The sequence below is a fragment of the Camelus ferus genome, chromosome X (genome assembly GCF_009834535.1).
Source record: "Camelus ferus isolate YT-003-E chromosome X, BCGSAC_Cfer_1.0, whole genome shotgun sequence".
NCBI lineage: Eukaryota > Metazoa > Chordata > Mammalia > Artiodactyla > Camelidae > Camelus > Camelus ferus.
In genome coordinates, this window is record NC_045732.1 from 60,470,378 (window position 1) to 60,542,466 (window position 72,089).

Below are 72,089 nucleotides of genomic sequence, written 5' to 3' on the forward strand. Positions count from 1 at the left end.
GTGACAGACACAGGCTTTGAACTCCAGTTTATGACTCCAAAGTAAATGTTCTGTTACATAAACAAATACAATGTATTTCAGTTGATGGTCAATGTCATTTTTCTATTTCAGAAATATCAAGTTAGTGAGTACGGATTTTTCTGATATCACCAACTGGGAAATTTAGCATGGACTCTCCAGTATTTTCTACTCTTATTCTTGTAAGTGACTGACAATGGTTCCTGAGGTACTTTTAAAGAAAAATATAAGGCTATATGGAGAAAGTACTTTATCAAAAGGAGGAAGGATCAATACAGTAGAAAGAAAGAGAATAACATTTGAAGGGTGGTGTGTGAATCTTATATGAATGAAGACTAAGGACATTTGACAATTTCTGCAACACTTTACAGCTTTGCCCCCAGCTACTGTCAAACGAGCTCTTAATACAGTCAGATGAAATTCAGCTATTTCTGTTATGCAGCCCCTTTACTGAGTGACTAGAAATATTAATAAAGATGAATTGTATATTCATATAGCAAAAATAATATATTAAAATGTTACCATTTGGACTAGAAAGCATAAAAGCTGGGAAAAAGACATCAGAGTTGCTGTCCACTGTACAAATTCAGAAGCACAAGGGAGCTAATTTAATGATAATAGAAGAGAAGCTTAGTAGAGCAGAGTCTCTGGTGTATTTAACCTTTCCCCTCTTTAATTTGCCAGAGCATGTATGTCTAGTGGTGTCAAGTCAGTGGAACGCTAAATTTAGTGTCAAATCTGTAATATTATCCCTAACCCATGAAAAAATTAAATTAATATGTAAGTAGATAAAGAAGATGAAGCACTGCAGCTTGCTGGGGTTTTATTTTAAAGTTAATTTCCCCATCTTGCCTCACCAATACTTTTTGTTGGGGTTATCCTAAATATCCTTGAGTTGAGTTAGAGGTTCACTGAGAATGCCTCTGGTTTATTTTTGTGCTTGCTCAGCTCACGTTGTCATGTTTTCTTGAACTGGAACTGGAACATTCTCCTCTTCAACTCAACTTGTCAAAATTCTACCATCTTTCAAGATCTATCTCAAATGTCACTTCGCTCAGGAAGCTTCTTTTGAACTTCCAATTGAATCTGATCTCTCTTTTCTTTGTATTTCTATAAAATTTTAATCCCTTTTCCAGTGCCTTGAGCTTTGGGAATGAGACCACATGAGGTATGAAAGTCTGGGGGTGGGTTTTTGAAGCTGTTATGGAAAGGAATTGTGTCCTTTGGTGCAGGGTCCCAGGGATGTTGTTTTTACTGAAACAGTGGTATTATTAGAATTAATCTAGATATTCTAGAATTGAGATCAAGCTGCTTCTATGGGTTTTCTCAGGGCCTCTGCTAACAACTCACCCTCATGTTGGTATCTGTTACAGCATTCTATCAGGATTAACTTCGTCTAAGGTATTCTATAGACATTCAGTCTTTTAAAAAAAAGCGGAGTGTGAATACTATGGGCAGAGACTGCTAGCTCTCTCCTAATATCTCTTCTCCCCTTCTTCATTTCAGTAATAGGTAGCCCCTTAAGTTTTAGTAGTACACATACTGTTTATCTACAGACTACATTTCTATTTTGTTTTGTTTTGTTTTGTTTTTTGGAGCGGGAAGTGATTAGCTTTATCTGTTTATTTATTTATTCTTTATTTTAAAGGAGGTACAGGGGATTGAACCCAGGACCTTGTCTGGGCTAAGCACATGCTCTACCACTGAGCTATACCCTCCCTCCTCTAGAGACTACATTTCTAGGCTTCCCTTGCAGCTTGGTGTGGCTATGTGACTACATTTGCATCAGGGTTATTAAGCCAAAATGATAATGTTCAATGGTTATGTCACTTTCTAAAAAGAAAATGTTTACCCCTTAACTTCCTCTCATCCCTCCTTTCTCTGCGCAGCTGGTGAGCAAGGCCTCAAACCCTGTAGACAAAGACAAGTCAGTAGGATATGACAGAGCAGCAATATGGAAGGAATGTGGGTGTCTGCGTGAGCCTGTGGGTCAGAACACATATCTGCCCTTGGACCAGCACCTATTTATGAGAGAAAAAATTAACTTCTACCTTTTATATTTGAGTGTTCTTCATTACAACAGCTTAGCTTTGGGTCTAGGTCTGAATACAACGTTCACTTTCATCAGATCACTTGTGCTCCCTTTCACATCTACTGACTAAGAATCTTCATTGTAACAAGTTTTCTAGATGATCCTAAAACATTGTGAGTTTGAGAACCACCGGCATAGTGGTTAGGGCAATGGAACTGGAGTCAGAGATATATGAGTTTAAAACATAGCTTTGTTCCTTAAGACTTGTATCCATGGCTCTTCTCCTCTCGCCTGTCCCTGCCAACCCACTGCTCTCAATATCACCCTCACCTGCTCCTCTGTTATGTAACTGCTCTCCCCTAGAAGTTAGTGATTGGTTACACACCTGTTTCTCCTCTTGTGATCCTGGGAAAGGGAAGCCTCCTCAGTAAATGCTTTTATCCCTTGACCCCATAATATACAGGTGCAAGTTTCTTGTCGGCAGCCTTAAAACTCAACTCCACTCCATTTTTCTGTCCTGCCATGGCAGCCAGACTCTTTTGCAACCTCATGTACTAAGAAAAGGTAATGTTTTTGCTCTCGATTTTTCAGAATGTACATGGACTCTGCATTTCTTCTGGAGCTTGTGAAAAGTGCTGACTCCTGGTTCCACAAAAGATAATCAAACACAAAATTCTGGGATGTAGCCCAGGAATCTGCATTTTAACAGGCTTCCTCAGTTGATTCATATATAGACTAGAGGTTGAGCACCTCTAACTGTACCAATGCACTAGAAAACCTGTTGACAATTGTTGCAGTAAACGTGCCCCCTGCTCTCATTAGGGTATAGATAGAAACAAACTCAAGGATTATTCTATATACTAAAACCTGGGAACTCAGCCTAGTATGTCAAGGTGGGCAGAGAGTTTCAGAGTTCTGTCTGCCCTAGAAAGTATGTGTATTATCCTTATACTTATCCTTAGGTTTAGAAGCTTGGGGCCACTTAGTAAGAGCATTTCTGCTGACCACGTCTCGCATATCTATAGAGAGAGAGGAGCAACTGATTAAATCCCTGCGGGGTTTGTGGAAGGAATATTTTCAAATAACGTCTTGATCTGCACTCCAGAGTTAATGTGTAGCATTTTATTTTCTGAAAATGATGAGACTTTGTACTGTATCTCAAAAGCATTTCTCAGTCAAAAGGAGTGAATAATTGTTAGGTGGAAGAGATCTCAGGTTTGACTTTGGGAAGCCCATTTGTCACTTTCTTTAAGGAAAGGTCCTTTTCTTTGGATTATTTTCTTCTCTTACCTGGTTAATCAATTCTCAATTTAGCATGCCCTTGACTCTTATTGGACAAGGGCAAGATAAAGTAGTTTGTAGTTTCCAAGTTGATTTTTGTTGTCCTTGTGATATAAGTTGTAGTTCCTTTGGCTAATTTTTACTGCTTGATGTCTTTTTAGTCATGAAATGTTATCATTATTACCAACAATGCCAACAAAATAAAGCATTTATGAAAACAGGTAACAACTTTAAGTGCTAATCATACATTACACATTCTTTTGCCATCTAGGAGTTTATATTAAATTTCAAACAATTTTGATAGTGATCACTAATACTCATTTAGCACTTTCTATACACCTGGCACCATCTCAAATACTTTGCATATATTATCATATTTTATCTTCATTTTATAAGGGGATACTAAAGCTTAGAAAAGTTAAATGATCTGTCAAGGTCACAGAGCTAGTAAGCGAAAGAGCTAAAATTGGAACTATTATCCACTATGCTTTTTGTATAAACCATACCCATGAACAGTAAAAACACTGGTGAGTACAAACAGCATAGACACTTCTATTGACTTGTTGTCTTTTAGTCATTTTCATTGAGAGGCACAAGTTAATCTTTATGCATAGGTAGCAGGGGTGAGCCATATAATGTGATTTCAGACGATACAATGGAATGCTTCTCAACTCAAATTCTTTTTGAAAAAATTTTTCAACTACCCCATGACTATATGATGTTCCATTGTTTTAATGTAAAAGCTTTATTTATTTAAGGAAAAGAACAAGACTGGAGATGGATAAATAATTGTGTCAGGGCGGTCCAAGGTACTTTGCATATTTACCCATTTAATCTTCACAGCAGCATTTTGATGGAGATTTTATACATCTACTTAAAAAGTAAGGTGGGGAGTGCAGAATTAAGGCTCACAGGATTTAAGTACCTTACCCTAGAAACCAAAATTTGAAGGCAGAACTATCTGATTCAAAAGCACATGTTCTTTAGACTGCATTAAGCTTTGTCCTGGTTATAATATAAATTCCCAAGGTAGGACAGATAAGAAAGAGTTACCATTAAAAAGTAAAGGCTGATAGCACAGGGAACTATATTCAATATCTTGTAATAACCTATAATGAAAAGGAATATGAAAAAGAATATACATATGTATAACTGAATCACTATGCTGTACACCAGAAGCTAACACAACATTGTAAATCATCTATACTTCAATTAAAAAAAAAGCTGGAAACAGAGAGAGAGCAAATGTGAATAGTGGTTATATTGCTGAGTGCTAGGATAATGACTGTTTCTCTCCATTATTTTTAAAATGCTTTTCTGTACTTTCTAAAATTTTTACAATGAACAAAGATTATTTTTAAGACTGTATTTTAAAATAGTGAAGTCTAATGTTATTTTTAAGGAAGAAGACTTCTGAGACAACACCATAAGGCAGCAGTTTTTTCAGTTGTGTTCCATGAAGCCATAAAATTCTATGGAGTGAGTGGTTGTGAGGGAAAGACAAGTGAGTGGGACCTGGGGCCTCCATCTATACTTCAGACAAAAATGTTCTCATTTTATCAATTATATATATTGAGTTACATCAAAATATATTCAGGAAAAAATATAAGTAAAATAGTTCCTTTGTCAAAAGAAAGACTGAAAACCTCTGTTATATGAGATTGGAGCAAAAAATCCATTTAAGTGATCATTCTTTAGTCAATATTTTCCCAGAAGTGAAAATTATCCCCATGAAACAAGTAGATGCCTGATGTTGCTAATTTGTGCCCATTTTTCTGTCCATTTCAAATCATGAGTCTTCTTCCTGAAAACAGGGTCTTTTCTTAGTTTCTTCTGTTCAAAACAAAAGAGAATAAGCATTCAAGGAAATTTCTAGGTGCCATCTCTATAAGATTGTCCAGGCCCTTAGGTCAAAGACCATAAGTATTTGAACTTTTCAATTATATGTTAATTTTTAAAATCACTTCCTGATATTTGCCATTTTAACTATTGTCATTCTGATGGTACTTAGTATTAAAGTCCTTGAAATAAAAAGAGCTGGTGTGTTTTTCTTCAAGAGTAGCAACCAAAAAAAAAAAAAAAAAGGAGCTGAATAATATACAACGCATCTACTGTCAGTTTGAGGGTGAGGAATCCCAAAGGACAGAGTGGTAACTACAGAAAGAAGGAAAAACACAGGCTAAGTCTCTGGGATCTTGTAGCAAGGTTAGAAAGATGAAGAGGGCATCGGCCTCAATCTGACTGGTAGTTCAGGAAAGTCAAGCTACCTCACAGTTATTGCTTCTTACAATTTTGGTTACTCCTTAGTGGTAAGAGAAAATGCCCTACTGCCCGTGTTCTGCCTGGCATAGAGTTGGAGTTCAGTCAATATGTATGACCAACTGAGTGCCTCAGAGAATTTTCTTAGACATATTGGTTGTCTTACTGTAATTAGATAAAGCTTTTTAATGCTAGTATCCAGATAGAGAACCATGAATTATGAAAAGGTGGCCCCTTGGAAACAAAATAGGGAGCAGCTTCATAGAAGACAACAATGAGTGGCAGCACCATCCTTCTATATAAAGCACTTTCTTCTGGGCTATTGCAGGAGAGAATGAGTTGAGAGTCTGCATGAAATGAGGAGCAGCCAGAATTAATTCTGATCAGTTTCCATTTTGTCATGCATTATTTGTGCAAATAGATATGTGCCCGAAAGAAGGTAAAGCTAAACTACAACCACACTGAACCTCCTCATAACAATGCAATTCATGAAGCCCATGTAAATATACAGTCAGAGCACATGTGTATGTTTAAGAATAGGAATACCTGTATTCAGCACCAGAAATAATTTGATTTCATTGAACAGTTTGTTTTCAGTTCTATTCTGCATGGTTCTACATTCTCCCCTTCTACTCGCTCTGTATTGGCACTACTGGTATTATTCACTCTTAAGCTGGCTTTTTTCTTTCTTATTCGTCCCCAGATACACCCACTACATTTGGGATGAGAGGGACTTAAAGTTTTCTAATCATTAGTTAATTTCATGACTATTTCACTTTGGAACCTGAACACTGAAATGGTTGCAATGGGACATGGTCTAAAACTTGAGCAAGCAGCCGTGAGTGGAACAGAAGCTCTTCGCTTCCTTTAAAGATATGGAAAGTGCCTCACGGCTGACAGCTGAATGAAGTCTGCGTATTGGTAAGAAGTTGAGCTAAATCAAAGGCAGCATTCAAAATGCAAAGGTCTGGAAGTCACTTTATTTGTTTCCTCCCCAGGTCCTTGGTCCTTTGCTCACTTCCCCTTTGGTGTGATTCTTTTCAGTAACCTGCGGGGCTGCCTGCAGTACGTGTGTCTAGGTCCTTGATGTGTGGTTGTGTGGTAGTCCCTTGAAGCAGTGGCCAAGACTTAGCTTTTGAAGCTATTCCATTGGGGCATCTCTCATTGATAGTCAGGGCATGAGTAGATGAGGCATCTTATCCACACAGAAGTGGGGATTTTATATAGCTTAAAAGCACAAGTTGATTTCATTCTCAGCAAGGGATCATACAGTCGTAAAAAGTTTATTAATACATGTGTGGTAGTGGAAAATGAAAGCCCAACTGAATTTAATAAATGAATGTAACACCCCCAAAAGCTCTAATATACAAATACACACTCATGCTTTCTATATGTGAGACTTAAAAAATAAACAATGCATACAGAAACAATGTCCAAACATAAATTTTTAAGTCATAATATTTATGGGGATGTTAAAATTACTTAAATTAGTTCATTTATTTGAGAAAGACAAAGCATCCATTATAAGTTTAATCACATTGAAAGAATTGTTGAAAACCATTTTTGTTCCTTTGTAGTAAATGCCCAACAGAGGGGAAAAAAAATCCGGCTGTAAATGCCAGTTTGATGTGAGCTTGTGTCCCTGTGTCCTTGTGTTGTTTGCTAAGAAAAAACATCAATGAAACACACCCTTAGGGATGGAAGAATGTAAGATCTGAACTTAATCAGGGTTGACAATGACTAATATTGATGTCCTTATCACAGATGACAAGAGGGCTAGGCTGTTGCTCTGCCGTAATGGCCCTGCACTAGTTCAAAAGCTTATTATTTGAAAACTGCAGTGTTCATGCCAAGATCTCTCACCTGATGTTCATCAGCATAAAATGTCTTAGCCTCCCGTTCCCTAAGCTTTACACTGAAAAGAATGTACACCACTGTTGCTTTAGCACAGCCTCCTCCCTGGACAGTTTGTTATTAACTTTCAGCACATCCAGACCCCCCCCACCCCAGAAGGGAAAGGTGACTTTAGGACTATTTTCTAATATAGTAATGATAATGTTGCTTTCTCTAATAAGAACCTGTTTGCTTCCTTTTTGCTAAATTCACTCTTTTAATGCAATGTATGAATTTGCTAAGTGTCCCCACGTAATAAAATATGCATGTGATATAAACTGTTAGATAAAGGTGATTTTCACATGCTAACTAATACAATCCAAGCCCCTCACAGACCACGTTTCTATATGTTACCTATGCTTTCCTTCTTTGAAGTAAAAATAAAATTGAAAAGGAATTCATGGATGGAATATCATGTCCACATCAAATTATGTCATAACCAGCATTGCTAAGGGTATACTAATGTGGATATTTTCCCTGTGAGTACAATAAACACAATTATTTTTAAGAATTTTTTTTGTGTGTTATGATAGTAAATTGAACCTAAATATGTATTTCTCCTTTTGTGGCATATTCATTTCCCAATATTCACTGTCCCTTCTTCTCTGGTAACAGAACCTCTCTACCTTTGAGTTGGGTACATTTTCCATCACTGTTGTAACTCAATGTGGCCAAATGGCCAAGACATTAGCTAGTGGAATGTAATACAATGAGTGTACCTTTCTTTGCCACTTCTACCTTCGTGCTGATGGAATTCAGATATGATGGCTGGGCTAAGCCAGTCATCTTGAAGCATGAAATAGAAGTCATACATGGAAAAGGTTAGAGAAAAGACACAGAAGGATCTGAGGTCCCCAGGGATCATGGAACCACAATGTCATTCTCAGATTTTTTACTTCTGGGTTTTGTTCATGTGAAAAAGAAATAAATTCTCCTCTTGTTGAGCCACTCTTCTTTGGGATTTCTGTTATGCATGGCCAGACTTATTCCTAACTGATAAGACACCCCGTCTCTTAAAGAACCAAATCAGGGAAAACATCCATAAAACTGAAAAACAAAGAAGGATACTCTCAAAAATCTCGAAAATGTAAGGACATTTTGAGGAAATAAAAAACATTACTTTGGGTATGTTGACATACTTTACAAATGAAAAGTAAGTAAAGCAAAAGGTAACAAATTAAAGAAAAATCCAATCACCACTGATAAATCCACAACAAAAAGCAAAGCAAGCTCCTCCACTTGAGACATAATTAAGATGGTTTCCTTTAAAAGAAAAAAATAAATAAACAAAAGTCCAAAGCTCATAATTATATGGATAAGTCTTAGAGCAACCAGCAGGGTAACAAAAAAATGGTTTGCATCAATGCTCCAACCTTATAAAGTCTTCCTCCCTCACACTGAGGGCAGCTACCTAAAGGACTTACTTTTATCAGCTGCTTGCTAACAAAAATAGAGAATTTTTACTGTAGACCCATAACATGAGGAAGGATTCAAGACTCAGCTGATTGAACTGCCATACAAAAAATACATTTTAAAAAGGGCCAGGCAAGCAGCAAACTCCTTAACAGAGCTCAGTCACCACAGCATCTTCCCTCTTCTTCACTCTTAATTACTGCTCTAACCAAACACACAAAAGTCTAGGCTCCCAGAAGACAAGGCCCTAGCAGAGGCCGAGCACACTAAATGGAATCATTAGCGTCTGCATTTTCTGCCAATTAACAACAATAAGGGAAATTGGATTTTACCACACACACATATACCTGCAGTCATATAACACTGTACAAAGAGAGTCCCAGACCACAGGGCTTTTCCTATCCTGTGGGGGAGACTATTCATTGTCCCACTGATATCCAGTGTCCCTTTCTTCTTTTTAAATAATACAATCTCCAAGTTTTATTGGTGCATATTACCATCCACATAGAGATCACATATCCAGTCTCTCTTGCTGTCAGGTATTGATGAAAAAAGGGATGTGTGCGAATTCTGGGTCACATCTTTATTAAGGAAACTACTTGCCCTCTTCTTGGTACTTGCCCATTTCACCTTCTTGGTAGCTAGGAAATGGCAGCAGTTGGAGCAGCTCCTTAGGACTCAGAGATGTTGAAGTGTGGCAGAACTACCACTTCTAGCTCACCTCTCGACTAAGACAGAAAAATAAAATTCTCACTTATATTAAACTCTGATTTCTGGAGTCTTATTATCACAAAAGCTTAGCCTGTATCATAGTCCATGAAATATCAAGGGAAGCCCTAAGCCAGCCCACTGTATTACTTTGGGAAAAGCCTATATAGAGAGTTCTGAAATTACCCCGTGGATTGAGGTCTGTTGAAGACACCAGGGGAAACTGAACAGTGACACATGTATCACTGATGAAACTAACAGATCTCTGCTCTTCTATCTTCCTATAAGAATACCTACTAATTTGAGGCTTATACTATTTGTCTGTACCATCTGCTACCACCACCCTCCACCCACAGCCCATGACAGTGATCACTGGGGATTTAGGAAGACACTGACCTTATTTACATGGGGAGTGAGAATGAGAAGCCTGCCTTTAATGTGGCTGTAGGAAATGCAGTGCTCCCAGAGCAAATTCAGGTTTCAGATAAACAAGGAAATTGATGAAAATCTTGGAAAATAGCTGAGGATACTGGAAAGTCTACAGATTATGGAAGAGCTGCTTCAGAGGCCACAAAGGATATATATACTAGAGGAAGTGAGTTTCGAGTAGGGACTGGGCCTTTTCAAAAAGAAATAAAATACAGACAATAACTAACAGGTATAAGAAAAATATAACTACAGATACAGAAATATAAAATTATAAGAGAGGTTTGGTGGCATAAGGAAAGAAGTGGAACAAGAGGGTGAAAATTAAAGGTTCTAAAGAAAAAAGAATGATAAATAAAACATAATAATAATGTCCCAATTCCTGTTCTACACAACGATGACATTAATGAGAGAAACTCCACTGTACCAACAGCAGAAGAAAGTGTTCTTAAACCCAGAAGCTGACCAAAATTCCTTATCTATACCTATGTTGAATTATCTATTATTTTTGGATCAGGAAAACATTAGGCATTTCAAAATGAACTGAATACGGCAGACATCATCCATAGAAAGCTACTGTGTAGAGAGAGAGCAGGAAATGGGAATCAAAATATTTCAGGTGATCAGAATTCTTGCCATAAAACCGAACACAGAGTACAGGAAAACTGTAGCACAACCTTCCAATCATAATTAAATATCCTTTATCATAGACAGATTAAAAAATGAACACTGAACATCAGAAATTCAAGACTTCAAAAGAGAAACAGAAGAAAATGGGAAGATGTAAAACTAGAGTTGACTGAACTCAGAGAGATGTTAAAGAAAAAGATCATTTCAGAAAAAAAGAGTAAATGAAGACAATTACAACATGCTCAAAGAGAATAGATTTGGCTGAAATATACAACAAAAGGAATTAAGGAAAGGGGAAACAACTACAGAAAACAAAAACAATATAAATAAATCAGCAGAAAGGATCAGAAACTGGTTGATACAAAGGCAGGCAAAGAATAGCCAACAAACATGTAACAGAATTCCCCGAAGAAAAAAATGAAATATAACTAATATTTTTAAAAACTGTAATGTGACTACTTTCCAGAAATAAAAGAGTACCTGAATCTACATATTGAAACAACCCACCAGGTAAAATGAAACCAGAATGGTCAATTCCAAAATGTATACTAGTAACCTTTTAAAATTTAATGGTTAAAAAAAATCCATTCAGATTCCAAACAAAACCATCAAATCACTTACAAAAGAAAAGGGTGCTGGGATCAGATTGATATACAGTAATACACAAAGCAAGACAACAGTGGAACAATATTTTTAAGAAACCCAAGAAAGTATGAGCCAAATATTTTTATCTTACCACACTGTGTTTCACGTATGAAGTCTATAGAAAAACACTTTTAATTATTTAAGAACTCAGAGTATACCACATTCATTAGCTCTTCCTGAGGAACCTAAAAGGTTCTTGTTGTTGAATTGTATCTTCCACCAAAATATGTTGAAATCCTAACCCCAGTACCTGTGAATGTGACCTTATTTGGAAATAGGGCCATTGCAAATGTAACCAAGTTAAGATGAGGTCATGTTTGATTAGGACGGGCCATGATCCAATATGACTGGTGTCGTTATCAGAAGAGGAGAACAGACACAGACACGTAGATGGGGAGAACCATGCCATGTGAAATGGAGGCAGACACTGGAGAAATGTGTCTATAAACCAAGGTTAAGCCAAGAATTGCTGGCAACATCAGAAGCTAGGTGAGATGCATGGAAGAGATTCTTCTCCAGAAACTCTGCAAGGAACCAACCCTCTTAACCTTGATTTTGGATTTTTAGCCTCCAAAACCATGGGAGAATAAACTTATGATGTCTTAAGCTATCCAGTTTGCAGTAATTTGTTATGGGGGCCCTAGGAAATTAATACAACTATATGCATCAAATGAAGAGATGACTGGGGAAACTTCAGCAGAGAGACTGATGGGTGAAGGTTGTAGATATGAAAGTGCAGGTAAGTGTGTAAGAACAGTATCTGTATATATGTTCTGACAAAGCAGAAATAATGCACTGAAACAATGTAAGTATAAACAACAGAGAACAGGAATCTGAAAGTTTACTGGTTTTTCTACTAGGTATTAGATGGAAGTCAAATGATATAATTTAAAGCTGACCAGCCAAGAGGGCAAAAAGCATTATAAAAATTCTTTTTATACAGGTTACTTCTAGAAAAAAAATGCTAATTTTTAAATATAAAAGAAATATAGAAAAAAGAGGAAAGAAACAAGACAGCATAGGGAAAAAACATAGTAAACAGATAATACACGTACAACGAAATAATATGAGTTAGTTTAAATCAGTTGTGTCAATCAAATCACTAAATGTAAATTGGCTTAACCCATCTGTTAAAAGCATATTTACTCTGGTCCACAAAGGAAAACAAAATGAAACTCTGTCTGTATAAGAAACAGACTTAGCAAAGTAATTCAGAAAAGCTAACAAAAGAATGGCAAAGGTATCCTAGGCAATGAGAAAGCAGTGATTATGGTTCTGATAGCAGAGCAAGTATAATTCAAGCCAAAATCCATTAAGCACAGCAACCACCTCCACAGAGTAGAAGCTATAAGCAACACCAGGAGAAATAGGGCCATGCGCACAACAGAAATCTTTAAAACACCTGTATCGAGTCAGTAATTTCTGAGACAATGCTGCATATAATATGAAACAATTTCAAACTCTCAGTGATTTTTACTTTTTTCCATGCTGCATTGGCTAAAGGTACTGTACCTCAGGCTGTACGTTGGTTTGACAGGTCTAGACAGAGCCAGGTACATAATTTGTGGAACCCATTGCAAAATGAAAAAAAAAAAATTCCTCTGGCTTTTGAGCCATTAAAGGTACTACAACATAAAGTTTTCCTTTTAAAAAGCATTTTCCTTTAAAGATATTCTACTACTTATAAAATTGGCTCACCATTTTGCAAATTTATTTATTAGATCATCAAAATGAACCTTTAGAAAATATATTTCAATTGATATAGCTTGCAATAATGCCAGTTGCTTTTGGCAAATACAACTCTGTGAATAAATTTTGATTTATTTTTTATTTTGAGAAGGACATTTCCACTGATGCAACTGTTACTGGTACTGTTAAGGGTATATTTTATAGGCTGCAAAAACATAAGGATAGATTTTTGCTTTTTTTCCAGTTTTATTGAGAAATAATTGGCATTCATCACTGTGTAAGTTTAAGGTATATAGCATCATGGTTTGATTTTATATATATTGTGAAATGATTAACACAATAGGTTTAGTTAACATCCATTATTTCATATAGATATAATAAAAAGAAAAGAAAAGAAATTTCTTGTGATGAGAACTCTTAGGGTCTACTCTCTTAGCTTTCTTATTTATCATACAGCAGTCTTAACTATAGTGATCGTGTTGTACATGGTATCTTTAGCACTTATTTATAACTGGGATTTTCTACCTTTTCACCACCTTCCTCCAATTCCCCCTCCCCTCTGGTAACCACAAATCTGATCTTTTTTTCTATGAGTTTAATTTTAAATTAGATTCCACATTATAACTGAGATCGCAGAGAATTTGTCTTTCTCTGTCTGACTTACTTCACTCAGCATAATACCTTCAGGGTCATCCATGTTGTTGCAAATGGTAGGATTTCCTATTTCCTTGTTTTTTAATGGCTGAATAATATTCTATGGTATACATATACCACAACTTTATCTATTTATCCATTAACAGGCACTTACATTGTTTCCATATCTTGGCTATTGTAAATAATGCTTCTAAGGACACTGGGGCACAAGTACCTTTCTGAGTTTTTTTTCATTTTTTGAGTGTTTTAATTTTGTTTGGATATAGTCCTAGAAGTAGAATTGTTGGATCATATGGTAGGTAGTTCTATATTTAATTTTTTGAGGAACCTCCATACTGTTTTCCATAGTGGTTATACCAATTTACAATCCCACCAACAGTGCACAAGGGTTCCCTTTTCTCCACATCCTTGCCAGCATTTGCTATCTCTTATATTTTTGATAATGGTCTTTCAAATAGGCATGAGGTGATATCTTATCGTGGTTTTGATTTGCATAACCAAACGATTAGTGATGTTAAGTATCTTTTCATGTACCTGTTGGCCATTCATATATCTTCTTTGGTAAAATGTCTCTTCAGGCCTTGGGCCCATTTTTTAATTGGATTATTTGGGGGTTTTTTTGCTATTGTTGAGTGGTATGAGCCCTTTATATATTTTGGATATTAACCCCTTATATTTTTTTCTCATTCCATAGGTCCTCTTTTCACTTTGTTGATTTTTTTTCCTGTGGTGTAGAAGCTATTTAGTTTGTTGCAGTCCCACTTGTTTATTTTTTATTTTGTTGCTTGTGCTTCAGTTGTGATTTCCAAAAAATCATCAAGACCCATGTCAGTGAGCTTTTATGCTGTTTTCTACTAGGAGTGTCATGGTTTCAGGTCTTACATTTATGTCTTTAATTCATTTTCAGTTAATTTTTGTGAGTAGTGTAAGATTGGGATCAAGTTTCATTCTTTTACATGTAAATACAGAACAGATTTTGGACCAGTTTTTCCAAAATATAAATGTTAATGTATCTATAGCCTATGATTTCTGCAGAACTATTTTTCTAAAAAGACTTAACTCTACATACAAACCAGTTTCACGTAAGGATGAATTTAACTTTATTTATTTTTCTTTTTTGGGGGGGCTAATTAGGTTTATGTATTTATTTGTTTATTTTAATGGAGGTACTGGGGATTGAACCCAGGACCTCATGCATGCTAAGCACGCACTCTACCACTGAGCTATATCCTCCCCTTGAATTTAATTTTAAATGTAAATTCATGCAACGGAATTTTATAGTTTCCTCTGACATTTCCTGTAGCTTCTTGAGTTCATACACAAAATCAAAAGTGGCTTCACAGTTTGTATATAATTCAAACCATCTGTTTATACATTCTATCACTGTATTTAATTATAAGGAAAGCATAATTTAAAAATTATCTTCCTTATTAATAATTGGTTTATTCTAAGCTTCATATGAAAATAATGTACTTTCCATCTAATGCAATGATCCTTAAATTTCATTTCAATTTCTAAGCCTGTGGATATTTGCTTTGCAATGTTGCAGCAGTTTTCAAAAGCAGGGATTATACATTCATTGATGAATTCCAAGAATTCTCTGATATGTTTTTGTACTGAGGTATAGTTGATTTACAATGTGTTTGTTTCTGGTGTACAGCATAGTGATTCAGTTATACATATATATATTCTTTTTCATTATAGGTTATTACAAGTTATTGAATATAGTTCTCTGTGCCGTACATCTGATATGCTTTATGGCAATGTCCATGTGTATGCTTTTATTTTGTAATAATTTACTGACAAATTTTACTGCCTGAGAGCTGAGAGTTTCTGTCCCTGCATTCATACTAGAGAGTTAATATTTGTGCAGACACCACAGAAGCCAGCTCTTCAATGGAGAAGCAGGCCAGCCTCCCACACAGGTCAGTGCTATCCCCTTGCAAAGTTTCACCTTTCTACCATAGCTATGGTCTCCAACGGTCACTGGTGCTGCTGCAGCCGTTGCCACCACTAATCTGGGTCTAGATCCTAGTCCAGCTGCTCCCTCAGGTTGCTTCAGTCATGCCTGCAGCAGAAGCCAAGCCAACTTCTTGATATGCAACCTGCCTGTCATGCCTGAGGACTTGAGCCCTGACATAAGCACATTGCTACCTAGAGTGTTTTCTATGACCGTGTGTGTGCTCCACGATCTCATCAGATGTCACGTTCAAGACATAAATTCAAAGATAAAATTAACATTTTCAAAACAGCGACTGTAGAACACTGCAAGGTAACACCCCTACTAAGCCCATATAGGCTACAGGGTGGATTCTGATCTGCTCCATTTTTTTTTCATTTTGGAGCTTAAGATAAAGTGACAATAACCGCTTAGAGGATATGCTTCTCACGGCAGATCAAAAGCATGAGAACACAAAAGAGCAAGCCAAAACATAAAAGCATGTATAAAGGCTCTGCTGATGTCACATCCATAAACATCCCACTGGCCAAAACAAGGCACATAGCCAACCCAGATATCAGTGTGGTAGGGAAATGTACTCCACTCACAAGAGAAGACACTACAGGTACTGCATAGTTACAAGGAAAATGGTGTGAATGCTTAATTCTATTATTACAGGGTAGTGAGAAATTTTGTGATAAAAAATCCAACGTGATCACATCACCATCATTCGTTGAAGAAGGTTAAGTAGACAAAAAACACAAAGAATATAGAATATCCAAGTGACATCATCAATAATGTAAATATCATAGCTAAGTGTCAACATTTATGCTCCAATAATAGAGAATACACCTTCTTCTCAAGCACACGTGGGACATTCACAAAAACTGACCATACATTAGCTTGTAAAGAAAAACCTCAATAATAGAAAAAATATTCTGTAACCAAAATGCAATAAAACTCTAAATTAGTAAAAATCCAAACAAACAAACACCAACTTAATATTGCCCTCTGAACTGGAAATTTACAGGTCCTATTAAAGAACTCTGGGGTGAAAGGAAAAATACAAACTTGATTTAAAATATCAACAAACTATTGACAATAAAGACTAGAGGATATCAAAATCTGTGGGATAAAATTAAAATGTAAGAAGAGAAAAGCCTTAACTGTTTATATCAATAAAGATGAAAGAATTAATATCCATGAATTTTAGTCATTAACTCAAAAAGCTAAAGCAAAAGCAAAGGTAAACCAAAAGAAAGGAACAGTAAGGAAACAATCAAAATAAAAGCAGAAATTAATGGGGTGGAAAACAGGAAAACAGTCAAACTAACACATAAATCAAACTGCTATTTTGTTAAAAAATAAATTATACAAACTAATAGCTAAACTTAAGAAAAAGAAGGAAAAATCACAAATATGCAAAATGAGAAATGGGGGATAACCATTGAAATATAGGAAATTTTAAAAATCAAAAATATTTTGGCATAACTCTTTACAAATAAAGTTGAAAATCTATATGAAGTAGATATTTTCTTAAGAAAATGCAACTACCAAAACTGAACCCAGTAGAACTTAACATTTGAGACAGTTCAGTTTCCATAGAGCTACTAAAGTTGTAAAAAAATCTGCCTGTCTCCCCCCGTAAAAAATGTCCACCAGGTTCAGTTGAGTTCATATGGGAATGCCAACAAAACTTCAAAGACTAGATAATACTAATGCTACATTCATTTTTGAAAGCTTAGAGAAAGAACAACCTCCAAGTCCTTTTTATGAAGCAAGTATAATGTTGACACTGAAATCAATATAGGTAACACAAAAAAGGAAAACTACAGCTCTTATCTATGGATATCAATGCAGAAACACTACAGTAAAAAAATAAGAATACATGGTAACTGGAAAAGATTACAAAAATGGCCACATACTACTTTCATCCATCTCTACAAACTTCTTTGGGTTATGACTTTGGCACTCCTCTATCAAAAGGTGGAATCCACTCCCTTTAAATCTAGGTTTGGCCATGTGACTGTCTTTTTCCCTTGGGACTTTAGTAAACACAACGCAAATAAAGGTTTTAAAGGAGCTTGTGCACTGGGATTTGCCCACTTTAGAGGCTTTGGGAACTCTTGCAACCATCACCATGTAAAAAAGCCAAGGCTAGCCCACCATAATGTGAGACACGTGGCATATTCGCCCCCATTGTTCCAATTGACAGTTAGCTCTGGTAGTCAGCACCGGCTACCAAACATGCAGGTGCATCCTAGACCTACCAGTACCCAGCTAACCTTATTGCTGACTGCAGAACCACCCACTCACAGACTTACGAGTGCAATAAATGGTTGTTATTTTAAGCCACTAAGTTTTGGGGTGTTTCTTTTGGCAGCAAAAGCTGATATAACAAATGAGATTTGTTTTTCAGTAATATGAAATGGCAAATGGCACCAAAAGCCAAGCCACAGATAATAGACCAAGAAAAGATATTTGCAACATATAGACGAAGGGCTCCTATCTCTAATATATAAACAAATCTTAATGTCAAGAAAAAAAAGTAAAATGGAAAATGACAAATAGACAATTCAAAGATTAAGATATGCAAATGGAGTGGCACATATAAAAAGTTGCTCAACTTCATTCATAATAAAAGATGCAATACTTCAAAAGCATGGCGATACACTCTGCTACTGAGGCTGTGGTTAAATACAGACTCTCATACATTGTTGGTGGGAGTGTCAAGCGGTACAAACCTAAGGAGCAGAACTTGGCAACGTGTAACAGATTGACATTTGCATATACCTTTGACACAGCCATGCCTATATTAGGAATTTGCCTTGCGAATACTTCTCCATAAATACAAAATACAAAACAAAGCAAAAAACACATGAAAAATAAAACAGAAACTAATGAGGATTGTGTACTGTGGACTATAGGTGGGAAAAGAGTAGAAGGAATAGCAAAGGAAGGAAGCCTTCCCTAAATTTTTAAGGCATTTGTGTTTAATAAAACTAAGTCGATAAAGATAATTTTCTAAAGAACTATAAAATTGGTTAAAATACCAGAAAGAGATTAACCTAAGTGTATTTCAAATTTATAACAAAAAGAAAGAGAATAGAGAAATAATGCAAGGCCTTACAGAGAGAAAAATTTTTTTTATACAATGGAGAAATGTGAGGATACCATGTGATCAAACTCAGCATCGCTAGTAACTAGTAAACTACAAATTTACATTTTCTGGTACGATGCCATGGTACATACACAACATAATTTCTGTAGTATTCTTGCCACTAATGCTTAACCTGAACCCAAGGAAACAATCATAAAATTCTAGATTCTAAGACATTCTTAATACAATGGCCTAGAATCTTCAAAACAAACCAAAAAATCCAACAAGCCAAAGAGGCTAAGGATTCTACATAAAAGGAGACTAAAGAGATTTGATAACTACATATAATTCATAATGTTTGAATGTGTCCTAGATTTAGCAAATGAAAGCACATTCATAAAGATTACAGGAACAACTCGGAAAGTTTGAATTTGGACTATTATATTAGGTAGTATTATTGTCTCAATAGCAAATTTGTTCAGTTTGATAATGGTGGGGTGGCCATGCAGGAGAATTTCTTTGTTATAAGAAGAGAAAAAAATTGGGTGAAATATCATGATATTTGCAACATAATTTCAAGTGATTCAGCAAGACACACACACACACACACACATAGAGAGAGAGATTCAGACAAGAGAGAAAGAGACATAGACAAAGGCAGAGAGATAGGCAGACAAATTAGGCAAATGATAACAACACATGAACCCAGATGTTCATTTTATTATTCTTCCAACTTTTCTATAGGCTTGACAGTTTTAAAATAAAAATTTAAGGAGAGGGACGTGTAAATAATTTGAAGTTTTTAAGGCAGGATTGATTTTGTTAACTGGTTAGCTTCACCATAAAGTGTTCAAGAGGAGCCCTGGACTTTCACAGAGAGGGTCTGGTCTTTTATTGGTACATGTTTCCTCTTTAACTGGTCAGTTTCCCCAGACTGGGATCTTTCACTTTCCTGCTTGAGGTATAAACCTGGTTATATGCAGTTACGGAGCTGAATGGGAAAAGAAGGCTGGGCGATCTCAGCGTTCAGCGTGGAGGCTTTCACTTAACCCATTTCCGGCTTCTACTTTTAGTGCAGCATCTCACTAACACCTTGAACTCTGCCTGGTCCATTGAGTCCACAGTTTGTGTGGCTCAACCTGTAAAGGCAGAAAACCTCCAGCATGCTGTCAGAATGAGTGCGTCTGGGAGAATAACTAGCTCCACGGGGTTAAGAAGGAAAGTGGTGGTCCAGATATTATTTTTTAAGACTTTCAACTAATTTTTATGTTTTCAATCTTGCCTTGAAACCCTGCCTTCTAAGTAGCCTTGCATTCCTGCCCTCCAGTAGCCACACAAGGCTATTCCTTAGCCTTTTATGAACCCTGGGGGGGCCAATGACTTGCTTTTTGTTGACTTTCCCCTACGGGTTTAGGGTTGAGCTTTCTTTGGTCCTCAGGATTATCTGTCATAACTCCATTTTTTTTTTCCTATTTTCCGAAGTGTTGATTTCTAACGACTTCCATCATCTCCTCGCCTATTTCTTATATTTCATGTGTTTATGGTGCTTTATTTCTTTGCTGCCACTTTAATGGTGCTTTAAAGGGTACTCATATAAATGCATATGTTCAATCCACCATGTTTAAAAGAAATTTAATATTAGTAAACCGAGTGTTGTAATTCATTTTGTGACAGCATTAAATCTCAAAGTATCAATCTGTGTGTTTTCAGTGTATTTTTCGGACTTTCCCTCCTGTTAACAGTATATCATGGACTACTTTCCATCTCCTGGATTACACTGAAGCAGAAACAAAGATCAAAAGAGAAGAGATCACCTAAATGTCAAATGAAGATTTTTCTCAGGCAAGCTTGCAGAGCTAGCTTGTTTGCTCTGTTAGACTAGATAATACTAGCCTGGGAGAAGGAGAGAGAGAAGGTAGAGTTGTGCTGGGAAGTTTTAGGGAATGATTCAGGATGCAGAGTGGAAAGAATACTATTTGATTCTGTAGACTAAATTGTCCTTGAGTGTGGATTCCTCACTGACTCAGAGGTGTCTGGGCAGTAGTCCCGGATATTGTAAGCAAGGGAAAACATTTGGGTGTGAAGTAATAGAAAAAATATTTATCAGTCTCTGTCCCCTGTTCCTGTCACCGAGCTCCTAAAACCCTTGTAATGTCCTAATTGATAAGAGCACTGGAAGCACCTTCTGTTCTAATATTTGGTCTTTGATCCTGGTTCCTGACACGGAGCTCTTAAATCTCTTGGAGTTTCCTGGGTGATAGTGGTGTCTTTTGTTCTAATGTGGGGACTCTTTGTGGGTTCCTGGATGGGGGCTGGTCGCCAGAAAGACCAAGCCATTATTAGAAGCTTGGAATTTTCAGCCATATGGAGACGGGTGGGAAATAGAGTTGGCTGATCATGCCTATATGCCTATATGCCTATATGCCTATATGATGAGAACCCCAATGTTATGGGGTTTGGAGACTCACATCCACATACTAGAATGATGACACACCCCCAACTTGATGGGGAAAAAAGTTCCTGTGCTCGGAACTCTCCAGACCTTACCCTTTGTGTCTCTTTATCTGGGTGTTCATCTGTATCCTTTATGATATCCTTTATTACATAGTAAACTGGTAAACCCAAGTGTTTCCCTGAGTTCTGTGACCTGTTCTAGCAAATAACTGAATCCAAGGGGGAGGAGGTAATGGGAAACTGCGATTTGTAGCCAAATTGGGTGGAAGCTGTGGGGGATTCTGGGGACCTACTGCTTGTTATTGGCATTTGAAGTGGGGGCAGTCTTGTGGGAATGAGCCCTTAAATTGCAAGACCTGACACTATCTCTAGGTAAATAGTGTCCGAATTTAGTTAAATTGCAAGACACCCAGCTGATCTCACAAAGAATTCCTTGCTGTGGGGAACCCCCCTTATATCGGGTGTTAGAAGCATTGTGAGTGTGGCCGTTGTGTGAGAGTAAAGGAAAACACAGGAGGGGGAACTGAGGTTTTCTGACACATATAAGTGTACGGGATCACCTCTGACCAAGACGGAACTACAGAGAATTAGTTTGAAATCCATAAATGGGGCAACAGTGGTCAAAGCACCATTGTTTAAAATGACAGAAATATATCAAATGAGACAAATTATTATAACATCAATTGATGATCAAAAAGCTTTTAATCAAATTCAAGACTTTCTTCTAGTAAAAATATTGAGTAAACTAGGAATGGAAATCTACTTTCATAATAGGACAAAGCATATGGGTTGGAATGGAACAGAAAGTACCATACACAATAAGCACCTAGAAACCTAGAAATTATATATGGATGGCCTGTTTAAGTGTTAGGGAAATTGAACAGTCACAGAGGAAAAAGAATATTAACTTAGAATCCTAACTCACACAATGCAAAAAATAAATAAATAGTTGCTGAATTAAAGATATAAATGTACAATGCAACGTTTTAAAGAACTAGAGAATATTTTTATAGTATTGGAATGAAAGAGATCTTTCAGGAAAATAAAAACCCTACAAAACCTAGAGTTCGTAAGATAAATAAGTGACAGATTTGACTAAATAAAAAGAAATAAATTCTGCTTGGTGAATAACACCAGAAATAAAGATTTAAAGAGAAAACAAAACAAAAAGCCAATGCATTAAATGCAACTAAATACATCAAAGAATAAAAGTTAATATCCATACTATAATCAACATTTTCTATAAACAAATGAAAAAGATCAATAAACAGAAAAGAATTATTAATACTAGTAATGGTGCTTATGTAATACTTAACTTAAGTATTTTCAAATGCTGTATAAATATAAACCCATTTAATCATAACACCTCTATGATGTTGGCACAAATACAACCTTCCTTATCCACATTTTCAAATTGAAGGAGCACAGAGTAACTTGCTCAGGTAAAAAAACAAAACAACAACAAGAACAAAAACAGTAAATAACAAACACATGATTTACACCTAAATAGTTCTAGAGTTCATGCTCTCAACTGGAAATCTACAAGACTAGAAACAGAGCTAATTAATTATGTAAACCTTTCTTTGTAAGAGAAACAATATAATTTAAATGAAAGTAAAGATGAAGTGTGAATTAATGTGATGAGTGAACTAAATCTTGAGTCCAGAAAAAAGGACACTGATGGCAGAAGTAACAAGACATATATTGTATGTAGAGAAATTATTTTTTAAAAGATATCAGAATTTGGATAATGAGAAATTAAAGGTATTTTATAAATTCAGATCAGCAAACAGGTGAACTATGGAATATACTTTGACCTGATGGAAAAAATATATGAAAATAGTAGTAACTTGAGTGGAGGGAGGGAGAGATAAAAGTGATAGGTTGGAGAAAGTGTTACTGGATCAGTTATGAATAGAAATGAGGCAAACAGAGGTGACTAACATGAAGTATAAGAGAAGAAGAAGAGCACTATGTCCACAGTTACATCACTTGGATATCATCTTCTCATTAGTCTAAGTGCTGCAAATGCTCCATAATTTTCCAAGCTGGCACACTGCAATTTAACTCTGTTTATAAGGTCTTGACAGAGCCGTAAGTCAACATTATATTGACCTCCTCAGAATACCAGAGCCTAAACTAAAACATTTGAAAATGGATTTTTAGTCAGACTACACTGTACAATTCATAGGGTCCTGGAATTATAATTTATAATTCATATTGTATGATTGTATAATTATTGATGTGTTTCAACTAACACTCCACTGGTTATAGTAACAGATGCAAAATACGGTAAATGAATTAACAGAAAGTCAATATAAAGTATTATGGCTTGATCTTTTAATTGATTTTAGCCTAGTTGGCTACAAAAGTTTTCAGTGATAATAAAATGCCCTCTGAATTTCAGATCCTAATGAGATAGAAGGTCTTGTGAAGATTTTTTTTTAATAAAATTTGCCAGTAAAGTATATTATCTACTGATAATAAAGAAAGATTATGCTGATTCCTTTGTAATTGGGTGAATATCTGATTAAATTGTCTGAATTGTATATCTAGATCTTTGTGCACTGAAGTAATTCAATAGCAATATTAGTCTGCAGTCAATTTTATTTTTTCCCAGAGACTGAAATTTTTTAGCTACTGCAGAAGCGGCCAATGACAGCAAAAAAAGTAAAACGTGTCAATGGAGCAGTAAAGGCAAATAAGAGGAAGTCTCATGATACGAGCTACTGTTGTAATACTTTAAATCATAAGCCAAATTATTATGATTATAAGAAAGCAAAGGTTATACCTGTAAAAAACTGTGCTTGTTAAAATGACCGCCATCAGAAAAATAAGCCTTACAGGTAAAAGAGACTTCAAGTCAGAGCACAGGCAAAATGCACAGCACCAGAAAACAAGACAAAGTATGTGGTGTTCCCCTTGTCTAATGCTTAAGCCAAACACTTCTGTCTCCCTTGATATCAGAGAGAAATAAATATATAAGTAGTAGCTCCAATTATTTCTGGAAAATCTAAGAAGTTTCTCTGCAATTATTTGCTGGAAATGTAATGTCAAAGCATAAAACGGACACTCGGGCAATGTGGAACGGAGGTACCATGAACAGAGAAATAATAGGTGATTATGCTTGCAGAGGAGATCAGTTTGAAAAGTGAAAACTTCACTAAAGCCAGTTTACCAGCCTAGATCAAAGACATATTACCAAGTTGAAGAGCTGGTGCTCAAGAGGAGCACCAGATATTGTAATCCAAGTTGACTAGGGAAAAAAAAAAAAAAAAAAAAAACTTTGGGAGTCCTGTATTAGGGTTTAAGGACATGGTACAGAGAGCTTGGGTGATTCAATTCCAATAATATTCATCTAATGTATAATTTTTACAAGACCATTTTGGAGACATTTTGAAGAATGCTGTGGGGGCAAGGAAAGCACAGACTGGAACTGGATAACATATTCACATGTGTGTTTATGAGTATGCATGCATAATTTTACAAAAGTAGTCATAATTGTTACTATACAAATATCTGTTTTTATTTATCTATATATTATGGAGGAGATATTCAGTCAAGATGGACTTGTGAATTTATATGGAAGCTCACACTCCATCATGTCCAACAGAGTAATGACAGACAAAATATCATTCAGTAATGGAAAATTACTCCATGATCAAAATTAGAAAACCATCTCCATGAACCAGGAATGGATCAGTGAAATCAGCAGTAAATGACAACTTGAACAAGGGTCTTATTAGGCTCTAGGAATAGAATCAGGCAGAGGTGGCTTTGATTCTTATTCCAAAAGGGCAATGGCATACATGGCAACACCCTATATCAACAGTGAGAGTTCCCCAGTGAGGAGTTGAGCAGGGGTCTCTACCCACAAACTGAGATTAAAAGTTTTCAACTGTTAGCTGGAGCCTCAGCCAATAATGCAGTCTAGCCTAAGGTAGAAGGTGTAAGCAGAAACAACCAGCAAGCAGAGTGGATCAAGCTGTCTGTTAGATGCCTACAGGATGAGAAGTCTTAGATGTGAATACAAACCATAGTTCTGAAACAGTAGCCTAAGAGGGCAGGGGAAATTAAATAAGTCTATTAAAAATATTGAAGGAGATTAAGAAGGAATAAAAATTATCAAGCAATGATGTACATATTCAATGCAATCTCTATCAAAATCTCAGCTGCTTTCTTGCAGAATTTGAGAAGCTGACCCTAAATTAGTAGGGAAACACAAGGGACCCAGAATGATCAAAACAATCTTGAAAAAGAAAAACAAAGATGGAGAACCCCCACTTCCCCATTTCAAAACTAACTACAAAGCTACAATAATCAAGACAGTATGGTACTGGCATAGGATAGATATATAGACCAATGGATACAATTTAAGAGTCCAGAATAAACTCATATTTAAGGGCAACTGATTTTCAACAAGGGTGCCAAGACCATTCAATGGACAAAGAACAGGATTTTCAAGTACTGGTGTTGGGACAACTGAATATACACATGAAAAGATAGAAGCTGGATACTTACTTTATACCACATACAAAAATTACCTCAAAATTGATCAAAGACCTAACCTTAAAAGCTAAAACTATAAAATTCTTATAAGAAAACAGATATAAATCTTCATCTTAGATTGAACAACAGTTTCTTAGATATGACACCAAAGCACAGGTGAAACAAAAGGAAAAATAGATAAATTGGACTTGTTCAAAATTAAAACCTCTGTGTCACAAATAACATTATCAAGAAAGAGAAAAGACAACTCAGTGAGTGGGACAAGGTATGTACAAATCATATATCAGATAAGGGATCTGTCTCCAGAATATATAAAGAACATTTGCAATTCAAAAATTAAAAAGTCAACCCAGTTAAAGAATGGGCAAATGATTTGAATAGACATCTCACCAAAGAAAATACACACATGGTCAATACACACATGAAAAGATGTTCAGTATCACTAGCCATTAGGGAAATGCAAATCAAAACCACAATGAGCTATCCCTTCATACTTACTAGATGGCTATCATCAAAAAGACAAGTGTTGACAAGCATGTGGAAAAATTATAACCCTCATACATTGCTGGTAAAATGCAAAATGATATAGCTACTATGGGAAAGTCTGGCAATTTCTCAAAATATTAACCATAGAATTAATAACAACAGCATTTCCACTCCTAAGTATATACCCAAAGGAATTGAGAACATACTTCCACACAAATATTTGTATATGCATGCTCATAGCAGCATTATTTATAATAGCCATAAAGTGGAAAAAAACCCCAAATGCCCATCAATTGATGAATGAGTAAACACAATATGGTATATTCATTCAATGAAATATTATTTGGCAATAAACAAAATAAAATACTGATTTGTGCTGAGACACAGGTAGATATTGAAAACACTATGGTAATTGACTTATAGCAAATATGTATTTAATGGTCAGATTTTAAAAACATTTCTTTCATAATAAAGAACAAATGATGCCTGCCATCACTGACATTTTCAACATCATAGTGGAGGTAATGGTCCTAAGAGTAAGGGAAGAAAAAGAAATTAAATGTATATGGATTTTAAAGGAGAATATCTCAGACAATAACAGAAGATATATTTAGTTATATAGAAAACTCAAGTTAGTAGATAAATAAGTAAATACATTATTGAGAGAGTTAAGAAAGATTGCAGGGCATATAATCAATAATCCAGTCAATTGCATTTCTATATTTCAAAAATAATCAATTATACTGACAGGTATATATAAAATAGATAAACAAGTTTACACTGTATAGCACACCAAAATATATATAAGATCTTGTGGTAGCTCATGGGGAAAAAGAATATGAAAACGAATATATGTATATTCATGTATGACTTATATTGTGCTGTATGCCAGAAATTGACACAGCATTGTAAACTGACTATAACTCTATAAAAAATAAATAAATAATCAATTAAAAGTACAATTAAATAGAAAGCTATAATTTATAATGGAAACCAAAATATGAAGTACCTACAAATAAATATAACAGTGAGTCTTTAACATAGAAAATTACAGTATTTTTGAAAGACATTTAAGAGACCCTAAGTAAGTGGATAGGAAGTTTCAATATTTTAAAGTGCCAAGTCTCCCCAAATTTATCAGTAGATTTAGTGAGGTACTAAAAGATTCCAGCAAAAATTTTCTTGGGATTTGACTCAGTAATTCTAAAATTATTTTTTACTCTTTCTGAAGGAAAAAAATGAATAAATTGCCCTCCCCCATCATAAGCCTCATTATAAAGTTTTAGTTGTAAAATAGTGTGGCATTTCTTTAGAGACAGATGAATAGATTAAAAAGAATAAAATGGAGAGTCTAAAAATGAATCCACCTGTCCATGGAACTTGATTTATGAAATGGTAGGTACTGCAGGGCACTGGGAAAAAAATTCTTCAGTAAATGAAGGTGGGACAATTGATTGCATATATGTGGGAAAACAATGGTATGCTTTCCTTACACTACATACAAAAGTTACTTTCAGGTAAATTAAAGATTTGAAACAAACTTTAGAAGGTAATAGTATACAAAAGACAAAGAAAGGTTGAGGAATGGTTCCAGAATAAAGGAGACTAAAGGGACAAGACAACTGACACAACTCTATTGTTATAAAAGGCATTGTGCCAACTGGTGGAATCTGTAGTTTCAATAATAATACTGAAATAAGTAAGTTCCTGGTTTTGATAATTACACCATGTTTATGTAAGAGGATAACCTTGTTTTTAGGAAACACTGAAGTATAGGGGCCACATGTCAATTGTCAACTCTCAAACAGTTCAGAAAACAATTATACAGAGAGAGACAGACAGAGACAGACAGAGGAACAGATTGATTATAGGGCAAATATAAATATTAAGTGGTTAATATTGGGGAATATATAATGGGGGTAAAACATTTTGATACTATTTTGGCAACTTTTCTGTAAAACTCAAATCATGTCAAAATAAAGGTTAAATAAAAAGAAAGGCAGTAGAGAAGAATATGTTTATGACCTCAGGGAAGAGTTGAGATTTTTGAATAATAAACACAAAACAAAGCACAAAATATAAAGAAAGACTAACAAATAAGTGTATATTAAAATTAAAAACTTCTCTCCATCAAAAAGAGAGGAAAACATATCATACAAACTAGGATAAGATATTTACAACACATGTGACTGATAAGAGATCAGTATCTAGAACGTTTTAAAGTTACTACAAATCAATAGAAAGAAGAAAAGTAACAATAGAAAACTGGGCAAAAGACATGAACAGGCATTTCACAAAAGAGGCGACACAACTGACCAAAATGTGAAATGTTCAACCTTATTCGTAATCTTGAAAAATAAAAAATGAAATTACAATTGAATATCATTTCATTCTCACTAAATATGCAAAAAAAAAGGCAAAGGAAAAATTAGGTTAGCAAGAATGTGAACCAACAGTTAAGTCTAAATTTCCTTTTTAAGCATTTTAGAATTATCTAGTAAAGTAGGACATGTGGCAGCCTCAGGATTTGGCAATTACACTCCTAGTTATTATCTCAGAACTTCTGCACGTGTACACCAAGATATAGGTACAGGAATATTGACAGCAACATTACAATAGCTAAAGAATAGAAACAATACAACAGAGAACATACATTCCAAAAAATCACACATGCAATATTTATACAAATTGACTATATATTATGCCACAGACATGCTCTTAACAATTTCTTAATGTCAATTTTACACAAAACAAGTTCTCTGACCATACAAAAAATAATTATAAGTAAAAAATAAGAATATAGTCTAAAAAAATTTTAAAACCCATACCTAATTAGCTCATTAAAAAGGAGATCAAAATGGAAATTATTAAATATTTAGAACTGAATGACAATTAAAATACAACTTATCAATGTGGGATGGAGTTAAATATTCCTTAGAGAAAAATATTCAGCACTGAATAAATTTATTACAAGTAAAATGTTATTCAATGAAAAGAGATATCCCTGTTATCTAGTGGTTAGGATTCAGGGCTCTCTCAGCCACGGCTCGGGTTTGATTTCCGGTTTAAAAAAAAAAAAAGAAATTTTTAACTCAAAGCTAGGAAAAAAATGAGAGTAAACTCAAAGAAAATAAAAGGAAAAAAATAAATGTTAAGGACATATATTAGTAATAAAAATAGAAAACAATAGAGCTGATCAATAAAACAAAAAATAATGGGATAGATACATCTTACAAAAGACTTGAAAGGTAAATATTTCACAAATTCAAAATATTACAGCAAAAAAGAGGCAACATGATTATACTGTAGAGATACTTTAATTCATGAGAATGTTAAAACAAACTAGTATCTATAAATTTGAAAAATTAGATAATAATGAGTTATATTAAATCACCAAAATTGCCAAAGAACTCAACAGGCATTTCATAGAACTGGAATAAATCAAGAAATATTGATCTTTAATTAGTAGTTAACTATCTCCTTTTCCAGCACATACCATGTCAAGATGGTTTTATCCCAAGGTTTATCAATTCCCTAGAAACAGATAATCACTTTTGTATACAAATTAGTTTAGAAGCTACGAAAAGAGGTACATTTAAACTAACCATTTTAAAGGAGAAAGTAACCATGATTTGCAAACAAAGCAATTTTATACCTTAAATTTTTTATTTTCTTGAAATATTATTTACAAAGGATAAAATACAAATACATTTATTGCACACATGGATGAATTTTCACAGATGTATACACCTGGCTAACCAACACGTGAATCAACATAGAACATTTCCATCACTACCAAAAAGTTCTTTCATGCTTTTTGCAGAAAACCTACCCTATTAGAGGCAACCACTGTTCTGACGTTAGTGTCATAAAATAGTTATTTTTTTTAAGAGTACTGATGATACATCAGAGCCATCATTCTTTCTTTTTTTTTTTAATTTTAGGTGTACTACATGTATACTTTATTTATTTTTTTAATGGACGTACAGGAGACTGAACCCCGCACCTTGCACATGCTAAGCATGTACTCTACCACAGAGCTATACCCACTACCCACTTATAACTCTTATTTCTTGTTCATGCCATATTGCACTGGCTAGGACTCCAGAACAGTATTAGTTGTAGCCAGCCTGCAGAATGGTCCTGTATGATTCCATTTCTCCTGGTCTCACAACCTTGCATATTCCCCTCTTGGTATCAAGTTGGTCTGTGTGACCCATGGATACAGTATAAGCAATGACATCTCACTTCTGAGGTTAGCTTATAGAAGACTGCAGCTCCATCTTTAGCTCCCTCTCTGTGTCTCTCCCTCCCTCTCTCTGTCTCCCTCCTGGATCACTTGCTCTAGGGGAAGCCATGTGCCATGCTCTGAGGAGACTGAGTCCTGCATGGCATGGACCTGAGGCATGCCAACAACCATGTGAATGAGTTTAAAAGTGGATCCTCTAGCTCCAGTTGAAGCTTCAAAAATTGCAGCCCCTACTGAAAGCTTGATGGCAACCTCATGAGAGCTACTGAGCCAGAACCACCGCACTAAGATACTCTCCAATTCTTGACCCAAAGAAACAATGAGATACAAATGTTTGTTGCTTCAAGTAGCTAAGTTTTGTGGTAATTTTTTATGCAGCAATAGACCACCAATAAAATGTGGAATGAAATAATTGTAACAGGCATTCTTGCCTTTTCTTATCTCAAGAAAAAGGCTTTTTAACATTTTACCATTAATTATCCAGCTTGTTGTAGTTGGTTTTTTGTTTGCTTCATAGATATATTTTAATATTAAAGAAGTTCCTGTCTATTCTAGCTTGCTAAAAGGTTTTTGTTTTAGTTTGTTTTGTTTCAAATTCACAAATGGATGGTGAATTTTACAGAAGATTTTTGGCATATATTGAAGTGATTATACGATTTTTTTTCCTGTGATGAATTACCTTGGGATTTATTTTCAAATACTAACCAACTTTGCAGTAAGTCACATATTGTTATAATTTATACTGTTACTATGGCAGATGGTCTTTAATGTGGGCCCCATGATCTCCACCTCCTGGTGTTCATGCCTTTATAGAATCCCTCTTGAGTTTGGGCAGGATTGATGACTTGTGCTAAACAACAGAATATGGCAAAGGTGATGGGATGTCACTCTTGTGATGATATTAGTTATGTAAGATTCTATCTTACTAGCCAATTCATTTTCTCCCTTGCCAACTTTGAAGATGCAAGCTTCCATGTTGTGAGAGAAAATACAGAGAGGACCATGTAGCCTCTAAGAGCCGAGAATGCTTCTGGCTGACAGCCAGCAAGAGCCAAAACCCTCAATCTTATAACCAAACAGATATGAATTCTGCCAAATATCTAAGTGAGCTTGGAAGTGGATTCACCCCTACTGGAGCCTCTAGATGAAAACTGAGCCATAGTCAACACTGCAATTGCAATCTTGGAGAGGACTCCTGGCCCACCAAAACAGAAAGAAACCAACAGGAAATAAAGTCTGTGGTTTTAAGCCATTAGGTTTGTGATTATTTGTTACACAGCAGCAGAAAACTAATACAATTAATATTCATTATACTAACATTTTGGTTTGCCTTTTTTGGCATCTATAGTATAAGAAAGTGACCCAGTATTTTTGTTTCTTGTAATGTCATTTACCAGTTTTGGTATCCAGGTTATGCTAGACTTTTAAATCAAGTTGCCAATTTCTCCTTTTTATATATTCTGCAAGAGTTTATGTAAAATTGTTCTTAATTATTTCTTAAATAGTTGGAGGATTCACTGGTGATGCTACCTCAGCCTTGATTTTCTTATAGTAATGTTTTTATTATAGAATCTATTTCTTTAATAAATATGTTATCCTTCAGATTTTTTCTTCTTTTCTCAGTTTCAGTAAGTAGTGTTTTGCAGAGAATGTGCCATTTCATCTGAATGTTTTAGTGTATTGGTATAAGATTGTTCATAATATCCTCACATTACTTTTTAAATGCCTGTAGATCCTATAAGCTATGTCTCCTTTTTCATTCTTGATGTATTTGTCTTCTCTCTTTTTTTATTGATTGGTCTTGCTTAGAGTTAATTGATTTTATTGGTCTTTTCAAAACAGTATTTTTTATTGGCTTTCTCTATTGTATAGTTGTGTTCTATTTAATTTTTTGTTGTTATCCTTATTTTCCCTTCCTTCATACTTTCATTGGGACTCATTTGTTCTTCATTTCCCAAACTTTTTAGAATAGATGCTCATATCATTAAGTTTTCAGCATTTCTTCTTTTCTAATAAATGCAGTTTAAGTTATTAATTTCCCTCCAAGGATGGCTATGGCTGCACTCCACAAGTTAAGATGAGGCTATTTCCATTTGAGTCATTTCAAGGCATTTTCTAATTTCCATTAGCATGTTTTCCTCCATCCATAGCTTACTGAAAGGTGTGTTGTTTTATTTTTATACAATAATAACATTTCTGGTCATCTTTTTGGTTCTTTTGTGTTTAGAGAATATGTTCTGTATGATTTTGATACTTTGAAATTTGTTGATACATGGTTAACAGCCCAGAGATACGCTCAATTTTGGTAAAAACATCCACGTGCACTTGAAATGAATGCATATTCTGTTATAGTAATTTGTAGTCTGTGTGTGTAATAGGTTAACTGTTAATCACATTATTTAAATTTTCTGTATACTCACTGATATTTTTGTTAGCCTGTTCTATTAGTTATTGAGATGCTGAGAAAGGCATGTTAAAAATGTCCTATTATGAATGTTGGGTTTTTTTAGTTCCATTCCTTTGTATATAGTGAAGCAATTTTATCAGGTGCACACAATTTATAATCATTCTATTGCAATGGATTGACAATAGGACATTGCCCATTTATATTCAGGGTAACTTCACTGCCTATATGTTGATTTGTGTTCCCACAGTATCTTTTTTCTTTAAATCTGTAATCTTTAAATATTTCTGTGACCTTATATTTAAGGTAGGTCTCTTGTGATCTGTATACTGTTGGGTTTTCTTTTATTTACCCATTCTTACAATTATTAATAATAGCTTATTATAGCAAGACATTTTTAATACTAAAACATAACTCTTGAAATAATTTTTTATCTCTAAGTCCTTTTTTTGTATATGCCTTATGATTTCCCATAGAATATGTCAACATTGTATAAATATATTTTCTATATTGAGGGGTATGTTTAAAACACATTTTTCTGACATAGGTGAATGTAAAAAATATTTGGAGATCCTCAGCTATGCACAGTTAAGAGTTGTGGTCTAGAATATCAAGTAACACTATGTAGAATTATGAAAATCTGAGTATTTAAAAGATAATAGGAAAACTCTAAAAAAGATACATGCACCTCAGTGTTCATAGAAGCACTATTTACGATAGCCAAGACATGGAAGCAACCTAAATGTCCATAAAATGATGAATAGATAAATAAAATGTGGTGTGTATACACACACACACACACACACACACACACACACACACACACACACACACACTGAAATACTACTCAGCCATAAAAAGGAATGAAATACTTCTATTTGCAGCAATATGGATGGACCTAGAGATCATCATTCTAAGTGAAGTCAGACAGAGGACGTCAAATATCATATGATATCACTTATATGTAGAATCTAAAAAATGAACCACAAATGAACTTATTTACAAATCAGAAACAGATTCAGGCATAGAAAATAAACTTATGGTTACCAAAGGGTGTGGGAGGGATAAATTAGGAGTTTGGGATTAGCAGATACAAACTACTATATATAAAACAGATAAACATCAAGATACTACTGTATAGTACAGGGAACTATGTTCAATATATTGTAATAACCTATAATGAAAAAGAATGTCTCTCTATATATGTATAACTGAATCACTAAGCTATATACCAGAAACTAACACAACATTGTAAATCAACTATACTTAAATTTTAAAAATTTAAATAAAAATAAAAGATAGTAGGATTCAACTACATTCACTGAATATATTTGACTAGTTAATTCATAAATTAATATGTGTATATCTTTAATGTTACTTACATGTAACATATAAGTATATGTGGAAATATAGTTAATTTTGATTAACAAACATTAAATCTGATGCTGTCTTCTCAGCTGGCAAAAGTATTGTATGACATTCATTCATTTTAATGGTTAAAAAATCATCAATTAATGTTGAGTGGTGATTTTTCCCATCTTCAAAGTCCACAGAGTACAGCTCTTGTCATTCCATCCTTGGATCAGAAGAATGAGCTGAAAATTTTATATTTGTTTTATCAAAACTGGATCTAGATAAGCCAATGCAAATTTAGAATGGAAGAAGATATTTTGCTGTGGTAGATTTGTTGGTCCTTTAAAAGTGAAGCTCACTGTGTAAGTTCAAAAAGATCAGCAAAATGGAGGGAAGCATCAAAAAGGATGCTGAACACCAAAATGGAAACATTATCCTTAATACTATAAAATCATGATTGTCCACTTTTATTTGGCCCTTTCAGTCACTGGCCCCCCTGAGAAAAGACATAATGAGGTTAGGAAAATCTGGAGGAAATGTAAAATGATCAAGGGTACATATGCATGTTCAGGGGAGAACAGGGTGCCATAAGAAGAGAGTTTCAAAGGAAAGAATGTAATCATGCTAGAGATATAGGAGTAAAAAGTCTCCACTAGCCTGAAGGGGGTTCAAGAAGCAAGCAGAGTAGGCTACTATAGACTGAAAAGGAATCTACTTGATATTTATTTCATAGTGTAAATCTTTGCATTTAAGAACTAATTTGAGTCTTTGATGTGCACCTGAGGTTGGTTTTAAGATAAATTATGTCAAAGTTCCTTTAGCTCATCTCCCTGAGGATAATGTCTTCATGCTTCTGTTATTCATTAAAAAGTTAATGTCACATGATACAAGGGTTTGGTGCTTTTAGTTTCTAAGGTGCATAACCCAGCAGGTGAACAGTGTGTGAGACAGGTGCTATACTGATTAAAGTTTTCAGTCCTGTCCAATTAGGGCCTGCAAGTATAAGCACACTGCAAGGTTTATTGCAGTGGTTTAAAAAAAATGGTGCTTTTTTTTTTTTTTTTTAGATTTGAAAATCTCAAAATATAATACAGTCATAAACAAGCCTCTCCGACTGTGAAATCATTTAGAAGGCATAGGGCTCCACATTTTTGTCCTTTCTCTTCCTATGACAACCCTTCACAGATTTTGAGAGTCTTCTGGTGCTCAGAAGATAAAGTTTGAAAGCTCCAGGTATAGTAGGAAGAGTACTGCTTTAGACCAGGAAATTTGGGGTCTAGTTTGGGTTTTAAAACTGGCCATAATGTTAATCAAAGACAGTTCACTTTGCTATTCATACTACCGGATCTGTTCTGCTGAGTCAGCATATCGGGTATTCATTTATTTTATTCGATAAGCATGTATTAGTCTCACTATGTGTTACTTAAGTTGCTTTGTCTCTTAGGTTGAAAGGAGCACATCATATGATTCAGCAATGAATTGTCAACCACCTTTGGAAAGTTGGCTGGTTGTTCACAGAGGTTCCTCACAAGGGAGCACCTTCTTAAATTCACTACAAGCCAGAAGAGCAGATTTCAATTTTTTTTTGTAACTCCCAGTAAGAAACATATGTTATGTAGTGACCCAGTATATACACATACTCAGTCACTCATTAGAGTCATCCTAAATATGGTACATTCTGAATGATTCAGTTCTGTCCTATCCTATCCTATCCTACCCTATCCCATTCTATTTCATTAAAAAGAATGCTGGAGGGGTTATGGGGATGGAGGAATGAATAGGTGAGGCACAGAGGATTTGAAAAACAGTGAAAATACTCTGTATGATACTGCAATGATGGATACATGTCATACACTTATCCAAATCCACAGAATGTATAACACCAAGAATAAACTCTAATGTAAACCATGACTTTGGGTGATGATGATGTGTCAATGTAGGTTCATCAACTGTAATCAATGTATCACTCTGGTGAGGGATGTTGATAATGGAGGAAGCTATGCTTGTGTGTAAGCTAGGGGATACATGGGAAATCTCTGTACCTTCTTCTTAATTTTAATGTGAACCTAGAAGTGCTCTAAAAAATAGACTTTAAAATAAAAAAGTAAAAAAAATCCAAATTTGGTAATTCCAACATCTGGGTTATCTCAGAGTAGGTCTCCATTATTTTGTCTTCTCTTGAGAGAAAAAAAGAAAACAATTTATATGATGACTGCAAGTGGGTTGCCACCTGCAGTTTACAAAATACTGGTCTGGGGTCTAGCACACAGCCTTTCAAGATAGAGAACGCTTGATGAAGATCATTTTGTTTGCCTCTACATTTTTCTAGGCTGACTCTTCTCTTCATATTGTGTTTCTCCTAATAGAATTCACTTGATGATATTTCTGTTTATTTACTAACGATGATTAATATTAATAATCATAATAATAATGAAAAGTTACATAGCACTGTTATTTGCCAGAAAATGTATTGAGAATTTTGCATTCTTGATTCATTTGTCACACTTTCATGAGCTAAATACTATTGAAATCTTCATTTTACAGATGAGAACATTGAGGAACAAAAAGGTTAGAGTTCCTTCGTTTATGAAATATTCAACATATGACACTGTGCTAAGTACTTTACAAATAATTTTCTCATTTACTCTTCCAAAACCAAACATCAAAAGATTAATATTGGCATGATCCCCATCTTCAAGATGAGTTTGTAAAAGGTTAAGAAGCTTGCCCAAAGTAGTATAGTGAGTTAAGTGGTGGAACTGGCTCAGACTCCAAGGAAATAATCATTATGAATTCCAGATATTCTTTGATCAACTTTTGGGCGTTTCTGTTCCTTTAGTTAATTATTTACTCACAGATTTATTGGTTAAAGTTGACAAATTGCTAGTCACATGCCTGTTGTGTGGCTTTGATTAGCTTTACTCTGAGGACAACATTATTTCCATTATCTTTTGGTGAAGGTGTTGGAATCTCAACTTACATTAATGGCATAGGGCATCTGGGACCAATAACAAATAAGGCATTTTTCCTTCTTCCGAGAGGTTCATAGTCAGTGAGAAGAAACAGATATGTAAGCAGATTAAATACAGTAAAAAAAAATTATTAATACAACCAGGTGCAACTGAAAGGACAGAACAACTAATTCTGTCATGGAAAGTTGGGTAAGATTTCAAGGGAAGAGTTATTATTTAAACTAAGTTTGAAAGAAAGAATAAGATTTTGCCAGGTCACAAAGGGACAAGAACATTCTAGGAAGACATAATTACCTGTCATTACATGTGAAAATGCATACCGCCTATACTATACCAGAAACTACGTTGATGCTCACACTCTAAAATCATCTTAGTGTAACATTTAGAGTTCTCTGCTAACGAATTTAACCCACCAGCACACTATATCCAATTGTTGGATGTAACGATCCATTATGTTTCTTGGCATTTTGCACAAATACATGATATTTAATTTTATTCTAGTTTACTATGTGCACCATTTTTAAAGGCATGGATTAAAGATGTCAGCTGTATACAAACAAAAATGTAAAACTCTTTCTGTCAACTGTTTGAGAAAATAATTCTTTTCATGAATTGGCCAGTTAAAATCTGATAATAAATTTTATTTAGTTAATATGTATTAATCAGTGAGAATACTAATAGTAGTTGCCATTCTTTTAGCCCTTGTTACATGCTAAGAACTTTACATATATTAATCTTATTTAATCCTTACAACAATCTCGTAAGATAAATGCTATTGTTATCTCTATTTTAAAGAACCAGAGACAGAGAAGCTCCAAGAGACTGAGCTCCTTGCCTCAACAATCTAGTAAGTAGCAGATTTAAACCTAGGAAATCTTAACTCTAGAACATGTGACCCTCCCTAATCACAAGGTGCAGGAGTCACAAAGATAGAGAATACTGGCCTTTCAAGTGGAGTTTAAAATCCAATAAAAATGCATATGTGTGCACAACTGTTAGAAGGGAGTCATTTAAAACTGAAAAGAGAGCAGGGGTGGGGGGAGAGAAAGCCAGAGTTTCTACTGAGTAGAGAAACAGGTGGTCACTAGTTTCATAGCAGAAACTTAGATTATAGGGAGAAATTTAAGCATCTTTCATTTTGTGAGGGGGAAGTATTATAACTTTAACAAAAAATTATAGAATTGGCCAAATACAAGAAATTTAAAATGTTCATTATGGTTATATCTGTTCTACGATACAGTAAAAATCACTTTTTTTTCCCATCAAAATGAAAAGAAAAACTAATCATTGCACCATCAAAATAATTCCTGACCCTCCACCATGTTTGTTTTTACAATAATAGTTGTATGTGGTCATGATGCGGATTTCAAAGATGGTAGAGAAGTGGGAAAATATAAGCATACTCCTCTGCCATTTTATTCCCCAATGATAACAATCATAAAGATTTGCTTTCCAAATATAAGTGTTTGGCCATTTGTTTTCCTTATCAGCATATCCAGATTCAGCATGTACAGATCCATCTCACTTTTAGTGACTGAACAGTTTTCCATTGTATAGATGTATCACAATTTATTTAAGCCTATTAAATAACCTTATTAAACCTATTGATGGTCAAAAGTCATGTGCATTCTGTATTTTAATTAATAGTATAAAATTGTGCTCCAAAAGGAGTACATTGATTTTGACTCCTAGTAAAAAAAATTGAATTGCCTATTTCCCCACTTACTCATGAAAACTGAGTATTATCAAATTTCATTTTTTTTTTTCTATTCAGAAGGCAAAAGTTACTATCTTGTTGTATTTTCATTGTATTTCTTGAATTAGAAGTATGGCTGAGTATCTTTACATGTGTTTTTAAGACATCTGTTGTTTTCTATTAACTGCTTTTTCATATTTCTATTTGGTTGTCTTCCTTTTTCTGATTCATTCTAAAGAGTGAAAATAGCCTTCGTCCATCCACAAGGTATGTTATAGCAGCATGACTTTTAAAATCCTGACCCACTAAGTGATGGCAGAGATATGTCCAAGGAGGAGGGGTAGGAAAATAAGCCTGAGTGACAATTTTCTTTGAAATTACATCTTAGAATACAGGCTAGTTTCTGGAATTATAGGATCAAAATGAAATTAATAACAAGAAATAACTCTACTTCACTGATTATTTACTGTTTCACTATAGTTTAAAATTCATCAGAGGCATGCCGGGAAATCTACAGTCAATGAACATTTCATCCTTTCCATGTATATGTTTATTTATTCAGAAGACTTTAAGGGAGATTTTTGCTAGATTTTTTCGAACATAGGCAGTATCTTGATGTATTTTGAAATTCAGTATCTACACAATTTGCAGTTGACAGTCATGAAAACTAACAAAATAAATGGTTACATATCATCTCACGTTCATATCCTTCCAATAGTGGAAATGTATCTATGTGGTTTCAAAAGAAAATACAATGTGTCTAGCTCTGAAATTCAGATTTCTTTTGGAAAACATTAGTAGCGGCAGGTAAAAGAAAATTTGCACGTATTATATGATGTAAGCCCAGAGATCCAGTTATCCAGATATATAGAATTCTGAGGTCTGATTGTCCTCACCACTGCCACCAATTCCACTGTTCCCCAAAACCTAGCAGATTTGAGGGTAAGCCCCAAGGGCTTGCTCACATAGGAATTTATTTAGATTACAGCTATCCCTGAGACTGGGGTTTGGTAAGTGATTGACCAGAGAATGTCACTGTATTCTCATAGAGTCTCTTCTTTTTTTCTGGCTGCTTTTAAGATTTTCTCTTGATAAGTGGTTTTGCATAATTTGATTATGATGTACCTTGGTTTACTTTTCTTTATATTTCCTGTTCGTCATGTTTCTGTGAGTTTCTTGTCTCAGTGGGTTTATAGTTTTTATTAAGCTTTTAAAAATTTTGGACAATCGGCGAGGAGGGTAGAGCTCAAGCGGTAGAGCACATGCTTAACATGCATGAGGTCTGGGGTCCAATCCCTAATACCTCCATTAAAAATAAATAAGCCTAATCACTCCCCCAACCAAAAAAAAAATACAATAATAAATCAAAATATTTTTTAAAATAAAAAAATACTTTTCTCTTTCAGACTCTCTCTCTTCTCCTGCAGAGAATGAAATTAAACATATATTAGGCCTCTTTAAGTTATCCCATAGTCCACTGATGCCCTGTGCAATTTTTTTCTCTCTGTGTCATTTTGAATTATTTCTATTGCTCTGTCTTAAAGTTCATTAATTTCTTTGCCAGTCTCTAATCTGCTTTTTATCCCTTCCAGTGTATATTTTTCCTCTTAGACATTTCAGTTTTCATCTCAAATATTGTATCCTTCATGGTTAGAAATTCAATTGGGGTCTTTTTCACATCTCCAATGACTCCAGTTAACTTTTTGAGCATACAAAATACAGATATAATAACATTTTTAATGTCCCTGTTTAATTCTAACATCTGGGTCAGTTTCAAGACTGATTTATTTTTCTCATTATAAGTTGCATTTTCTTTCTTTGCATGCCTGGTAATCTTTTATTGGATAATAGACATTTGTGAATTTCATCTTGTTGAGTGCTAAATAATTTTGCAGTCTTATAAAAATTCTTGAGCTGTGTTCTAGGATAAAGTTTAGTTACTCAGAAGCAGTTTTCTCATTTTGGTCTTTCTTTTAAGATTTGGTAGGAAAACAGAAGTGCTCAGAATAAAAATTCATTATTTTATTTCTAGAAAGGAAAGCTTAATTATTCTCCACAACTGAGGGAACAACATTTGAGTACTCAGTGCCTGATAAATTTGAGGTTTTCCAGTCTGGCTGGTGGAAACAGGCACTTATGGAACTTGTAGCCTCATGTGAACACCATACATTACCTCAGGCTTGGGTAGCTTCCTCACACACTTGTGCTGATTAATACAGATTTGAAAATTCAAGGGGGGCTTCTGTAGATACCTGGAGTTCTCACTCTGTACACCCATCTCCTTTCCAGAACTTTGTCCTGTAAACTCTAGCCACTTTGGTCTCCTCATACTCATCACTGAATCCAGTCTCCTAAACTCATCAAGTCCACTGGACTTGGAAACTCCTCACGTCATTAGGCAGGTACAATCATAATAGGCCTTACCTCATTTATTTACAGTCTCTCATGGGTCACTGTCTTTCACTACCTATTGGCCAATGTCTTGCAAGCTATTGTTCAGTATATTTTGTGCAATTTGGCATTGTTTTAGGCAGGAAGGAAAATCCAACCCATCACTCTATCTTTTCCAGAAGCAGTATCTCTATTCTCATACGTTTAATCATCACTTGAGGTAACTGCTTCAGAAGGATAAAGGTATTTCAACCCCTGATCAACTTGGGTGTAGTCCCTTGTTGACGGGTTGTATAGCCAAACTTCTAGATTATTTGGAAGAAACTCAGATTATGAGGCTTTGTGTCATACTATCTGCAAAACCCAACAAAAGTTCTCTTAGAAAACTGAGGGTCAATTTCTTTTACCTGGATGCAAACAAAACTCTTCTTTCAGTATTACCTCACTTATTAATGTTCTCAGTACATCTATGGTCATAGGAACTGCTATAATACGTGACATTTTGTAAAAGATGAGTCCTTTATCTTGGAAGCTTAGAGTTGATTGAACTGGGTAATCACTGGTTCAAAAAGGAATTCCAAGACCGTTTTAAAGTCTGGCTTTTGTGGACCAGCTTGAGATGCTAACTATTCATTATTTTATTTCTAGAAGGAAAAGTTTATTAAATCTCAAACAACCCAGTTAACTTTCAGAAAAATATTCATTTATTTGTTTCTCTCATTTAAATTGTAGACACAATATTTGCTAAAGTACATGGAAACAAATTGGAGAACATATATCAAAATATTACCTTTTATTTTTAATTCTCTTTTACCACTTTCATATTCATGTATTTGTATGGTTGCAATTATAGTGTACACACAACTTTGTATTTTACCTATCACTTTTAATAATACTTTAAAATATTTTAAATATTTTATGACATTGATATATCATAATCATGATATATTACTATTTTCCCATGTACTACTTAGTCTTCACAAGTGTTATAATTTTTAGTATGTTCATGATATTCAATTAAATCTATAATGCATAATATAATTAACCCTCTTTCATTTGAAACTTAGGTTGCTTCTTTTCCTTCTCCTTTTGTTTCCATTTTTATAAATAACACATTCTTGAAAATTAATTATTATTTCTTTAGGATAGGTTCCCACAAGAGAGATTACTGAGTCAAGGGATATTATAGTTTTCATGGCTCTCAATACATGTTGCAAAATTGCTTTCAAGAAGTGTTGCTCAAATTTATAACGTCACCAGAAACGTACTAATTTCACAATAGCTTTGCCAGCGTTTAAAACAAATAAGCAAATAAACATACAACCCGTTTTGCTATTTCCATAGGTTAGAAAAGACATTATTTTATATTTATTTGTTTACAAGGTTTTACCATTATTTCATATATGTGTTCCAAAAATTTATTTTCTCTTCTGTGATGTGTCTTTTGATGTTTGTTTCCACTAACAGACTTTTAAAATATAATCCATTTCTAAATTGGTGACTTGTTGCACTCTGTTTTGTGATTCTTGATATGAAATAAAATTTATTTTATGGGTATTGCTGTTTGGTTTTATTACAATAGTAGCTGCATACTCTTTCTAGAAAATTTGAAATCTGGAGCAAAATTATAAAGATGAATTTTTGAAAAAAAATATACCTCCAAACCATTATCCAATGGCAATTCTTGTATACTTTCTTCCAGTGTTTGAGCATTGCAAATTTAAAAAACAAAATATTACAGTTTCTTTCATGTCTTCTTCATTTAACATTATTTCAATATTCTTTGACAATGTAATTTCAATGGCTACATTCTATCATACGGATATACTATAATTTATTACACCACTTCATTATGGCTGGACAGTTTATTTTCAAAAAATACTGCAACAAATGTTCTTTTACATATCATGTGGAGAACACAACAGTTTTATCCTTTAGAATAAAGTATTAGCAGTGGAATTACAGATACTCATCGCTGAAGTGTTTTCTGGAAGGCTTGCATGAATTTTACACCCACCAGCATAAATTTGGTTCATTGGATTGCTTTCCAAACACTGGACATTTTTTGTTGTTTGTCAGTTTTACAGACAAAAGTACTATCTCATTTTATTTTAAATAATTTAAATCATTTTTAATGTTTAACATTTAAAAACTAAATGTATTGGCCACTTGTATAATTGAATTTAACAAAGCTTCATTTTGAGTACATTAAAGAAGGAAAGAAGAACTCTATCAGACAGTTCTGAAATTCAAATTTATTAGAGGACCACTTAAGAGGCTACTGAGTATATTGAGTAATAATACTGTAATAATCTGAAAGAGAGAAGATGAGGGCTTGAAATATGACTGTGGTCATGGAAATAGCATAACAGAAGTTTGGAGAGATGTTTTAGAATAGAAATCTGAAGATTTAATTGCTGATAAGACAAGGGAAAGAGAGAGAGAAGGAACTAACAAAGATGACAACAGTTTTTTGGCCAGGTGACAGAGGTATGAAGATGTCATTAGAAGTGACAAGAATTATGTGAAGAGAATTTAAGGAAAAAAATCATAAGTATTGTGTCCAATATGAGATATCTGAAGTACCATTATATACAATTTGAGGTAATGGTTGAGCAGAAGGCAGAGTTCCTATGTATCAATTACTATACATCAATGTAACAGAAAAAAATATCCCCCCAAACACCTGTATATGTATAAGAGCTCAAGGTACAATAAAAGTCACATTTCAAATAATTAAAAAATGGGGTTGACTAGTCAATAAATGTTGTTTGGAGACCTGACTACTTAAAAATAAAGTTAGACCATCTGCCTCACATCTTACACCAAAATAAATCCCAAATGAAGATTTAAATGCAAAAAAAAAACCCCATAATCATATCAGAAGAAACTCATTGTGTGTTTAAATCTCAGGGTAAAAATGGGCCTGTGATTATGATCTTAAATCCAGAATCCATAAGGAAATAAATTAACCAATTCAACCACATAAAAATTTGTAAATTATACATGGTAAAAATAAAGGGAAAAGACATTGACAATATATATATATATATAATATATATACAGAAGTCTTATAGACAAACAATAATAACCTATTAACATAAAAATGGACCAATAAACATATAAATTTTAAATTACTAGTTATCACTAAAATGAAAATTGAAAATAAAATCAAATCAAAGAAATGAAAACAAAGCATCAGAGAGTTACTGATTTTCTTTCATTACATTAGCAAAATTTTAAAAGATTGATAATATTCACCTTGATGAGAATACTGGGAAATAGGTTTTCTCAAAGATTACTGGGAATATAAGTTCATAAAGACTTTTTAAGTAGCAGTTTGACAATATCTATTAAAATTCTTATGTGTGTCTTAGATCAGGCAGTTTTACTTCTGGGATTATATTTCACTGAGAAACTTGTACATGAAGATACAGTACAAATTATTATAGTGATACTTGCAATAGATTAAAAATTAAAAATAAGAGAAACGTTCATCAATGGGGAAATTATTTACTAAATTATGGTACATTTAAGCTACAGTATGCAGTTTATTGAAAAATCTTCTATAATCTACTCTGAGGTTAAAAACCCAAATCACAGAAAATACATATAGGATGACCCCATTTATGTACATGTATGTTAGTGCGTGTGTATGCACATGTGTGGACATGTACACATGTGTGGGAGACACTAGCTTCCTTACAAGTATCCAGTTCCTCTAAGGTTCACATGCACTCTCTTTTAGTTTTTCAGTACAACTAATTTTTTAACAAATCTTTTTACCTGAACTTTTCTTTTAGTAGATTTCTGTTCCTTGCAGGTAAATAACCCCTAAGTCAAATTGAGAGTTTATGTTGGAGTTAAAGTTCTGTATTGCTTTGTTAGGAAAAGAAGTTGCAGGCACAATGTGGAAAAATAAAGAGAATTTAGCAAAGAGTAGGAGAAATTAAAGGTAGGAGAAGGTGTTAAACAACAGGTGAGATCCTAGAAGGCATAGAAAGAAAATTTAGTCTTGGAAAGAAGGAGAGTTACATTTTCTTTTGCCAGTAAGGGAGGAAGATAAATTTAGAACAAATGGTCAAAATTGCTCCCTGGTTTATATACTACAATATAGTTAAAGTATGTTGAGAGTACTGGCATGTCCACAGGTGTAACTATATTTCTTAAATGAGGAAAGGAGTATAAACTCTTTCAACCTTATTTGATAAACTTCTGAATGGCATATGCATCCACTCCCCTGCTACTGTAAGGAACTTCTAGATGCAGAAACAGAAAGAAGTATTGAAAGTTTAGACACCCTCCCTCCCCTACCCAACTTATTTTGTGTTCTCTATTGTTACCGTATGGAAAATATTACTGCCCAACAATACATGTTTTCATGGGACGAATGGTGGATGTTGGTTTGGATGAAAATCTATGAGGCGGTAATTGGATGAAAAGAAAGTTTACTGGACTTATTCTTTCTTATCTTGGCTTTCTTTCAATGGACAGAGAATGAGAACAAGAAGATTAGACATTGAGGAGAAGATATATGTTTTACGTCTTTGGTGATAATCTCATAGACCATGTCTGTAGTAAAAAAATTATTAGCCTAAAAGAGACAACCTCCTCCTTCTGTTCATAGACTCATAATTTTGTAGGGGGGTTTCCTTTTTTTTTTTTTTGGTAGGGGGAGGTGATTAGATTTACTTATCTATTTATTCTTAGAGGAAGTACTGGGGATTGAACCCAGAACCTCATGTATGCTAAGCATGCACTCTACCACTTGAGCTATATCCTCCCCTCATTTTGTGTTTTGAACACACTACTCTCTCCTCTATGCCTTCTTTCCCTCCTTTGAAATCATGTCTTACGTTTCTTACATTAACAGGTTTAGTACTTTTGTGCTATCAAGCAAAGTGAGTTGTTACAGATATAAACCCACATTCTGCACATAAAAGGCTTTTTGTGTGTGTGAGCCATAGGTCAAGGGAAGAACATGAAGCAAGAGAAATAACCAGGGAAATCAGTGAGTTCTTGTTCCTGAACTTATGTGAAGGGGACTAGGTATCTCTTCCAAGTGGAGAGATGACCATGTCCTTGTCCCTTCAATGTGGTCCAAGTGAGAGTAGTTCATTCTCATTATGCATTTAAAGTACACACACACACACACACACACACACATACACACACACACACAGACATATATATGATTGAGAAATATATCATTCTGAGTCCCTTCTATAAAAGCTATTTGCTATGACCACTTTAAGAGTCCTTGAGTTAGTGAGCTGGAAATATTTCTTATCATTTGGTACAGAAAAGTTGATAGTAAGGCTAGTCCTTGGGAGATGGAAAGAAATAGACAGGGAAAGAAGACTCACTTATTCTTCATCCCTGAATTGTCTCATGACAGCATCATGGAGAATCATAATGTAACTTCTACTGTGAATGGATCAGATGAGAAAATAAAGTACCCTCTATTATATAGTTGCAAGATAACGTAGAACTCTGATACTAAATAACCCAAGAGCACCTATACTTAAAGTTCATGTTTACTCAATGAAAATAAAATTATGGCTATCAAATGCCTCAGTAAAATTTTCTTTCTCTTGAAATAGTGTACTCAAGCCTACAAAACAGTATCTATTAAACTATAATTCTTTGCAATTTAGCCTGATTTTAATTAGCAGTTGCTAACTTCTTCAATTATTTATCTATAGTTATTTTGTAAATAGTTTTATAATAACAAAGAAGAGCTAGCTATATTACTATTCAATAGTTTAGCCCTTGAGGCCTTTGCTGACCAACTGCTATATATTTTTAAAAAGAAAGTCTTAATTATAGAAGCATTGAAGGAAGAAATTCTTTTGTTTAAAATACCCTGCAAACCATTTGGTGCATCATTTGCATGTTTATAGTTCCAAATTACTGAGGTTATGATGTGTGTTATAAATTAACTACCATGTACAGAGAGAATTAGCCACCTACTGTGCTTTCTAAGTGGGTTTATTTCTTCCATGGCTGGAAATACAAGATCCATTTTGAGTTAATATGGTTATATACAAATTTATTTTCCTAATGATACTTCAATGACATCATCCTCATCACCGTCATCATCTTCGCCATCACCCAGTGATGTTTATTGAGTTCCCGAGTATATGTGACTTATACCAGAAAAACTACTAATCCTGCAATATTGACCAACTACTAAGCAACTTGATAATTAAAATGTAGTTTATCTGAAAATGGTGCTGAAACAAATCAACTCAAATTTTGCTTTCTAAGCTCAGGAGCATGTAGTAATTTACCCTCCGGATTTGTGCAGGAAAGAGAATCTCACTTTAATCCTCTCATTGATTCTCAAGTAATTATTACCTTGATGGGTTTGCCTTTCCACCACTTTTTCCATATAAAGGAGAGCACTGGAACATGATTATATGAGTGACTAGAAAACAAAACAAAACAAATCTAGTTCTCATCTTCTAGGATGATTATGTTGTAGGATTTGAACTCATGGAGAAGTAGTCACGTATTCTCCAACTTATCACCTCCCCCCTCACATAATTAAAAGTTTGCCTAGAGGAGAATATTGCTATCATCAAGTTAGAATTTTTTAAATATAATTTATTGAATAAATATTTAAATATAAATTGTGGAGACAGTTTTTCAAACTTATTCTAGACTTAAGTTATGCGACTGCTTCATTTGATGTTATTAGAATATTTTAAATTTATTTTCTGTTATAAATCAAATGTTATCTATGAATATGCCTAATCTTGTATATATATCCAAACAAGATAATAGCAGTAAAAACAAAATTTCTCACCCTTAGTAGTGCTGAAATTTAGGGTTGGATAATTCTTTGTTGTTGGGGACTGACTGCACTTTAGATTGTACAATGTTTAGCAGCATTCCTGGCCTCTCCCTACTAGATGTCAGTGGCATCTCCCCCCATCTCTGCACCTCCACCCCTGTCCCCCACCGCCATGTTGTAACAACCAAAAATATCTCCAGATATTGCTAAATGTCTCCTGGAGGCAAAATTTCCCCTAATTGTTAACCAATGAAATAAAGAAGTCTCTGTGTAATTAAGAATTATAAAACAAGATTATACTGTATAGCACAGGGAAATACATACAAGATTTTGTGGTAGCTCACAGCGAAAAAAAAGTGACAATGAATATATGTATGTTTATGTATAACTGAAAAATTGTGCTCTATACCAGAATTTGACACAACATTGCAAAATGACTGTAACTCAATAAAAAAATGCTAAAAAAAAAAAAAAAAAAGAATTAAAGGCAGCTGTTTTTCCAGTACCGTACAGTAAGAGCCTGGACTCTAGATCCAGACTCTTAGAATTAATATACTGACTCCTGACCTTGGGCAACTTAACCTCTGTGCCTCATCTGCTTTATCTGTAAAATGTGGATAATAATATATTGTAGTGCTCAAGAGGGCAGATACTAGAGTCAGACTGCCCAGGTTTGAATACTGGCTCTGTAACTCCTGTGACTTTGGGAAAATTATGTTAACTTTCTGAGTCTCAGTTTCTCAATTTTTAAATGGAATAACAATAGTATTTATCTGATAGAATTATAGTGCAAATCAAATGCGTTAGCTTATACAGAGTGCAAAGATTAGTATCTGTCACATAAGTTCTATGCTCATGTTAGCTAATAATATGTTCTTATTAAAATATTTGAAAGAGCTGGGCAACTATGGATCATTTCATAATTTCACAGTCACTGACACTTTCTGCATATGTACCTGGCTTTTAAAGGACTAAGTAAAGAAGACACAGGAAAACTGGAAATTAACAATTTTTGTCCAAACGACTTTTGGTCTTTTTCACTATTAAAACAATCAAGCTGGTATTAGTTTTGCAACAATACATTTCAGGTACTTCTTTTGCTTTACTTTGTCTTGCCCATTTGCAGTATATACACCTTATATACTTTGTATTGATATGCAAAGGTCATTGCTTTCAAGTCAATAGGCTGATGTGCTAGTATATGCTCTGTTATAAACTTCATGATCCTAGGCAAATCGCTGAAAGTTTCCACACTCCCCTCATCTAGCAAATGGAAATAGTCAGCTCAGCCCTACTGATTTCACTGAGAAATTTTATGGAACATGATAGCAAATGCTTTGGAAAAGCCATATGGTATGATGATAATGATGATAAGGGGGAGGATGATGTAATATCCACCCATGGTACCAAATCCTTCAACTCTAATGAACAACTCTGCATGGCATAATATTTAAAATTATTCTAATTTATTTGTTATATAATTCTTTCTATGAAAAATAAGAAAGATAATATAAACAAACCATGCAATTAATAAGTAGTATAAACCAGCTCTTATAAAATTACGTCTACTCTGCTTTACCTCAGTTCATACAAAAAGGATTTGAATACATAGTCTTGCATTTAGTCACATTTTTACTTTGAATTATGTATTCTGAAAATAAGCACAATGCACTATTCAATAAAGTTTTATGCTACCAATTTAACTTGAGAAAACATATGCAAGAAGATCAAAATTGTTTTTCAAATTATGCAATTGTTTACTTACCAGGCACATCTCTCCCTTTTAAATACTGTAAAAGAGTATAATTTAATAGTGTTCTGTTGCACAGAACGTGGACTTAAGACCTAGTTCTTATCAAGTTTGATGAGATGATTTCTAAAGTTCCTTCTGTTGACATATGGTACTTAACTAGTGTCATGATAAATCAGGCCCCAAAGGATTGAGGCCCAGTGAGCACGTAAACGCACTGGAATATGGCAGGCCACCTGGAGAAGTCCTGTACTGAGTGTTTGGGAAGGATTCAAAACAGATACAAATATTTTCTCATTACCATGGGAGTAGGGGGATGCTGCCCAGCATCCAAATGCCCATTTCTACTTAGTCGGAATCCTGCATTATACACAGTAATGATGGATGAAAGTCCCCTCTCTCTCATTACAAACAGAAGCAGAAGTGGACACGTTTCCTTCTCCCTACCATGCCAGGTAGCAGGGCCATAAACCTAAGACCTGCACTTGGTCAGGGCCATTCACTCTCCAGCGCTAAAACAAAGGGATGCCCAATATCACTGCCGCTTTGGAGCAGTGGTAATGGCTTCTTTACTAGACAGTGCCCAATAAAAGAAGAACCCTGATGCACACAGCAGTCTGAGTTTACATAAGCTTCAAAAAAAAATAGGTAGAGTATATTATAGTTCAGTTAAATAAAACTTTGGAAATATTGAAATAGTTGGCTCCAATAAATAAAGTTTCCAGATATACTGAGGTTATAGCAAAGATCCTGAGATGTTTATCAACATTGCTAGGAAGAACTGAAGGCAGTGAATGAATGTTTTCAGAGTAGCTTCAGTCATTCTATTTATTCAACAAATATTTACTTGGCACATATATGGTTCTGAGTTCTGGTGTTATAATCCTTGCCACAAAAAGCTCATAGCCTAAAAGAAACTATTTTAGGATGTTCAGTGAGAGAAGTATGTAGGCCCAGGATGTCTTGTGAGTGCAGAGGAAGGACAGCCAGACACAAGTAATATGGAAGGGAGGGGAGAGGTGAAGTCTTCCTTGGCGGGTTTGACCCCTGAGCTGAGTAATAATGGGTGAGGAGGCACTAGACAGGCAGAGTGAAGGGATGGGAGGGCAGAGGAGCATTCTACAAACAGGTGTCCAGGCTGCAAACACATCTTCAACTGAAATGAAGAAAATGGAGGATGGCAAATTATAATTGTCACTGATAGCTGAGGATGATATAGCTTGTTGAATGACTGATAAAATGCATTTGGGTAGCGTAATAAGAGGCTTGACTAGTCCTGAAAGAATAGTAGGTAATCTTTTATAGGAGGTGTGACCAAACACTAAGTGAAGATGTAAATAAGGCACCAGGCTGGGGTGAGTTTCCGGGCACTGAGTAACTGTCAGTACTTCTAAGCCTCCTTTATTCTACAGGCAGATGCTGCACTCCAAAGAGTAGACTAAATGCAGCAACAGACACTCCCAACCACCAATGAATGAGTACAATAAAGTTTTGGCATTCATACCTCAGTTCAACGTGGGTTGGTGAGACGTAGGAACTCTTTCTCTATGCTCTTAATCAGGAGCCCAGGTTTCTTCCATCTAGTGGCTTGACAATCCCACAGGGCTTTAAAGCCTGACACTACATCACCTGCTTTTCTGGCAGACAAAGAAGAGAGAAAGACCATACGAAGGATCTCAAGAGAGGTTTTATAGATGTTGGGCCCGGAAGTCGTGTGTATTTCTTTTGCCCAGATTCCACTGGCCAGAACTCAATCACCTGTCTTCACCTCATTGCTGGAATGCCCAGGAAATGCAATTCAGCTTATCTACCAGAAAAGAAAAATAAATGGATTTTTTTGAGCACATAACAGTTTCTCTGCCACAGATGGGGTATCACTCTGAGAGGAAAAGATCCAGATTCAGTGTAAGATCCTGTGTATGTATAAATGATCAGATTGTAAATTGATGAAGACAAGGTAATCCTTAATCTAATACTTTTATTTCCAGCACTATGGACCCCAAGAGCTGCAATTATCAGTCAGAATTTTGGGTGAGTGTGATTGGGGCACGAAAAAAGAGCTTTCTGTTGATCTCTCTTCTGCTTTATTGAGAAATCCTTTTCAAAGTAGCCCAAGTCCTTGTAAGGTGAAGATTATTGTTACTGTTAACCTTTAGAAGAGAGATTTCCCCAGCACTCTGGATGCGGACTTGAGCCAACAGCAAAAGGTGTGATTCTTTCATAAAGTAAAACCAGTCCCAATGCCACCTAATGATTCCACTAAATGATTCTGCCTCCATCCACCTAATTGGCATGTAGTAGATACATCCATGAGGTTTTATGTGCCTCAAACTCAGGGACTCAACAATATTTGTTGATTTAAAAAAAATTGAGTATAATATCTATACACTAGCAGCTTCAATGAAAACTACCTTCCCCTCAATGCTGATCAGTGTTGCTGGTGGTGCATTATTCAAACTACATAGCTAACTGTTATATTAGTTCTGTTCAAAGATGAATTTAAAAGTCACATCTTATTTGTAGATTTTATACCCTGTTTGAACACCATAGTCTAATATAGGATTAAGCCTTTTAAATACACTTGAGATTTCTCAGTTTCCAGTTATGTCCTTCATTAAGCATTATTCATTAACTACTGTCAAAAGTGGTCCTCTTTGATGCCTCATTATTCATTGAACTCTCTCTCTCTCCTGCAGTCAGTTAATCAAATGCCTTCTTGCTGCAGTCAGAACAGTCTCTGGTAATAGCTCCAGGAGTGGCATTTCCAGACCCTACCCTCACTCCCATCATCTTGACTGGAACAGTTCACTTGAAAAGAAAACATATTCCCACGCACAAACTTCTCTGGTTAGCAGTAATACTCTCATTCTGTTTTTTTTTTTAATGTACGTGAAGCACATTGGAAAAATTAGCTTACACATTGGAAATGAAAGGCACAATTCTTTGCTGTCAATCAGACTGAAATGCTGTTTCCTATCAACAAATTGGAACAAAAGCAATTGTCAAAATGTGTTAACACTTCAGGAGGTGGAATGTCAAATGAGAGTGTCCAGCTGAGAGAAGGGTCTACCCTAGGATAAAAACTAACCTTTTTATGGATTTGAGTGCTTGCATAAGAGAGATTTCCTTCTAAAATATTCATAAATAAAATGTCCAAAAGAGAAGCCCAGTGGGAAAATAATAAAACTACAAATGAAGCAGTAAGGTTGAATAAAATAGTGAAAATATATTCATCTTAAGCTTCAGCAAGTCATGCCAAAGAGCAGCCAGAAGGGACAGGAGTAGTGCTGATTGTTTCTGTCAATGATAAAGAACTTTATGTACAGGAAGAACCTCAGCTGGAACCCAACACGACTGCTCTCTCCTCCTGAAATGGAGATGCTCCCAAATCAGTTAGAATATTGGTCTTGTATTTGGGTTGAGGGGGTTATGGAGAATCAAGCATATCCATCAGTGCACCAAAAGGAAATCAATGTCACAGTAATATTAGGATAATTCAATGACAAATTATTTACAGAGGGATGAAAAAACAAGGTATGGGGGAGACATATGGTAATGACCAGGGATTGTGCTGGAATCAAGTGTAGTAGCAATGAAATTGTCATCAACCCTTGGTCTGAAGGGACAAGGGTAGGGAATGGTTCAGAAGCTGAGAGAGTCTGGTCAAGCAAAACACCTTGCAAGTGCCCATGATCTTATGTGGAGGGACACATACAACAGGTGACTTCACAGATAAGGAATCAGGGACCCTAACTCTACATTCCTTCCGTCATCCAATCTCTTGATGGATCTTTCCACTGCCTGAACCCAACTGAAAGCCAAAGGGCATGTAAGCCCACTTGTTGGTTTAATTCACATAAGTTACACTCTTAGGATGGAGAACACAGTGGAAAAGAATGGAGGACCTAGAAGGAGGAGGACAGATCATACCTAGCACATTAGGTATAGAGACATAGGTTGGAGTATCACTAGATAACAGATATCAGTGAAAAGTCAGAGGTTTCCCATCTCTTTGTGATGGGGGAAATGCTCTAAAACTGAACTGTAATGATAGCTGCACAAATCTAAATTCACTTGTACTTTTAATTAAAATTAGTAATTTTTATGGTATGCAAATTATACCTCAACAAAACTGTTTTAAGGAATACATACAAAAACAAAAATAAATAAAAATAAAACAAACAAAAAAAACTTGAAGGGGAACAAGATCATCTCAGAAATGCATGTATACAACAAGAAGGAAAGTATAGGCTGAAGATTTGTTTTAAAGAAGAGAAAAGATACTAAAGATACCTATCTTCTGAAACTGGAGAAAGAAAATGATTTGGGGTGTGAGTAGGGATACATTTGTAGGTGCTTGGGGCTGAAAGTTGAAAAACTTCACACTTGGTTGCCTATATTTTATTCATGAAGAACAGAAGTGCTCTAACAACACCCTGTGTATATACCTATAACTGCACCACACACAACACATTGAAATTATTTATGTAACTTTTTCACCCACTAAATCAGAGAGTCTTAAACTATAGTCCAAGGACAGATAGGAATCCCCCAAGATCCTTGATGGGGGTCTCAAAGATCCTCCTTTTCCCATGTACATATCTCTGTGAGGTCAAATTTCTTCATCTACTTCAATAAATAATATATTGCAACAGACTGAATGCAGAAAAAGTTATGACAATCCAGCTCTGTCATTATTTAGCCAGATATTAAAGAAATTTTGAAAAATGTAAAATAATGCCACTTTTCTTATTAATTATTTGTTTTTGAAAATGTGGTTATTTTCCATAATATTAATTATGTCATTATATAATGAGTTCATTACTGCTATTCAAAACAATTAATAAATTAGCATTTGAAAAGTTTCTCAGCTTTCATTTCTCCTGTGGTAGGTAGCAATAGATTTAATCCATATAAACAAAATCACCTGGGGTTCCTCAACAATTTCTAAGAGTGTAAAGGGCTCTGAAGATTAAAAAAAAAAACGTTGAGAACTACCAACCTAAGCCATAGGTCTGCTGAGGGTAAAATGGTGACATTCATCTCAGTATCCTCAGTGCTAACACAGTGACTGGCACACATCTGAATGGGCAGACACTGAATTGAACTAAACTGAAATACCAAGAGCGAGGGGGTAGAGGATTTGCACAGAATTCTGAAGATATAAAATTTTTGACTGAGAGGAACATGAATGGGAGCTGATAAAGGGTGAGTAGAAGGACTGCCAACAGGCTTTGAGGGTGCTGATGAAGCTGGAGGCCATGAATTTGGAGAGGTATCTGTCTTTCAGGGTGCGGGATTTTATTCCCCAGTAATAAGCTGTGGTGCACACAGAAATAAAGGGTATCATGGAAAGCAAAGGTGACATTTTCTTATTAATCTACTGTTTTTGCATAGTTTAGGACAGAGCAGGCAGTAATATAAATATTACTATATTTTCTTTTTATTTATTTATTTTTGATGGACGTGTAGTTGATGTACAACATTATATGTTACAAGTGTACACTATAGGGATTCACAATTTTTAAAAGTTATACTCCATTTAAAGTTATTATCAAGTATTATTTTTGATGGCCTCTACAGAGTGTCCCTCAATGTTTATTTCTGAAGGCAGAGTGTATATTTTTATGAGAAATCCTCAAATGCCTCTTGCTATATTGCCCCCTTTCCCTCCTTTCCCCCTGCAAACCAATGTAGAGATAGCGAATGGAGAAAGAAAAGCTTCTGTATTGTTTCATTAATCTTAGGACACGTTTGAACCCGCACTGAATGACAGTCATGTCACTGAGGCAGCTGACATGCTTTTACACTTTGTCAGGATAATATCTGTGTTATCCTCACAGTTTGGAATTTATTTATACATCTTCAGTAGAAATGTTTATTTTTAATTTCTGACTCTCAGTCTCCACTCTCTCTGGGTAAAATTAATTCAAGTTGAAATCAGGAATATACTCTTGGCTCAGCAAGAGTTTTTAAAAATGGAAATGATCACTTTTATTTTGAAAATTGAATTTCTAATGAAAGAGTTGGAGATAGGATTTTTTTGGATGGAGATACTGTTGATTGGTAATGTAATGAAATATCCAGTCTGAGTGCTGGAGCCTAATCTTAGCTTTTAATTCAGATTTAATTTGTATTAAAATAGCCACTAGATGAGAAAAATCATATTAATAAAAATGGACTAATTTTATCCAAGATAATTTGATAATGTTCCTTATATTTCCTCACCTTTGTGATATCAGACTTATAAACCTTGACAAAGGTCTTTTTTAAAAATTATTTTGGTACTCTCACTTTACTGGATGAATACATTTATAATTCTCAGTGCAATGTTTATTTCAACAGTTTCAGGATGTTTCTTTTCAACCATTAAAATTTTTTTATAATGTATTTTTTAATGACAAAATTACTAAATATTCACTGACCCAGATTGTACAGTGTGATCTTGTGCACATTAACCTCTCTGACCTCATCTCCTACTATCCTCCTCCTGACTCAATTTCTTCCAGCCACACTGGCCTCCTGACTGTTCACTGACCATGTTAGATATACATCCAACTCAAGGACTTTGTATTTGCTTTTCTTTCTGCCTGGAATCTTCTTGCCCAAGAAATCTTCATGGCCCTTTCTCTTGTCGCTTTCAGGTGCTTTTCAGTTCTTACCTTCTCAAGGAGATCTTCTTCGTCCACCTCACTTACAATAGCCATGTCATTGTTCTAGTGCCGGCACTTTCCATTCCCCTTCTTGGATATTTTTTCTCCATAACATTTACCATCATATGAAATAGAATGCATGGTAGTCATATGTTGAAGTACATGTGGGCCAGAAATGGTATGTTTATGTTACTGCTATATTTCCAGCATCTAGAACAGTGTTCAAAATATAATAGCTGCTCAAGATGTATTAGTTTGATAAATGAATGATTGTGGAAAATATGAAAAAATGCAGAAGAGCAAAGAGGAAGAAGACATTCATAATCCCACAACCTAAAAATAATCATTGCTGCCATTTTGCTGCATGCTTATGTGCACACCCACACACACAAATACACATATGCCTATGATAGTAAATGTAGTAGTAGTGGTACACTGAATAGTAAGAGTAGTAGTAAGAGAAAGGTGGCATTTGTGCAGGTAACCAGCCATCTGACTCTACAGTTACAATTTTCGTGGGTAAGGAATTCAGAGACAGCTTAGCTGATTGAGTGATGGCTCAATGTCTCTACTGAGGGTGTAATCAAGATGCCAACCAGCCTGCACTCAACTGAGGACTTGACCAAGACTGGAGGTCCCACTTCTAAGATGGCTCACTCACATCTTGGCAAGTTAATGCTGGTTGTTGGCAGAAGGCCTCAGTTCCTTGCCATGTTGACCTCTCCATGAAGCTGACTAAGTGTTCTTATAAAATCTCAGCTACTCTTTCCCAAAGTGAGTCATTCAAGAGAGAGAGAGAAAGGAGGAGCACAGTGACTTTTATTACCTGGCCTCAGAAGTTATACACCAACACTTCAACTTCATTCTATTTGTTACAAATGAGTCACAAAATACAGCTCACAATCAAGGAGAGGGGAAATTAGGCTCCACTTTTTGAAGGAAAGTGTATCAGATAATTTGTGGACATCTTTTTAAGCCACCACACTGACCAAAATAAGTTACAAATAAAAGGAACAGTGTTAATCATGAGATTAGGGATCATTCCCAACTCAGCAACAAATTGTAAGCAATATTCACCAAATATAATGCAGTTTAAACTAAACAACAAAAAGCATCTGGGAATTCAAAAATAGCCATCATTCCTAAAATAGAGGAGACCTTTTGTGGAAAGCAAGTGGAAGAAATTCTGATGAAAAAAAACACACATTAATATCATTCCATTTAGAGAAAATTTTGGAATTCTGGGTAGATCACAGGAACCATGAAGAAGTCTCTCCAAAGAGTCCTTGTTCCAACCAGAAGGCAATCGCACTCCAAGGCTATGGTGGTACTGCTATAGGGAAAATGCAACCATGTCTGTCCTTTCTCTGATGTTTTATGGCAAGTATGCCTAAAAGGATTATAGACTTGCTTTGATATAGGGTAAGAATCCCTAAAGTGAAGGGATGAAGAAGAGAGGATAAGAGGTAGAAGAGAAATAAAATAGCTTCATCAGAGACCTTTTCATGGTGACGATAAATGGCAGCAACTCAAAGGCAAGTTTTTCTGTGGCAAATGCGAAGCCAAATCAAACAAAATGCCCACAATTCAAGGTAAATACATCTAACTTGACTTTTTTAAGAGTTGGCCTAAAAGGGAGGATTAAAAATCAAACCGAAGGATAACTCCAGTGGGGAAAATATATATCCCTCAAAATGATGCAAGAGTTTCCATAAGCCGGAAAGACTAAATAAGAGAGTTTCCTGATTACATATCTCCAAAAGGCTCAGTTCTTGTCAGCTACTATTCCCTACTACTCCAGACAACTGAATGACTAAACAGATAATATAAGCCATCAACTCAGCTCCCGAGTTTAAGTATTTAAATGGTATGTAGATAAGCAGGGAGGAGATCTAAAAGAAACCATCATGATTCTTTGGGGGCCAAAGCTAGGTAGAACTGCTCTAGAACAAAGATGAGTGAAAAAATAGGATCAATAACAATTTTGCAAAAAAAAAGAAGGAAAGGTACACAGCATGCAAACTTGGATGAAGAGCAAACTTTGGGAGATTTGTCTGAGGAAACAGAGACAAATTTAGATAATTGCTTTCAACTATCAAAGTAAAGAAACATGGATTTTAATACAAAAACAATGAAAGAAGAAATTAAAAGTGGATTAAGGTAATGGAGTGGTCCTACCTGAGGGACCAAAAAAAAACTATTAATGAGAAAAAAAAAAGCCACAATAAAATCTGAATTTATTTTGAGGAAGCCAGCCCAGAAGCAAAACTACAGAAAAAGGAAGCAAGCAAGGACAGAGCACATAAGCGTACACTGATCACCTAGGATTCAGGAGGAAAGAAAAAAGAAAAATTAAGGTGATTAGGAAAAAGGCAACAGAGATAAAAGACAGAAAAGTCTGCTTTAACATATGGTTGACCAGTGTTCTTCTGTGTAAAAAAATAGGATAAATGACAGAGAAACAGTTCTAAAAATAAGATAGGCTACTGGTATGAATAACCATCTGATTCTTCAGATAAAAGGGATCATTAGGTATTTATCATACATCAGACAAAAGTAATAAAAAGAAAATTGCTTTACATGCTTGCATGAAATTATTTCCATACAGGATTAAGTTTTCATTGTAAAATTTCACAAAGAAAAATGTAAATATGAAAGTCTCAAACAAAATTAGGAGTATGGGATTAACAGTTTCAAAGCTATGTGAAATGTTGTCTCCTGGGGTTTAGTCTTCATTTTGCCCCAAATAAAACTTAACTCAAATCTCTCACATTTGTGCACATTGTGCAGTTTTATTTCAGTTGACAGACAGTAATCGAAATAACCCTTGGATTAAAAATGCATAATTGAGATTATACACTATCTAAAAATTATAGGCATTAAGAACACTCCATGTTAAAATTTGAAGGAATGGGTTATAGTAAGAGCTAGAGGAAATTTCAGAGCTTAAAGTTCCTTAATTAGAAAAAAATAAAGAATAAAAATGAATAAAACAAGTGTCTAATCCCAAATCTGTATAAAAAAATTACAAAATCTCCATAATATAAAATAAATGATTAAGAGCTAAATTCCAGTAGAATGTTTCCTATAGGAAATTATAAAAGTCTTGAAACTTGATGTAGTTAATATTATTTATTAAATATTTAAGTGCTAGGCACTGTTTTAAATACTGTATGGATTATCTAATTTGATAATGATCACTGGATACAATTTTACTGAAGTTAAAAGTAAGACAAGAATTGCCACTATCACTTTTACTACTTAAGTTCATAGATTAGGTCCAAGTGAATCAAATAAGACAACTTTTTTTTTAACCTAAAAATATTAGAAAGAGTAGCAATGTCATTATTTACATGTGATATGATCATCTATTTTAAATTTAAGAAATTCATCTAAAAATTATTCCACCTAACAAAATGTAGTAAGAGGATATAAATTTAAGATCAACATGCAGAAATTTATATCATGTCTATACAAGGGCAATAGTCAATTGAAAAATAAAATGGAAAATAAAAATCTATTTAAAGTTGTGATGAAAATCATGAAGATGCCTAACAATAAACCCAAGAAGGCATGTATATCACCTTTATGAAGACACTTTTTAAACTTTATCAAGGGCATAAAATATACCTAAAATGCAAAGGGGAAAAGCAAAAAAAACCTATGCAGTCGGATGGGAAAACTCAATGTTATAAACATGTCAATTTTCACCAAAATTAACCTATAAAAAGTTTTTTAATAGAATTTAATAAGCTTTTTCTGGAATAATTTATTTGAATAGAGAAGAGAATGCACAAGAACAAATAATGTAATTGTTATAAAAAACCATAAAAACAACTTGTATTAACAGTTATCAAAATATAAAGTTTTAGTAAAGGAGCATGGTATTAATGCAGAAAAAAACTGCAGATGACTTAATAAAATAGTAAATCTGGAATAGACACTCCTATATATGGAGATTTAGGTTATGAAAAAGCATTTCAAATCAAAAGAAAGACATGACTATGCCATAAATAATATTAAGATAATAAAATATCTATTTGGGAAAGGGTGAAACAGGTACTTTCTCACAATTGACACCTATCTATTAATTATAAATTAACTGAATCTCCATCTATACGATGAAGGGGAGCAGAATATGCTACCCCAAAATATACCTCTTTGACATACAGATTATTTTAAAGTGGTTATTTTTAAGAAAATGTAGACACAGGAGAAACTCTGAAAACTAAGTAAAAGTTATACATTTATAGTTATAAGGGAAATCTCCATTTGTAAGGGTGTCTCCCTTTCTGAACCAGGAAGAGAAGAAGGATGACTAAACTCTAGAAACTCTTATCAATGGAGCAGTTAATGACGTAAATCTGCACAACAACCTTACCCATGTTTACTGTGCTTTTCCTGACAGCCTCCCATAACTGGCTCCCCCACATCCCCAACATTTATTTTGTGTTTAGCTGAAGATGGTATTTTAGGTGATTTCTTGCACCATTTCAGGAAGTTAATCAAGTTTCCTGGATCGCTCCCATGTATACCGGACTTACACATGCTACTCAATTTCTGTTTGTTTTTCTCCTGTTAATTTGTCTTTTATTACAGGGGATCTCAGCCAAGAACCTTGAAGAGTAGAGGGAAGATTATATTTCCTCCTCCCAAGAAATAAAGGAATTAAAAGCAACATAAAATAACATTTTCATAATTTCTGTATCTGTCTTCATTAGATACAGAAACGCAGTCAAAATTAAAGGGTATTACTGAAAAAGTTATATGAAAAAATTAAAGGCCAGTGAAAAGATGTGGAGAATACATTTAAAGCATATTTAACAGAAAAATTAGACATGTCAAAAATATATAAAAACTTCCTATAAATTAATAAGAAAGAGCAAAACAATTCATTAGTTTATTACAAATTCATAGATTATATAAAATGATCAATAAACATAAAAATGCTCCCCTATGTTACCTGAAAACTGGGTTCCCCTCTTTGTGGGTGTTGACCCAAAAGACAGAATCAAGCACAAGATTGGGAAAAGGAAGAATTTATTACTTGTAGCAAGTAAGGAAAAAACCAGGGATCTTTTCCAAAGCAGGGTCTCCCTGAACAGCAAAATTGGGGAAGTTTTAAGCTATGGATACATGCATATTCATGAAAGGGCCTGAGCAGAGGGGAATTCAGCATAGAATTGGGGCAAAGGTCAACAGAGTCCAAGCTCTAGTTAACCAAAGTCAAGAGGGTCAATATTATCATTCCATCTTCTACTTGAAGGGGGCCTTAGTTCCTGCAGAACTCAAAGATATGTACCATATTGTTACGTATATCCCTTGGAGGAACTACGGCTCTGTTTTATCACTGAACTATTGCTTTCTGACTGCTTTTCCTTTGTTTCTGCATTCCCTTACTTCCTTTAAGATCATTAATTACTGAGATCTGTTCAAGGGCTAGCATTGTGGCCAGGCTTTGCTCACAAAAAGGTTTAGGCCTAAAATGGCTTCTCTTATGTGAAGAAAGCCATGCCTGGTTCTCTTTCTCCCTGGACCCCCTACCCTATCTGTTTTGAGTTACACAAATAATCATCAGATTATTTTAACTTAATGTAACAAGGAAATACTACTTTCATCTGTCAAATTGAGGGCAAAATTAAAAGATATATATTTCAGTGTCTATTTTTGGTAAGAATGAATTGCATACTCATATACTGTTTCATAGAATATATTTTAGCAAAGTCTTTTGAAAACTAATTTGTATGTAAGAGAAATCTGCATGCCCTTTGATCTAGAAATTCTACATAGGGGAAGATAGTTTAAGAGTTAATAGTGTAGACCTGAAACCATAGAACACCTAGAAGAAGATAGAAGCAGTATGCTCTTTGATATAAGTTTAGCAATATTTTTTTGGATATGTCTCCTAGGAAAAGAAAACAAAAGCAAAAATTAAAAAATGGGACTACATCAAACTAAAAAGCTTTTGCACAGCAAAGGAAACTATCAACAAAATGAAAAGGCCGCCTACTAAATGGGAGAAGATTTTTGCAAATGATATTAATTGAATATGGGTGTGCATATATGTCTTCAAGATCCTGCTTTGAATTCTTTTGGCTATATAGCCAGAAATGGAATTGTCAGGTCATAGGGTAATTCCTCTTTTAATTTTTTGAGAGACCTCTTTATTGTTTTCCATAAAGATGTTTAAGATATAAGTGATCGCCTAGTACTGGTTCTCTCACCATGAAGGGAATCATTTTATTCATCTACAGAAGAATATGAATTAGAAGATAAAGTAGCTGTGCTCATAAAAATATTTTATGAATATATCTGGAGGAAATCCTAATTTGAAAAGACACATGTACCCCAGTGTTCATAGCAGCACTATTTACAATAGCCAAGCATGAAGCAGCCTAAATGTCCATAAGCAGATGATTGGATAAAGATGATGTGGTATAGATTTACAATGGAATACTACTCAGCCATATAAAGGATAAAATAACGCCATTTGCAGCAACATGGATGGACCTGGAGAATGTCATTCTAAGTGAAGTAAGCCAGAAAGGGAAAGACAAATATCATATGATATCACTTACATGTGGAATCTAAAAAATTGAGACAAATGAACTTATTTACAAAACAGAAACAGACTCACAGACATAGAAAACAAACTAGAACTCTTTGATCAAAGTGTCAGCAGGGTTAGTTTCATCCTGAGGCCAACTCTCTTCGCCTTACAATTGACAACTGCCTTCTTGCTGTGTCCTCACAGGGTCATCCCTCGCTGTGTGTTGGCTGTGTCCTAATCTCCTCTTTTATAAGTACACCAGTCATACTGGATTAGGACCCACCCATATGGTCCTATTTTTAACAACTACCTCTTTAAAGGTACTAACTCCAAATACAGTCACTTTCTGCTGTACTATGAGTTAGGGCTTCAACATATGAATTTGAGGGATACAATGTAGCCCATAACAGTGATGTGTACAGTTTTTTCTAGCAATTTGGAAAACTGAGAGGTGCTAAAGCAAAGAGAATGCCAGATAGTATTGCCACATTAAAATTGTTAATCAAATATGTTAATTTCCAGTATCTAACATGCTAGTACATTTACTATCAGCATAGAGAAGGTTCTGCATCTCTCAATGTGCAATTCTTTGAGCATTTTCAGTTAAATTTGCAGAGGAACTCTTGGAATGTAAAGAGTCAAGAGTTTTTTTCATCTTAAATCTTAAGCCCATCAATTATTTAAAGCAACGGTAAAATGATAAAGAAGTTATTATAATATACACCTATTCTTTTTAATAACATGCAATTAAATTATGTCCAAAGATAATATTCTATGATTCTGAATAAGAAAGGCTCAGGAAGAAAGCCTTATTTGGACGTGCTAGTTCTACATTTTAAGATTTAAGTATAATTGTATTTTTATACTTGAAGATACAGTTATTAAAGCAGGCAATCAAACCAACACCTAAGTCAATGTAGGTGAGCTTATTTTCTTATATTGGAGGGATGAATAAACACAGGAAAAAAAATTATCAGGGCTAGACCAATCCAATACACAGTCTCATAATTTTGTCCTCCCTGAAACTAATATTCTTTAAAGAGCTTTCTAATGTAATATAACAAAAATTTATTTAGAGGTGTGAAATTGACATAGTATTAATAAAATGGTTTCCTTTAATCTATATATTAAAAATAAGGGACTTATGTACTGACTATAACATAACACTTTAACTTATTTGGAATTGTCTATCATGTCACAATTTTTTCATTCCTTATAACTAGATTACATTGGTCACATACACTAAGAATACAGGTAATTTATGTAGTTTGAGTTACAAAGTTTTGCTGTAAATGTATTGAAAATCCTCCCCATACCCACCTCCCTTCATTGCCTTATAAAATTTTCCCTAATATCAGCTCTTTTTCTCTCCTCAGTTTCCTTTGCAATTTTCTAAACATGACAACTCTTTGGGAATCATTTTAAAGAACTTAAACTTTAGATGAGGAAAGAAATGATTCTGCACAAAGAACATTTTGTCAGTCATTACTCAATTACAGAATTTCTGCTGACTGAATCTACCAACATCAACTAACCTATCAAAGACTTAGTTGTGTGGCCTTCTGTTATTCCAAACAACTTTTAAAAACTTGTTTTAATGAACCATATCCTACATACAGAGGAATACATAAAGCATATACAATGAAACTGCTATCAATGCCAAGGAACAGAACATTGCCAGCACCCCAGAGAACCCCCAGGAATGCCTCCCAATTCACAGCCTTTCCTCTAGAGTAATCACTACCCTGACTACATGCATATTTCCCTAAATACTATATAGCTTAGCTTTGCCTGTTTTATGAACATTTTCTAAGTGCAATATTACTGGTTAGATTCTACTGTGTCTTGTTTCTTTCACTCAATATTATGTTTGTGAGATACATACATGTTGCCTAGTGTAGTCTTAATCTGTCCATTTTTAATGTTGTCTACTATTCCAGTATACAAATATACTACAATTGCCAGTTCTCTTCTTGATAAACCTTTAGGGATTTTTTTTTTCCAGCTTAGAATTTCTATGGACACAGCTGAGTAAACTCTCTGTGCATATCTCCTTTTGTTCATGGGCAAGAGCTTTCCTGAAGTATATAACTAAATGTGGAATTGCTACCATAGGGTATGTGACTATCCAAGTTTAATAGTATAATACTAAAATGTTTTCATTAAATGACTGTATCAGTACACTTGCCACCAGTAATGCAGGAGTTCGTATTGATACATTTCCTTCTTTAATACTTAGTATTAACTGCTTTTTAAAATGTTTGTCAATATAATGCATGTAAAAAGGAGGATTTCATTGAAGTCTTAATTTGCAAGTCCTTGATTCCTTATGAGATTCAGCATTTTTTCATCTATTGATTGACTTTTAAATTTTCTTTTGTGAAGTCACTGTCAGTCAGGGGGATAGTGGATAATCCTGTTTCCACTTCCTGGTTCCTGGGGACCTGGCATCAAATATCAGTCATCGGTTCAATACGTATACTGTACCCTGGAAGACAGCTCCCTGACTCAAGCTGAGCAAGTCACCATGGCAGAACTTTAATAGGCCATCCCAACTTTACATCAGGCTAGCTTCTTCTGAACAATAAGGGATATGGTGAATCCAGGGAATCCCATGAGCTCATGGTCACATCTCCTTTGCCATCAGATTGATCTTGTGGACTAAGGCAGTAATATGCTGAATACTGTGTGGATAGATTAGACATTCTCTAAACCCTTGGATGGTGATGGTGATGGAGGGAAGGCAAATTTGTATCTGGAGTAGGTGTCAAGTTAAATAATCACTACTTCATCTAGGGTGGAAGGGCTCCAATATAATCAACCTGCCCTCTAGTTGAGGGCTAGTCTCTTGAAGAAATGGTGCCATATTGAGGGCTTAGCAGTGAATTCTTCTGCTGGTAGATGAAGCACTCAGCAGTATCAATAGCTAGATGAAAACTGAAGATAGGGTAGCCCATGTTATTAAGCTATGCATAATCTTTATTCTTGCTACCACGTCCACTCTGTTAGGGCCAGCATTTGGAATCATGAAGGAGAAAGTCTGCCTGATATCCATAGGATGAGTCATTCTGTTCATCTTGCATTTAAGAGTCAAATACTACCAGGGGTGGGTATAACTCAGTGGCAGAGTGCATGCTTAGCATGCATGAGATCCTGGGTTCAATCCCCAGTATTTCCACTAAAAAAAAGTTAAATGCTATCACCTGGCCTCTTACATTCCATAATCCCATCATTCTTTTAGAGCACCCCTTAGGGAACTCAGTTCAATGACAGTATCTCCCACTGTCAACCCTAACCTATAGAGGACAACCAACACTGAGTTTCTTAAAAATGCAGGTACCTACCTCACCAGTGAATCCCACTTCTCTGGGCCTCTAATTTCTTCCCTAATGGTTTTTCAAAGGACTTCTGGCATCTTTATGTCATTTACTCAATACCAATATCTTTGTCCAAGCTTTAAGGAGCCATTCCAAAGGGATTCTATGAAGACTGCCAGGTACCTTTGCCAGAACATGGGATCCTGAGCCACATGTGACTGCCCTCACAGCAACACATCTTCCCTTATAGAGATTTATATTCTATCACCTACTACAATCCAATACCCCCATGATTCTTGTTTCTCCTGTTTCTTCTGGTGAATCTGCCAGGTCCTGCAATTCTTTTAGTGTGTAATTTATTCCGTCCCGTGCTAGGGATTGAATTTTAGCTCAGGCTATGCTGAAACCTGACTCTGGTTGTTGGCCTGGAGGCAGTGGGGAGAAGAGGGGCTATACCTTAAAGAAGACAAACATCATCTTGCAAGGTATCTGGCTAAGATGAGGTCTTTGCAGTCTTCAAGCTAGGGGAGGCTACTCATCTCTAACAAGGGGGAAAAGGCTGCTTATGTTGGTGCAGGATGTTAGGGGAAATCTGAAGATTCAAGATTCTCAGGCTTGTCCACTTAAGTATGACCATCTCATGTCTCCAGGTCCATTTTGTTCCTTTCATAGCCTTGGCTTTGCCATAGGAGATCATTCTGATGGTCACCTTTGCTCAGTACTCTCAATTCAGTTTCACTGAAAGGTCTGTCTATTTCTGCACTAGTATCATAGTATTTTAAGTAGTGTAGCTTTATACTATGTTTTAACATCTGGTTGGTTACACTCTTCCTAATAATTGTCAATTTTCTTGGTTCTATAAATTTTTGATCACCTACTATGTGCTAGGAATTCTTAGAGGAACTTGATAAATATATGTGCCCCTGTCGTCATGGAGCTTATATTTTTGTGACTATTCTAGTAAGTAGGCTCACATGATTATTCTTGTATATAAATTTGAAAATATTTTTGTCAAGTTTTCTTTCTCCCAAATCCTAGTATGAATTTGACATAGTTACAAATTTTAGATTAATTTAGGAAAATTTATATTATTGTAATATTTAATCTTTCTCTGTAAGATCTGCCTCTCCATTTATTGAGGTCTTTATTTGTGTCCCTTAATAGGGTTTTAGATCTTTATACGTATAGATTCCAGGGTAGTCTATATGTTTTTGTTGTTATTACTAAAGTAAATACCTTTGATAAGCTTTCTACTTGGTTACCACTGGTAAATTAGGGAGTTGTTCTGCTGATATTTTTATCTAAATGCTTTATTAAACCATTGTATTATTTCCAAAGTTTTTCAGCTAGCTTCTTAAATCATTAACATTTACAGATACATAATCATGTCATTTGGAGGTAATGATAATTTTGCCACTTTCTCATTTTATACTCTTTATTTTATAATTTTTACTAAAATGCATTGAATACTATTTATATATCATTGTTAAATAGCAGGGTTGTCATTCTTATTCCAGATTTTAATTGAAATACTTTCAGTGTATTATTAAGCATAATGCCAATAATTTGAAATAATTTCCTTAATTTTAAGAGAGTATCCTTTTATTCTCTTTATTTAGTCATATAAGTCATAATAGATTTTGAAACTAATAATTGTATTTTGACTAATGGCTTCCACTTGTTGACATATGTCATGGCAACAGTATAAAGTTTTTAAGTATCTTTATATCATTGATTTCATTTTAGTTTGTCCATTTTGGTCATTTTTACTTAGGATATTTTGACTAGATATTATGCCAAAAATTTCCATTAAAACCCACATTACATTATTTAAAAAAAAAAGACATCATAAAACTGATGTTGGCAATTTTTAAATTATACATGATAAAACAATAAATGTCTCAAGAAGTTGTTAAAAATGTGTATTCGTTCCATTTCTTCGATAGATATGATCTCTCAGAAAGACACAGTGAATTGGTTTAGATGTTCTAGTGTATAAGGTCACTGCTATTACCACTTAAATAAGCTTCACTAATCTATTTTTCTCTAGTTAATATCTCAAAGAGGGGATGATTAATTTTGTCTTTATCGTGACACTTTTGCTCATCAATTTAGTGAGTATAATGAAATAACAAGAGAATACCCAAATCTCATTAAGAAAAATGGGGATATAATTCAATGGGTTTAGTTGTTACTCAAGAAATTAGAAAACATTTAAATGATATAAACAGCAAAATGCAATATGCCCCTTTTTATTATAATTTTATTCTGTTAAAGGCTTTTATTTTTAGTAAGACTTAATTTTAGTGCAATTTTGTTCAATTGCATTTTGTCGATGTATAAAGATATTTAAAATTCAACTTATATTCTTGTTTTGAATCAATCTCTACTACTGATAGTATTTTTTTAGTCTTATGTTACATATATTTACTACAGTCCAGTTTCACTCTTCTATAATCATTCCATTTATATGTATATGTCCATGTATATGTCTGATTCAAATAACAAGAGCCATTAATTCATGGCTCTTTTCACTTTTTTCTAAAATTTATTTTAAAAATTTCCAAGCATTTTCTATATATAGTACCATGTCATCTGCATATAGTGACACTTTTGCCTCTTCTTTTCCAATTTGGATCCCTTTTATTTCTCTCTCTTGTCTGATTGCTGTGGCTAGGACTTCCAAGACTATGTTGAATAGGAGTGGTGATAGTGGGCAGCCTTGTCTTGTCCCAGATTTTAGTGGGGTCCTTGAATTTTATCAAATGCTTTTTCTGCATCCAAGCAGACATAAAAGTTGAAAGAATAGAACAGTTAATATCCACATACCCTTTATGTAAATACACTGATTGTTATATGCTGCCACAGATACTTTAATTCTCTCTCTCTCCTCCTTTTTGACTTATGTATATTTTTGGTGAATCACACAAAAGCAAGCTGCATACAAATTGGCACTTTACTCCTAAAAATGTCAGTATGAGTCCCTTAAGAACAAAGATATTTTTCTACATAACCACACTACAATGATTATACTCAAAAATTTTAACATTGCTTCAGTATATATTTTTATCTAATATAGAGGCCATATTCAAATGTCCGCAAAGGTCTCAATAATATCTTCTACAACCATCTTTATTTTTAATTTAGGAACCAAAAAAGAATTTCACATTATACCTAATTATTACTGTTTATAGCCAGTATAGTTATCCTGAGCCTTATTTTTTGCTCTTCCATGACCAACAGTTTTGAAGATTCTAAGCCAGCTGTTTTACAGGATGTCCCTTAATTTGGAAGAGTCTGTGTCTTTTTGTTGCCTCCTGACTAGTTTCAAGGATGTATAATTTTAAAAGAAAGTGGTTGTTAAAGTAATATTCATAATGGATATTCCCCCTAAAACACTTTCTCTGCTCTAGTCTTATAAAATACCCATGTAAAATAGTCTTTGCTTCCTTCAAATAAATCTTCAACCCAGTTACACCAAGATCAGAAACAAGTCAATAAAGCAAAGCAATAAAGAAAATTCTAAACTATATGGTTAATAATAATTCTTCTATATGGATAAATCAATGAAATCTATCATTATTAACTCACTTTAAGAGAATAATTTTACAATTTTCTAATTCTAAAAAGTATGCTTTTTGAAAATTGTGAAGAATGTCCATGATAAAATGTTATTTCCTATATTTTAGCCTCAAGTGCATAGTTTTCAGCAAATGATCACAAATATCTGGGGAAAAAAAAGAGATTTATATTACTGCTAGATCCAGAGTTTTAACTGTTGCAATAACTAAAGTATGATATAGTATGACTGATTTAAATCAGTATTGTAGGTCCCAGGGTGACTTTTTATTATTACTCAGTTTCCAAGCTATGTGGAATTAAATAGGCATGATTATGCTTATATTCCCCCCAAAACATGAAGTTTTCTAACCATAAAACCTTCAGTGCAATAATAAAATATGAACAGAAAAGGAGTATGGATTCTATATACATTTAAAACATAAAACCTGAAGGAATTTTGTTGGTTTGTTCACTATATCTAAAGATATCCAGCTTTAAATAGCCCCTTTAAATATTTTATTTTCAATTTGTAATACTTTAAATAGTAGTATATACATATATACATTTATATATGATATTTCTCATTGTGCTTTGCATTGACAGTACAAAGTAATACAAGCAATTAATTTCAGACACGCAAAGTATGCAATGACTATAATTTTCTCTGTTGTGCAAAAAGCTAAAATGCATACGCATACAATTTTGCAGTAATAATAAAGCTAGGCTCTGAAAAGGATACATAAAGAAGAAATGAGGATGAGAGCTCCTTACCTTCTTCCCTGAGTATTATGAGTTTAAAATTTGAACTTGAACTAAGCCATTTAGTCTACCCCTACATTTGCTTCAAAGTGAAAGGTAAACAATAAAGTGAAGCCTTTACTTATTCCAATTTATGAGTATCCATTTGCATAGCATTTGCCTTTTTAATTGATATAATGATTAATATATTCTTCTTATAACTTAAAGCAGAATTGTTGCTTCATTGTTTATTTTTCCACTGATCCATACTTTTATTTTTAAACTATGGATTGCATTGTGCGACCTTTTTATCTGTAAATTAATTCAAAAAAACCTTGAAAGAATTATATTCTTTCAACAAATGAAAATATATTGGAAGTGTCTTGTTTCTGATGAGACAGTGCACTAACAGTAGCTACTAATTCATTCCCCTGAATTCAAACCATGTTGATGTCACAAAAGTGAGAGAGAAGTTGATGGATCCCAGGATCAAATATGAAAATGGAAAACACCCAGAGATTCAAAATTTGGTTGGGACTTGGTGTGGAAGGGGAAATAAACAGCATTCACCAAAGAGGGCCAGACACTATGGGCAGGAGATAAGCCAGAAAAAGCTTCCTGTTTGTCTTAGTCCATTCAGGCTGCTATAGCAGAAAAGCATAGACTGGGTGGCTTAAAAACAACAGACATTAATTTCTCATAGTTCTGGAGTCTAGGAGGTCCATGATCAAGGTGGTGACAGATTCAGTTTCTGGTGAGAGCCCACTTCTTGGTTAATAGATGTGGTCTTCTCACTGTGTCCTCCCTAGGCAGAGGGTGAGGGAGCTCTCTAGGGTCTCTTTTATAAGAGCACTAGTCTCATTAGGAGCATCAAGACCATTCATGAAGGCTCTACCCTCAAGACCCAATCATATCCCAAAGGCCTCATCTCCTAATACCATCACAATTGGCATTAGGATTTCATGTATGAATTTTGGAGGGACAACCTGCCAAATTCAGTCTAAAGCATCATAGTTTTCTCTCCTTTACATTTACCTGGGTGGATCACTGCTATCCCTGTCACAAATATGGAGGATAAAAACAGCAGAGCCATCACAGCAGCAACGAAAAGTGGCTGTGTATTATCAGAGCAGTGCTAGATCCCAGCTAGAACGAAGGTGACTACTACTAATTTCAGACCAACTAAGCCTCTGAGCGCTTTAAGTTAGATGGTAACAAACAAGGAAGGTAGCTCTTAGCAAAAGCAATGCTTGATTATCAGTCAAGTTATAGTGCTGCTCTTCAGGGGTAGGTATTCCCAAGGAAAAAGTATTGAGCCCATATTTTAAGATTCAACACATATACATCCACATACTCTTAAATGCCAAAAAGGGGCAAAATCAGGGCCTGGGATTTCCTTCATCCCTCAGATACTATCAGCAGACAATGCAGCTCATATTCATAAGAACATAAGAGCTAACAGGAAAAAACATTAAAAGATATCTGAGAAGCCAGAACATTATAAAAGAAATGCAGGAAAC

The 72,089-nt window shown here is 34.7% G+C and overlaps 1 long non-coding RNA gene across 1 annotated transcript; it reads left to right on the forward strand.

Annotated features, from left to right (window-relative positions):
• The first annotated feature begins 24,480 nt into the window (after positions 1-24,480).
• Positions 24,481-40,073, forward strand: LOC116661943. The gene is made up of 3 exons (XR_004317902.1): positions 24,481-24,635; positions 36,119-36,122; positions 40,062-40,073. It is a non-coding gene; the product is annotated as an uncharacterized LOC116661943 (long non-coding RNA).
• Positions 40,074-72,089: the final 32,016 nt, after the last annotated feature.